The sequence below is a fragment of the Aphelocoma coerulescens genome, chromosome 2 (genome assembly GCF_041296385.1).
Source record: "Aphelocoma coerulescens isolate FSJ_1873_10779 chromosome 2, UR_Acoe_1.0, whole genome shotgun sequence".
Taxonomy (NCBI): domain Eukaryota; kingdom Metazoa; phylum Chordata; class Aves; order Passeriformes; family Corvidae; genus Aphelocoma; species Aphelocoma coerulescens.
This window is the reverse complement of record NC_091015.1, coordinates 168,117,876-168,188,340: the sequence shown is the minus strand read 5'-3', so window position 1 is coordinate 168,188,340 and position 70,465 is coordinate 168,117,876. Positions and strand designations below refer to the sequence as shown.

Here is a 70,465-nt window from a genome sequence, read left to right as displayed (position 1 = left end):
CAGTTGCTCCCAGTGCTCCCAGTGTCCCCCAGTGCTCCCAGTTCCCCATTCCCAGTTGCTCCCAGTTGCTCCCAGTGCTCCCAGTGCCCCAGTTCCCCATTCCCAGTTGCTCCCAGTGCCCCCAGTTCCCAATTCCCAGTGCTCCCAGTGCTCCCAGCGCTCCCAGTGCTCCCAGTGCTCCCAGTTCCCCATTCCCAGTGCTCCCAGTGTCCCCCAGTGCCCCCAGTTCCCCATTCCCAGTGCTCCCAGTGCCAGTTCTGCTCCCAGTTCCCCATTCCCAGTTGCTCCCAGTTGCTCCCAGTGCTCCCAGTAGCGGTGCCAGGCCGGGCTGGGCACGTGGCCGGAGGCTGCGGCCGCTCGGACAAAGCGGCTCTGAGTGCCCGGCGGTGCCAGGGACCGGGGGGGACTGGGGGCACTGGGAGGGACTGGGAGGGACTGGGAGGGACTGGTGGGGGCACTGGGGGGCACTGGGAGGGACTGGGGGGCACTGGGGGGCACTGAGGGGGACTGGGGGGGACTGGGGGGGCACTGGGGGGGGACTGGGAGGGACTGGGGGGCACTGGAGGGCACTGGGAGGGACTGGGAGGGACTGGGGGGGCACTGGGGGGGACTGGGAGGGAACTGGGAAAGACTGGGGGGGGACTGGGGGGCATTGGGGGGCACTGGACGGCACTGGGGGGCACTGGGAGGGACTGGGGGGGCACTGGGGGGGCACTCGGGGGGACTGGGGGGGGATTGGGAGGGACTGGGAGGGACTGGGAGGGCACTGGGGGGGACTGGTGGGGGACTGGGAGGCACTGGGGGGGACTGGGGGGACAGGGGGGCACTGGGGGGGGCACTGGGAGGCACTGGGGGGGACTGGGGGGGACTGGGAGGGACTGGGGGCACTGGGGGGGGACTGGGGGGGCACTGGGGGGGACTGGGGGGGACTGGGAAAGACTGGGGGGGGACTGGGGGGGCACTGGGAGGGACTGGGGGGGCACTGGGGGGGCACTGGGGGCACTGGGGGGGCACTGGGGGGGCACTGGGGGCACTGGGGGGGATTGGGGGGGGACTGGGGGGGACTGGGAGGGACTGGGAGGGAGTGGGGGCACTGGGGGGTCACTGGGAGGGACTGGGGGGGGACTGCGGGGGACTGGGGGGGCACTGGGGGGCACTGGGAGGGAACTGGGAAAGACTGGGGGGGGACTGGGGGGGCACTGGGGGGGACTGGGGGGACTGGGAGGGACTGGGGGCACTGGGGGGGCACTGGGAGGGCACTGGGGGCACTGGGGGGGACTGGGGGGGAATGGGGGGGACACCAACACTGGGATTTGGGGTCTCCCCCCACCCCGGATGGGATTTGGGGTCTCCCCTGACCCCACGCTGGGATTTGGGGTCTCCCCTGACCCTGGGCTGGGATTTGGGGTCTCCCCTGACCCCACGCAGGAATTTGGGGTCTCCCCTGACCCCGGCTGGGATTTGGGGTCTCCCCTGACCCCGGATGGGATTTGGGGTCTCCCCTGACCCCGGCTGGGATTTGGGGTCTCCCCTGACCCCGGGCTGGGATTTGGGGTCTCCAGTGACCCCGGCTGGGATTTGGGGTCTCCCCCGACCCCGGGCTGGGATTTGGGGTCTCCCCTGTCCCAGGTTGGGATTTGGGGTCTCCCCCGACCCCGGGTTGGGATTTGGGGTCTCCCCCGACCCCAGGTTGGGATTTGGGGTCTCCCCTGACCCCCGGGCTGGGATTTGGGGTCTCCCCTGACCCCACGCTGGGATTTGGGGTCTCCCCTGACCCCGCGCTGGGATTTGGGGTCTCCCCTGACCCCCGGCTGGGATTTGGGGTCTCCCCTGACCCTGCGCTGGGATTTGGGGTCTCCCCTGACCCCCGGCTGGGATTTGGGGTCTCCCCTGACCCCACGCTGGGATTTGGGGTCTCCCCTGACCCCCGGATGGGATTTGGGGTCTCCCCTGACCCTGCGCTGGGATTTGGGGTCTCCCCTGTCCCAGGTTGGGATTTGGGGTCTCCCCTGACCCTGGATAGGATTTGGGGTCTCCCCTGACCCCACGCTGGGATTTGGGGTCTCCCCTGACCCCCGGATGGGATTTGGGGTCTCCCCTGACCCCTGATGGGATTTGGGGTCTCCCCTGACCCCCGGCTGGGATTTGGGGCCGAGACCTCCCCTCCCCCCTCTCGCAGCCCCGATGGGACCCCCGGCCCCTCCCCCACCCTGCAACCCGAGCCCCCCGCGCCCGCCCCAAACGCGGAGGGGCCGAAGGGGACAAAGGGGCTTTGATGGCATCAAAGGGACCCTTGTGCCCCACCGGGACCCCCCCGGGACCCCCCCCGGGACCCCCCCGGGACCCCCCCCGGGGCCGCTCGGGGGTCGGGGGCCCGGGAAGGGGGTCCTGGATACCGGGGGGGGGAGGGGGGATGGGCACTCCCGGAGACAAGGAATTCACAGCGGGACCCCAAATCCGCACCTGGAAATCCCAAATGAGCACCGGGACCCCAAATCCGCACCTGGAAATCCTAAATGCGCACCTGGAAACCCCAAATCCGCACCCGGGACCCCAAATTCACACCGGGACCCCCAAATTCACACCTGGAAATCCTAAATCCGCACCCGGAACCCCAAATCCGCACCCGGCACCCCAAATCCGCACCTGGAAATCCCAAATGAGCACCGGGACCCCCAAATCCGCACCTGGGAACCCCAAATCCGCACCTGGGAACCCCAAATGCGCACCTGGAAACCCCAAATCCGCACCGGGACCCCCAAATCCACACCTGGGACCCCAAATTCACACCTGGAAATCCTAAATGCTCGTCTGGAAACCCCAAATCCGCAGCTGGGACCCCAAATTCACACCCGGGACCCCAAATCCGCACCTGGAAACCCCAAATTCACACCAAGGACCTTCAAATCCACACCGGGAAACCCCAAATCCTCACCTGGAGACCCCAAATCCGCACCCGGGACCCCAAATCCGCACCTGGAGACCCCAAATCCGCACCTGGAGACCCCAAATCCACACCCGGGACCCCAAATCCGCATCCGGGACCCCAAATCCGCGCCTGGAAATCCTAAATGCACACCCGGGACCCCAAATCCGCACCTGGAGACCCCAAATCCGCACCCGGGACCCCAAATCCGCACCTGGGAACCCCAAATCCGCACCTGGAAATCCTAAATCCGCACCCGGGACCCCAAATCCGCACCTGGGACCCCAAATCCGCACCTGGAAATCCTAAATCCGCACCCGGGACCCCAAATTCACACCGGGACCCCCAAATTCACACCTGGAAATCCTAAATGCGCACCTGGGACCCCAAATCCGCACCTGGGACCCCAAATCCGCACCTGGAGACCCCAAATCCTCACCTGGAAACCTCAAATTCACACCTGGAAACCCCAAATCCGCACCGGGACCCCCAAATCCACACCTGGGACCCCAAATTCACACCCGGGACCCCAAATCCGCACCTGGGACCCCAAATCCGCACCCGGGACCCCCAAATCCACACCCGGAACCCCAAATCCACACCTGGAAACCCCAAATCCGCACCTGGAACCCCAAATCCGCACCCGGAACCCCAAATCCGCACCTGGAAATCCTAAATCCGCACCCGGGACCCCCAAATCCGCACCTGGAACCCCAAATCCGCACCCGGGACCCCCAAAACCGCACCGAGGCGTGAGGGAGGGTCTGAACCGGGTTTGGGGTCCCCCAAAGTGGGGCTGGGGTCCCGGTCAGGGCTTTGGGGTCCCCAAAATGGGGCTGGGGGTGCCCCCAAAATGGGTCTGGGGGTCTGGGTTTGGGGGTCCCCGTTGTGTCTGGGGTCCCCAAAAGTGGCATTGGGGGGTCCCCGTTGGGTCTTTGGGTCTGGGGTCCCCCAAAAGTGGCACTGGGGGGGTCCCCGTTGGGTCTGGGGGTCCCCGTTGGGTCTTTGGGTCTGGGGTCCCCCAAAAGTGGCACTGGGGGGGTCCCCGTTGGGTCTTTGGGTCTGGGGTCCCCAAATGTGGCATTGGGGGGTCCCCGTTGGGTCTTTGGGTCTGGGGTCCCCCAAAAGTGGCACTGGGGGGTCCCCGTTGGGTCTTTGGGTCTGGGGGTCCCCCAAAATGGGGCTGGGGGGTCCCCGTTGTGTCTCTGGGTCTGGGGTCCCCCCAAAGTGGCACCGGGACAGAACCGGCTCCGCCAGTTGGGGGTCCCGGTTTGGGGGTCCCGGTTTGGGGTCTCGGTTTGGGGTCCCGGTTTGGGGGTCCCGGTTTGGGGTCTCGGTTTGGGGTCCCGGTTTGGGGGTCCCCGGTTTGGGGTCTCGGTTTGGGGTCTCGGTTTGGGGTCCCGGTTTGGGGGTCCCCGGTTTGGGGTCTCGGTTTGGGGTCCCCGGTTTGGGGTCCCGGTTTGGGGTCTCGGTTTGGGGTCCCCGGTTTGGGGTCCCGGTTTGGGGTCTCGGTTTGGGGTCCCGGTTTGGGGTCTCGGTTTGGGGTCTCGGTTTGGGGTCCCCGGTTTGGGGTCCCCGGTTTGGGGTCTCGGTTTGGGGGTCCCGGTTTGGGGTCCCGGTTTGGAGTCCCGGTTTGGGGGTCCCCGGTTTGGGGTCCCGGTTTGGGGGTTCCCGGTTTGGGGTCTCGGTTTGGGAGTCCCCGGTTTGGGGTCTCGGTTTGGGGTCCCCGGTTTGGGGTCCCCGGTTTGAGGGTCCCGGTTTGGGGTCCCGGTTTGGGGTCTCGGTTTGGGGGTCCCGGTTTGGGGTCCCGGTTTGGGGTCTCGGTTTGGGGGTCTCGGTTTGGGGGTCCCGGTTTGGGGTCCCGGTTTGGGGTCCCGGTTTGGGGGTCCCGGTTTGGGGTCCCGGTTTGGGGTCCCGGTTTGGGGTCCCGGTTTGTGGTCTCGGTTTGGGGTCCCGGTTTGGGGTCCCGGTTTGGGGTCTCGGTTTGGGGGTCTCGGTTTGGGGTCCCCGGTTTGGGGTCTCGGTTTGGGGTCCCGGTTTGGGGTCCCGGTTTGGGGTCTCGGTTTGGGGGTCTCGGTTTGGGGTCCCCGGTTTGGGGGTCTCGGTTTGGGGTCCCCGGTTTGGGGTCCCGGTTTGGGGTCCCGGTTTGGGGTCCCCGGTTTGGGGTCCCGGTTTGGGGTCTCGGTTTGGGGGTCTCGGTTTGGGGTCCCCGGTTTGGGGGTCTCGGTTTGGGGTCCCCGGTTTGGGGTCCCGGTTTGGGGTCCCGGTTTGGGGTCCCCGGTTTGGGGTCCCGGTTTGGGGTCTCGGTTTGGGGGTCTCGGTTTGGGGTCCCCGGTTTGGGGTCCCCGGTTTGGGGTCTCGGTTTGGGGGTCTCGGTTTGGGGTCCCCGGTTTGGGGTCCCGGTTTGGGGTCTCGGTTTGGGGGTCTCGGTTTGGGGTCCCCGGTTTGGGGTCCCCGGTTTGAGGGTCCCGGTTTGGGGTCCCGGTTTGGGGTCTCGGTTTGGGGGTCCCCGGTTTGGGGTCTCGGTTTGGGGTCTCGGTTTGGGGTCTCGGTTTGGGGGTCCCCGGTTTGGGGGTCCCGGGCCCGTCCGGGCTCCCAGCGCGGCTCGGGCGGGGCGGGGCCGGAGCCGTTCCCGGTTCCCGGCGCCGTTCCCGGTGCCCGGTGCCGGTTCCCGGTGCCGTTCTCAGTTCCCGGTGCCGGTTCCTGGTGCCGTTCTCAGTTCCCGGTGCCGGTTCCTGGTGCCGTTCCCGGTGCCGTTCTCAGCTCCCGGTACCGTTCCCGGTGCCGGGTGCAGTCCCGGTGCCGGTTCCCGGTGCCGTTCTCAGTTCCCGGTACCGTTCCCGGGTGCAGTCCCGGTGCCGCAGTGCCGGTGCCGGTTCCCGGTGCCGTTCCCGGTGCTGCTGCTGCCCGGGAGGTTCTCGGGGCAGTCCCGGTGCGGTCCCGGCCCGGTTCCGATGCCCGCAGTGCCGGTACCCGCTGCTGGTTGCGGTCCCGGTGCCTCAGGCGACCCCGGTGCGGGGCCCGCAGTCCCGCTGCGGTGCCGGTCCGGTTCCGCTGCAGTCCCGCTGCGGTTCCGGTCCGGTTCCGCTGCGGTCCCGGTTCAGTTCCGCTGCAGTCCCGGTGCAGTCCCGATCCGGTTCCGGTCCGGTTCCGGTGCGGTCCCGCTACAGTCCCGGTGCGGTCCCGGTGCGGTCCCGCTGCAGTCCCGCTGCAGTCCCGGTTCGGTGCCGGTCCGGTTCCGCTGTGGTCCCGGTTCGGTACCGGTCCGGTTCCGCTGCGGTCCCCGTGCGGTCCCGCTGCAGTCCCGCTGCAGTCCCGGTGCGGTCCCGGTGCGGTTCCGCTGCAGTCCCGGTCCGGTTCCGCTGCAGTCCCGGTGCGGTCCCGCTGCAGTCCCGGTTCGGTCCCGGTGCGGTCCCGCTGCAGTCCCGGTCCAGTTCCGCTGCAGTCCCGCTGCAGTCCCGCTGCGGTGCCGGTCCGGTTCCGCTGCAGTCCCGCTGCAGTCCCGGTGCGGTTCCGCTGCAGTCCCGGTCCGGTTCCGCTGCAGTCCCGGTGCGGTCCCGCTGCAGTCCCGGTTCGGTCCCGGTGCGGTCCCGCTGCAGTCCCGGCCCGGTTCCGCTGCAGTCCCGCTGCAGTCCCGGTGCAGTCCCGGTGCGGTCCCGGCCCGGTTCCGCTGCAGTCCCGGTCCGGTTCCGCTGCAGTCCCGCTGCAGTCCCGCTGCGGTCCCGGTGCGGTCCCGGTCCGGTCCCGCTGCAGTCCCGGTGCGGTGCCGGTCCGGTTCCGCTGCGGTCCCGGTTCGGTGCCGGTCCCGGTGGCCGGCACGGGGCCGGGGCTGGGCCGGGACTGGGCCGGGCCGGGCCGGGATTGGCTGGCCCCGCGCCACCGGCCCCTCCCCGGCCCTCGCCGCTATAACGGCCCCGGGCGGCCCCGCGGCCCCGCAGCGCCGGCCCCGAGCAGCGATGGGCGAGTGCCGGGGGTGAGCGGCGACCGCGGGGACGGAGGGGACGGAGGGGACGGAGGGGATGGAGGGGACGGAGGGGATGGAGGGGATGGAGGGGACGGAGGGGATGGAGGGGATGGAGGGGATGGAGGGGATGGAGGGGATGGGGGGGATGGGGGGGATGGAGGGGATGGAGGGGATGGGGGGGATGGGGGGGATGGAGGGGATGGGGGGGATGGAGGGGATGGAGGGGACGGAGGGGATGGGGGGGATGGAGGGGATGGAGGGGACAGGGGGGATGGAGGGGATGGAGGGGACGGAGGGGATGGAGGGGATGGAGGGGACAGCGGGGACCGGGGGTACGGAGGGGATGGGGGGATGGAGGGGACGGAGGGGATGGGGGGACAGGGGGGACAGAGGGGACAGGGGGGACAGAGGGGATGGAGGGGACGGAGGGGACGGAGGGGATGGAGGGGATGGAGGGGATGGAGGGGATGGAGGGGATGGGGGGACAGGGGGGACAGAGGGGACAGGGGGGACAGAGGGGATGGAGGGGACGGAGGGGACAGAGGGGGGCAGCGGGGACAGAGGGGTGGAGGGGACGGAGGGGACCCCCGAGGGACAAAGGGGACAGCGGGACAGAGAGGGGACCCCCGGGGGCCAGAGGGGAGAGAGGGGGGAACGGAGGGGGGAACGGAGGGGATGGAGGGGACAGAGAGGGGACAGAGAGGGGACAGAGGGGGGACAGAGGGGACCCCCGGGTTACCGGGGACAGGGGCGCAATGGGGACACGGGGACGGAGGGGACAGAGGGGGGATAAAGAGGGGATGGAGGGGACGGAGAGGGGACAGAGGGGGGACAGAGAGGACGGAAGGGAGCCGGGGACAGAGGGGGAGCCGGGGGGACAAAGGGGGGACAGAGGGGACAAAGGGGACCCCCGGGGGACAGCGGGGACAGAGGGGGGACAGAGGGGATGGAGGGGCCGGAGGGGACCCCCGGGGGACAAAGGGGGGACAAAAGGGACCCCCGGGGGACAAAGGGGGGACGGAGGGGACGCGCGGGTCTCAACACGGGGTCCTGGGGGGGGAGGGGACTCTCTGGGGGTCCCAGGAGCCGTGCGGGGTTTTTGGGGGGTTCGGGGGTCCCCAGGAAGGGTCTGGGGGGGGGGGAGGGGCTCAGGGAGCGGCGTTTTGGGGACGCGGGGTGTCCCCAAGCTCGGGGTGGCCCCGCAGGCTCCCGGCGCTGGCCATGGTCGCCCTCCTGGTCGTGGCCACCGTGACGGCCGATGGTGAGGAGGGGGGAGGGGAGGGGGCGCGCGGGAGGGGTGGGGGGGCGATTTGGGGGGGGGGGGGGCGGGGGTCCCCAGAGCCCAGGGGACCCCGCAAGCGGCTCCGTCAGAGCCCACCCCCTGCGGGGGGGGGAACCGAGGGGCTGGGGAGGGGTCCCCAGGGTGCTGGGGAGGGGGCTCTGGGGGCTGGGCGGGTCCCAGGGCGGTGGGTGCTGGGGAGGGGGTCCCTGAGGGGGTCTCTGGGTGCTGGGGAGGGGTCTCTGGGGGCTGGGGGGTGTGCCGGGGCTCTGGGTGCCGGGGAGGGGTCCCTGAGGGCGTCTCTGGGTGCTGGGGAGGGGTCCCAAGGGTGCTGGGGAGGGGTCTCTGGGTGCCGGGGAGGGGTCTCAGGGCGCTGGGGAGGGGTCTCTGGGTGCTGGGGAGGGGTCTCTCGGTGCTGGAGAGGGGTCCCTGAGGGGGTCTCTCGGTGCTGGGGAGGGGTCTCAGGGTGCTGGGGAGGGGTCCCTGAGGGGGTCTCTCGGTGCTGGGGAGGGGTCTCAGGGTGCTGGGGAGGGGTCCCTGAGGGGGTCTCAGGGTGCTGGGGAGGGGTCTCTGAGGGGGTCTCTCGGTGCCGGGGAGGGGTCTCTCGGCGCTGGGGAGGGGTCTCTCGGTGCTGGGGAGGGGTCTCTGAGGGGGTCTCTCGGTGCCGGGGAGGGGTCTCTCGGTGCCGGGGAGGGGTCTCTCGGTGCTGGGGAGGGGTCTCAGGGCGCTGGGGAGGGGTCCCTGATGGAGTCTCTCGGTGCTGGGGAGGGGTCTCAGGGCGCTGGGGAGGGGTCTCAGGGTGCTGGGGAGGGGTCCCCAAGGCGCTGGGGAGGGGTCTCTCGGTGCTGGGGAGGGGTCCCTGATGGGGTCTCTCGGTGCCGGGGAGGGGTCTCTCGGCGCTGGGGAGGGGTCTCAGGGCGCTGGGGAGGGGTCCCTGATGCGGTCTCTCGGTGCCGGGGAGGGGTCTCTGGGCGCTGGGGAGGGGTCCCCAAGGCGCTGGGGAGGGGTCTCTCGGCGCTGGGGAGGGGTCTCAGGGCGCTGGGGAGGGGTCTCAGGGCGCTGGGGAGAGGTCTCAGGGCGCTGGGTTGGGGTCTCTCGGTGCTGGGGAGGGGTCTCAGGGAGCTGGGGAGGGGTCTCAGGGCGCTGGGGAGGGGTCCCCCCAGCCCAAGGGACCCCCGTGTCCCCCCCGATGTCCCCGCAGAGCCCTCGGGCCCCCCGGACGTGGCGCTCTCGGCGGACGGACAGACCCCAGGTAGGGTGGGGACCCCCACCCCCCTCTCGGGACCCCCGCCCGGATTTGGGGTGGGTGGGGGAGGATTTTGGGGGGGGGGGGGGGGTCTTGGGGGGGATTTTGGGGACACCGCGGGTGACGCTTCCCCCCCTGTGCCCCCTCCCAGAGCCCGCCGGCCCCGCCAAGCTGGAGGCGTCGGGAGAGAGTGAGTGGGGGAGGGGAGGGGCGGCGGGACCCCCCCTTCACCCCGGGGGACCCCCAAAATCCCTCGGACCCCCCCCTCCCCCCCCCGGGGGTTCCCACCCCTCCCCCCAAATCCTCCTGACCCCCCCCGTGCCCCCCCCCAGGTGATCTCAGCACCTCGGCGCAGCACCTGGGTAAAGGTAGGGGGCACGGGGACCCCGAAAATGGGCACGGGGACCCCCGAAAATGGGGACGGGACCCCAAAAATGGGGACGGGACCCCGAAAATGGGGACGGGGACCCCAAAAATGGGGACGGGACCCCGAAAATGGGGACGGGGACCCCCGAAATGGGCACGGGGACCCCAAAAATGGGGACGGGACCCTGAAAATGGGGACAGGGACCCCCGAAATGGGGAGAGGGACCCCGAAAATGGGGACGGGGACCCCAAAAATGGGGACGGGGACCTCTGAAATGGGCACAGGAACCCCGAAATGGGCACGGGGACCCCAAAAATGGGCACGGGGACCCCAAAAATGGGGACGGGACCCTGAAAATGGGGACGGGGACCCCCGAAATGGGGAGAGGGACCCGAAAAATGGGCACGGGGACCCAAAAATGGGGACGGGGACCCCCGAAATGGGGACGGGGACCCCTGAAATGGGCATGGGAACCCCGAAATAGGCACGGGGACCCCCGAAATGGGCACGGGACCCCTGAAATGGGGACGGGACCCTGAAAATGGGGACGGGACCCCGAAAAGGGGGAGAGGGACCCCAAAAATGGGGAGAGGGACCCCGAAAATGGGGACGAGGACCCCCAAAATGGGCACGGGGACCCAAAAAATGGGGACGGGGACCCCTGAAATGGGCACAGGAACCCCGAAATAGGCACAGGGACCCCTGAAATGGGCACGGGGACCCCTGAAATGGGCACGGGACCCCAAAAATGGGGACGGGACCCCGAAAATGGGGACGGGGACCCCCGAAATGGGCACGGGGACCCCAAAAATGGGGACGGGACCCTGAAAATGGGGACGGAGACCCCCGAAATGGGGAGAGGGACCCCGAAAATGGGGACGGGGACCCCAAAAATGGGGAGGGGGACCTCTGAAATGGGCACAGGAACCCCGAAATGGGCACGGGGACCCCAAAAATGGGCACGGGGACCCCAAAAATGGGGACGGGACCCTGAAAATGGGGACGGGGACCCCCAAAATGGCGAGAGGGACCCGAAAAATGGGCACGGGGACCCCCGAAAAGGGGCACGGGGACCCCCGAAATGGGGACGGGACCCTGAAAATGGGGACGGGGACCCCAAAAATGGGGAGAGGGACCCCGAAAATGGGGACGAGGACCCCCAAAATGGGGAGAGGGACCCCCGAAATGGGGACGGGGACCCCCAAAATGGGGACGGGGACCCCAAAAAGGGGGAGAGGGACCCCGAAAATGGGCACGGGGACCCCGAAAATGGGCACGGGGACCCAAAAAATGGGGACGGGGACCCCAAAAATGGGCACGGGACCCTGAAAATGGGGACGGGGACCCCGAAAATGGGGACGGGGAACCCCGAAATAGGCACAGGAACCCCGACAATGGGGAGGGGGACCCCCAAAATGGGCACGGGGACCCCAAAACGGGGACCGGGACCCCAAAAATGGGCACGGGGACCCGAAAAATGGGCACGGGGACCCCCGAAATGGGCACGGGGACCCCCAAAATGGGGAGAGGGACCCCAAAAATGGGCACGGGGATCCGGAAAATGGGCACGAGGACCCCAAAAATGGGGACGGGACCCTGAAAATGGGGACGGGGACCCCAAAAAGGGGGAGAGGGACCCCGAAAATGGGGACGGGGACCCCAAAAAGGGGGAGAGGGACCCCGAAAATGGGGACGGGGACCCCCGAAAATGGGCACGGGGACCCCGAAAATGGGCACGGGGACCCAAAAATGGGGACGGGGACCCCCGAAATGGGGACGGGGACCCCTGAAATGGGCACAGGAACCCCGAAATAGGCACGGGGACCCCTGAAATGGGCACGGGGACCCCGAAAATGGGCACGGGGACCCAAAAATGGGGACGGGGACCCCTGAAATGGGCACGGGGACCCCTGAAATGGGGACGGGACCCTGAAAATGGGGACGGGGACCCCAAAAAGGGGGAGAGGGACCCCGAAAATGGGGACGGGGACCCCCGAAAATGGGCACGGGGACCCCGAAAATGGGGACGGGGACCCAAAAAATGGGGACGGGGACCCCAAAAATGGGCACGGGACCCTGAAAATGGGGACGAGGACCCCGAAAATGGGGACGGGACCCTGAAAATGGGGACGGGGATCTCAAAACGGGGACAGGGACCCCGAAAATGGGCACAGGACCCCCGAAAATGGGGAGAGGGACCCCGAAAATGGGGACGGGGACCCCCAAAATGGGCACGGGGACCCCAAAAATGGGCATGGGGACCCCCGAAATGGGGACGAGACCCTGAAAATGGGGACGGGGACCCCCGAAATGGGGAGAGGGACCCGAAAAATGGGCACGGGGAGCCGAAAAAATGGAGACAGGGACCCCAAAAATGGGGAGAGAGACCCCAAAAATGGGGAGAGGGACCCCAAAAATAGGGACGGGGACCCCCGAAATGGGGACGGGGACCTCTGAAATGGGCACAGGAACCCCGAAATAGGCACGGGGACCCCCGAAATGGGCACGGGGACCCCAAAAATGGGGACGGGACCCTGAAAATGGGGACGGGGACCCCAGAAAGGGGGAGAGGGACCCGAAAAATGGGCACGGGGACCCGAAAAATGGGCACGGGGACCCCCGAAAAGGGGCACGGGGACCCCCAAAATGGGGACGGGACCCTGAAAATGGGGACGGGGACCCCAAAAATGGGGAGAGGGACCCCCGAAATGGGGAGAGGGACCCGAAAAATGGGCACGGGGACCCCAAAAATGGGGAGGGGGACCCCCGAAATGGGCACAGGAACCCCGAAAATGGGGAGGGGGACCCCCAAAATGGGCGCGGGGACCCCGAAACGGGCACCGGGCCCCCCCCATCCCTCCCCCCCGGGGGTCTCCGTGCCCCCCGCCCGGCGGGGCCGCCCCGTGACCCCCCCGCTGTCCCCAGGTGTGACGTCAGTGGCCTTTCCGGGCTCCCCGCTGGCCACGGAGCCTCGGGACCCCTCCCCGGGGGGCGACTCCGACCCCGAGAGCGGCTCCGTCAGCGCCCACCCCCTGCGGGGGGGCCACCAAGGTGCTGGGGAGGGGTCCCCAGGGTGCTGGGGGGGCGCTGGGGGCTGGGGAGGGGTCCCTGAAGGGGTCTCTGGGTGCTGGGGAGGGGGCGCTGGGGGCTGGGGAGGGGTCCCTGAAGGGGTCTCTGGGTGCTGGGGAGGGGTCTCACGGTGCTGAGGAGGGGTCCCTGAAGGGGTCTCTGGGTGCTGGGGAGGGGTCTCTGGGAGCGGTGGGTGCTGGGGGGCTCTGGGTGCTGGGGAGGGGGCCCTGGGTGCTGGGGAGGGGTCCCTGAAGGGGTCTCTGGGTGCTGGGGAGGGGGCGCTGGGGGGTGGGGAGGGGTCTCTGAAGGGGTCTCTGGGTGCTGAGGAGGGGTCTCTGGGAGCGGTGGGTGCTGGGGAGGGGTCTCTGGGTGCTGGGGAGGGGTCTCTGGGAGCGGTGGGTGCTGGGGAGGGGTCTCTGGGTGCTGGGGAGGGGGCGCTGGGTGCTGGGGGTCCCCAAGGTGCTGGGGAAGGGTCCCTGAGGGGGTCTCTGAGTGCTGGGTCGGGGTCTCTGGGAGCGGTGGGTGTTGGGGAGCTCTGGGTGCTGGGGAGGGGTCTCTGGGTGCTGGGGAGGGGTCTCAGGGTGAATCTGGGGGGTCCCGGGGCGGTGGGTGCTGGGGAGGGGTCCCTGAGGGGGGTCTCTGGGGGCTGGGTTGGGGTCCCCCCCGTGTCCCCCCCGTGTCCCCCCCGGGTCCCCTCACTGTCCCCCCCCTCCCCCCCCCAGGTCCCATCCCGGAGGTTCCCTCTCAGTCCAGCGAGTCCGAGGAGGGTGAGACCCCCGGGGGGGCCCCAACGCCCCCAGACCCCAACCCCGGGGGTCCCCAAAGCCCCCAGACCCCCCAGACCCCACCCCTGCGTGTCCCTGGCTGTCCCCAAAGCCCCCAGACCCCGCTGCCCCCCGAACTTTGGGGCACCCGGAGCCCCCCGGGGGCGACTGTCCTGGGGGTGCCCCATAAACGGGGGTGCCCCATAACCGAGGGTCCCATTAAAGGGGGTGCCCCATAAATTGGGGGCGCCCCATAACCGGGGGTGCCATTATTGGGAGGTGCCCCATAACCGGGGGTCCCACTAAAGGGGGGCGCCCCATAGCCGGGGCTGCCCCATAACCGGGGGTGCCCCACAGCCGGGGGTGCCCCACAGCCGGGGCTGCCCCATAACCGGGGGTGCCCCATAACCGGGGATCCCACAGCCGGGGCTGCCCCATAACCGGGGGTGCCCCATAACCGGGGATCCCACAGCCGGGGGTGCCCCATAACCGGGGGTGCCCCATACCCGGGGCTGCCCCACAGCCGGGGGTGCCCCACAGCCAGGGGTGCCCCATAGCCGGGGGTGCCCCAGCCCAGGGGTGCCCCACAGCCGGGGGTGCCCCACAGCCGGGGGTGCCCCATAACCGGGGGTGCCCCACAGCCGGGGGTGCCCCATAACTGGGGGTGCCCCACAGCCGGGGCTGCCCCACAGCCGGGGGTGCCCCATAACCGGGGGTGCCCCATAACCGGGGATCCCACAGCCGGGGGTGCCCCACAGCCGGGGGTGCCCCATAGCCGGGGGGTGTCCCACAGCCGGGGGTGCCCCATAGCCGGGGGTGCCCCATAGCCGGGGCTGCCCCATAGCCGGGGCTGCCCCATAGCCGGGGGTGCCCCATACCCGGGGCTGCCCCACAGCCGGGGGTGCCCCATAGCCGGGGGGTGTCCCACAGCCGGGGGTGCCCCATAGCCGGGGCTGCCCCATAACCGGGGCTGCCCCACAGCCGGGGGGTGCCCCATAACCGGGGCTGCCCCATAGCCGGGGGTGCCCCATAGCCGGGGGTGGCCCATAACCGGGGCTGCCCCATAGCGGGGGGTGCCCCACAGCCGGGGGTGCCCCACAGCCGGGGGTGCCCCATAACCGGGGCTGCCCCACAGCCGGGGGTGCCCCATAACCGGGGCTGCCCCATAGCCGGGGCTGCCCCATAACCGGGGCTGCCCCATAGCCGGGGCTGCCCCACAGCCGGGGGTGCCCCATAACCGGGGGTGCCCCATAGCGGGGGTGCCCCATAGCCGGGGCTGCCCCATAAACGGGGGTGCCCCATAACCGGCGATCCCACAGCCGGGGGTGCCCCATAACCGGGGGTGCCCCACAGCCGGGGCTGCCCCACAGCCGGGGGTGCCCCATAACCGGGGCTGCCCCATAGCCGGGGGTGCCCCATAACCGGGGCTGCCCCATAACCGGGGGTGCCCCATAGCCGGGGGTGCCCCATACCCGGGGGTGCCCCACAGCCGGGGGTGCCCCATACCCGGGGCTGCCCCACAGCCGGGGCTGCCCCACAGCCGGGCCCGTTCCGGTGCCGCCCCAGCCCCGCTCTGTTCTCGTCCCCAGGCGGGGAGCGCGACCCGGACTCCGAGGAGGCTCTGGCGTCCCAGGGTGACCGAGGGGACAGCGGGGCCGGGGGGAGCTGGGAGGGACTGGGAGGGAACTGGGAGGGGATTGGGAGGGACTGGGAGGGAACTGGGAGGGGATTGGGAGGGAACTGGGGGGACTGGGAGGGAACTGGGGGGACTGGGAGGGACTGGGAGGGGACTGGGGGAGATTAGGAGGGACTGGGAGGGGACTGGGAGGGACTGGGAGGGGACTGGGGGAGACTGGGAGGGGACTGGGAGGGACTGGGAGGGACTGGGAGGGACTGGGAGGGACTGGGAGGGACCGGGGGACATCGGGAGTGACACAGGCTCGGGGTGACACGGGGTGACCGTTCCGGGCTCGGGGTGACACTGCCGGGCTCGGGGTGACCGTTCCGGGTTCGGGGTGACCGTGCCGGGCTCGGGGTGACCGTTCCGGGTTCGGGGTGACCGTGCCGGGCTCGGGGTGACACTGCCGGGCTCGGGGTGACCGTTCCGGGTTCGGGGTGACCGTTCCGGGTTCGGGGTGACCGTGCCGGGCTCGGGGTGTCCGTGCCGGGTTCGGGGTGACACTGCCGGGCTCGGGGTGACCGTGCCGGGGTTACAGTGACCGTGCCGGGCTCGGGGTGACCGTGCCGGGCTCGGGGTGACACTGCCGGGCTCGGGGTGACCGTTCCGGGCTCGGGGTGACACGAGGTGACACTGCCGGGGTTAGGGTGACACTGCCGGGCTCGGGGTGACCGCGCCGGGCTCGGGGTGTCCGTGCCGGGCTCGGGGTGTCCGTGCCGGGCTCGGGGTGTCCGTGCCGGGCTCGGGGTGACCGTGCCGGGCTCGGGGTGACCGTTCCGGGCTCGGGGTGTCCGTGCCGGGGTTACAGTGACCATTCCGGGCTCGGGGTGACCATTCCGGGCTCGGGGTGTCCGTGCCGGGTTCGGGGTGACCGTGCCGGGCTCGGGGTGACCGTGCCGGGGTTACAGTGACCATTCCGGGTTCGGGGTGACCATTCCGGGTTCGGGGTGTCCGTGCCGGGCTCGGGGTGACCGTTCCGGGCTCGGGGTGTCCGTGCCGGGCTCGGGGTGTCCGTGCCGGGCTCGGGGTGACCGCGCCCCCCCCGCGGTGTCCCCGCTGTCCCCGCAGGGATCTGAGGCGGCCGCTCCCGATGGATTCTCCCGCGGGACCTTCCCGAACCTTCCCTGGACCCCCGTGACCCCCCCGTGCCCCCCCCGGTGTCCTTGTGGGGTGACCCCGGCCCGGGGGGGGTCCCTGGGGGCGGCCGGACCCCTCCCCACCCCCTCCCCCCCAATAAAGTCCCTGCAGAGCCACCCGCGCCACGGCCGTGGGGGAGGGGCGGGGGGGGCACTGTGGGGGGGGGGGGGGGGAGGGGAGGGGGTCCCGGGCTTCCCATGGATCCAGCCAGGAAAAATTTGGGATCGTCCCTCCCTGGCCAGCGGGATCGCAGGGATCGGGAGGGGAGCGAGGGGATCCCCCCCAGGCAGGGATTCCCCCCCCCCCAAAAAAAATCCTGGGTGGCCTCAGAGAAAAATTTGGAGGGGGGGTCCCCATTGGGGCGGGATTTGGGGGTCCCGTTAAATTGGGGGGGGGTCCCATCTGGGGTTAAATTTGGGGAGTGCCATTAAATCGGGGGGGTCCATTTGGGGTTTAGTTGGGGGGTCCCGTTAAATTGGGGGGGTCCCATTTGAGGTTAAATTGGGGGGGTCCCCATTGGGGCGGGATTTGGGGGTCCCGTTAAATTGGGGGGGGTCCCCACTGGGGCGGGATTTGGGGGTCCCGTTAAATTGGGGGGTCCTCATGGGGGGTTACATTTGAGGGGTCCCCATTGAGGCTGGATTTGGGGGTCCCGCTAAGTTGGGGGATCCCCATGGGGGGTTACATTTGGGGGTCCCCACTGGGGCGGGATTTGGGGGTCCCACTAAATTGGGGGGTCCCATTTGGAGTTAAATTGGGGGGGGTCCCCATTGGGGTGGGATTTGGGGGTCCCGCTAAATTGGGGGGTCCCCACTGGGGGGGGATTTGGGGGTCCCGTTAAACTGGGGGGGTCCCATTGGGGTTAAACTGGGGGAGGGGTCCCCACTGGGGCGGGATTTGGGGGTCCCATTTGGGGTTAAACTGGTGGGGTCCCGTTAAATTGGGGGGGGTCCCTATTGGGGCGGGATTTGGGGGTCCCACTAAATTGGGGGGTCCTCATTTGGGGCTGAACTGGGGGGTCCCCACTGGGGCTGCAGTGGGGGGGTCCTAATGGGGCTAAACTGGGGGTCCCGCTAAATTTGGGGGGTCCCGTTTGGGTTTAAACTGGGGGTCCCGTTAAATTGGGGGGTTCCCCACTGGGGCGGGATTTGGGGGTCCCATTTGGGGTTAAATTGGTGGGGTCCCGTTAAATTGGGGGGGGTCCCCACTGGGGCGGGATTTGGGGGTCCCACTAAATTGGGGGGTCCTCATTTGGAGTTAAATTGGGGGGGGTCCCCATGGGGGTGGAATTTGGGGGTCCCATTAAATTGGGGGGTCCCCACTGGGGGGGGATTTGGGGGTCCCCGCTGGGGTTAAATTGGGGGATCCCTACTGGGGCGGGATTTGGGGGTCCCGTTAAACTGGGGGGTCCCATTTGGGGTTAAATAGGGGGGGTCCCCACTGGGGCGGGATTTGGGGGTCCCATTTGGGGTCAAATTGGGGGGGTCCCGTTAAATTGGGGGGGGTCCCTATTGGGGCGGGATTTGGGGGTCCCACTAAATTGGGGGGTCCCATTTGGGGCTGAGCTGGGGGGTCCCCACTGGGGCCGGATTCGGGGGTCCTGTTAAATTTGGGGAGTCCCCACTGGGGCTGGATTTGGGGGTCCCATTAAATTTGGGGGGTCCCCAGGGGCTGGATTCGGGGGTCCCACTGAACTGGGGGTCCCCACTGAGGCTGAAGTGGGGGGGTCCTAATGGGGCTAAACTGGGGGTCCCGCTAAATTTGGGGGGCCCCGTTTGGGTTTAAACTGGGGGTCTCGTTAAATTGGGGGGGGTCCCTATTGGGGTTGGATTTGGGGGTCCCGTTAAACTGGGGGTCCCCACTGGGGCGGGATTTGGGGGTCCCCGCTGGGGTTAAATTGGGGGATCCCTATTGGGGCTGGATTTGGGGGTCCCGTTAAACTCGGGGGGCCCCATTGGGGCAGGATTTGGGGTCCCGCTAAATTGGGGGATCCCCATTGGGGTTAAACTGGGGGGGGTCCCCCCTGGGATCCACTCCTGGCACCGGGAACCGGGAAAAGCCCCTCCCCCCCCCCGATCCCGCCATGATGGGAACTCGGGGGGGACCCTGGGGGGGTCCCGGGATTCCCCCACTCCCGGTGCCCCCGGCCCCATTCCCGGCCCATTCCTGGGGCTGGGACCCGATGGATCAGAGGGATCTGAGGGATCAGAGGGATCCCCCCGATCCCAGTCCTGATCCCCAGGAGATTCCTGCTTCCCAGTCCGGGGGGGCCGTGGATTTGGGGGGACATTCCCAGACATTCCCTGCGGATCCCCCGGGGGCCATTCCCGGCCCCGGATCCCAAATCCCTGCGGATCCCCCGGGGGCCATTCCCGGCCCCGGATCCCAAATCCCTGCGGATCCCCCGGGGGCCATTCCCGGCCCCGGATCCCAAATCCCTGCGGATCCCCCGGGGGCCATTCCCAGACCCGGATCCCAATTCCCAGGGCTGGATCCCAATTCCCAGGTTGGATCCCAATTCCCAGGGCTGGATCCCAATCACCAGGTTTGATCCCGATTCCCGAGGCTGGGATCCCAATCCCAGCCCTGGATCCCAATCCCCAGGGCTGGATCCCAATTCCTGGCCCCGGATCCCCATTCCAGGGCTGGATCCCCATTCCCAGGGCTGGATCCCAATCCCCAGGGCTGGATCCCAGTTCCTGGGCTTGATCCCAATTCTGGGGCTGGATCCCCATTCCCAGCCCTGGATCCCCATTCCTGGCCCCGGGTCCCAATTCCCAGGGTTGGATCCCTGTTCCCGGCCCCGGATCCCCATTCCTGGCTCTGGATCCCAAATCCCAGCCCTGGATCCCAATTCCCAGCCCTGGATCCCAATCCCCAGGGCTGGATCCCAATTTCAGGCCCAGGATCCCAATCCTGGGACTAGATCCCACCTTCTGCGGCTGGATCCCAATTCCCGGCCCTGGATCCCAATTCCGGGCCTGGTTCCCCATTCCTGGGGCTGGGATCCCAGTTCCTGGGGCTGGATCCCAGTTCCCGGGCTGAATCCCAAATCCCAGCCCTGGATCCCCCATTCCTGGTCCCAGATCCCCATTCTGGGGCTGGATCCCAACCCCCAGGGCTGGATCCCAATTCCTGGGTTCGATCCCAACCCCCAGGGCTGGATCCCAATTCCTGGGTTCGATCCCAACCCCCAGGGCTGGATCCCCATTCCCAGGGCTAGATCCCAATTCCCGGCCCTGGATCCCCATTCCCAGCCCTGGATCCCAATCCCCGGGACTGGATCCCAATTCCCAGGCTGGGATCCCCATTCCTGACCCTGGATCCCAATTCCCAGGCTGGGATCCCAATTCCCAGGCTGGGATCCCAATCCCCAGGGCTGGATCACAAATCCCTGCCCTGGATCCCCATTCCAGGGCTGGATCAGAATTCCCAGCCCTGGATCCCAATTCCCGGCCCCAGATCCCCATTCCCAGTCCTGGATCCCAATTCCCAGGGTTGGATCCCCATTCCCGGCCCCAGATCCCCATTCCGGGACTGGATCCCAACCCCCAGGGCTGGATCCCAATCCCTGGGCTGGATCCCAATTCCCAGGTTGGATCCCAATCCCCAGGGCTGGATCCCCATTCCCGGGGCTGGATCCCAATCCCCAGCCCTGGATCCCAAGTCCCGGGACTGGATCCCCATTCCCGGCCCTGGATCCCCATTCCCAGTCCTGGATCCCAATTCCCAGGATTAGATCCCCATTCCTGGCCCCAGATCCCCATTCTGGGGCTGGATCCCAACCCCCAGGGCTGGATCCCAATTCCTGGGCTGGATCCCAATTCTGGTGCTGGATCCCCATTCCCAGCCCTGGATCCCCATTCCCAGGGCTGGATCCCCATTCCCGGCCCCGGATCCCCATTCCCAGCCCCAGATCCCCATTGCCAGCCCCGGATCCCCAATTCCCAAATCCCAAAAAAGCCCCTGGGGACTCCGGGCAAGGCGGGAAGCGGCGGAGCCGTTGGTTTTATAGAGATCTGTACGGAGAGAGCCCAGGATCCCGCGGGATCCCACATTCCCACGGGGGATCCCACATTCCCACACGGAATCCCGCCACGTTCCCGTGCGGAATCCGGGTCCTTCTCTCGTGTCAAAATTCCCAAGTCCAGTTCCGGGGTCGCTGCTCCCGATCCCGAAGTCCAGGGACCAATCCCAGAGCGGAGCCGGAGCGGGGAAATCCGGGAACACCGGAGCGGGATCCCCCGGAATTCCCGCGGGATCCCCCGGAGCGGAGCAGGGAATCGGAGGAGGGGCTGGAATTGGGGTCCCACGGGGTTTTGGGGTCCCCTCCCCCCCCCAGCCTCGAGGATCCCGTGGGATTTGGGGCGTCCCTGGATTCCGGAGTCCTGTTGGATTTTGGGATCCCGCTGGATTTTAGGGTCCCATGGGATCGGGGGCGCTGCCAGGTTTTGGGGATCCCACCGGATTTCGGGATCCTATTGGATTTCGGGGTCCATCCCCCTGGATTTGGGGGCATGGCGGCTCAGCCGGATTTTGGAACGCTGTGGGATTTTGGGGATCCCACCGGAATTTGGGGATCCCACTGGGATTTGGGGCTCCCGGGGTGTTCCAGGTTTCCCCAGGATTTTGGATTCCCCAGGATTTCGGGATCCCCAGGATTTCGGGCTCCTGTGGGATTCCGGGACCCCGCCGGGTTTGGTTTGGGGTGCTGCTGTTTCCTGGGATTTTCCGGGATTCGGGGATCCCTGGATTTCAGCTCCCACAGGTTCTCAGGGCTCCGTGGCTCTCTGGATCCCCCCGGGAGATCCCCCCGGGACCACTTCCCCCGCCCCTCATTCCCTCGGGATCCCCCTTTTCCCGGGAAGGGCCCCATTCCCGGCGCTCCCGGGGGGAAGGATCCGTCAGCGGCGCGGCTCCGATGCCGGAACTTTGGGATCCGGGAACGCCTCGGGAGCACAGGAACCGAGGAATCCGCTGGGATCCTCTGTGATCCGTCGGGATTCTTCTCTGGGGTGCTCCGGGATGATCTGGGATTTTCCAGGATGCTCCAGGACACTCCGGGATCCTCCAGGATGCTCTGGGATCCCTTGGGGTCCTCCGGGATGCTCCGGGATCTCCTGGGGTCCTCTGGGATGCTCTGGGATGCTCTGGAATCCCTTGTGATGCTCTGGGATCTCCTAGGATGCTCCGGGATTCTCTGGGATGCTCTGGGATCCTCCAGGATGCTCTGGGATCCCTTTGGGTCCTCCGGGATCCTCCAGGACGCTCCGGGATTCTCTGGGATGCTCTGGAATCCCTTGGGATGCTCCGGGATCTCCCAGGATCCTCCAGGATGCTCTGGGATCTCCTGGGGTCCTCTGGGATGCTCCGGGATTCTCTGGGACGCTCTGGAATCTCCCAGGATCCTTTGTGATGCTCTGGGATCCCTTGGGGTCCTTTGGGATGCTCTGGGATCCCTTGTGATGCTCTGGGATGCTCCGGGATCTCCTAGGATCCTCCGGGATGCTCTGGAATCCTTTGTGATGCTCCGGGATCTCCCAGGATCCTCCAGGATGCTCTGGGATCCCTTTGGGTCCTCCGGGATTCTCCAGGATGCTCCGGGATTCTCTGGGACGCTCTGGAATCCCTTGTGATGCTCTGGGATCTCCTGGGATCCTCCAGGATGCTCCGGGATCCCTTCGGGTCCTCTAGGATGCTCTGGGATCCTCCAGGATGCTCTGGGATCCCTTCGGGTCCTCTGGGATCCTCCGGGATGCTCCAGGGTTCCCTGGGGTCCTCCGGGATGCTCCGGGATCCCCTGGGAAGGATCCACGATCTCCAGGGATGCTCCAGGATTCCCCGGGACGCTCCGTGGGGAGCGGCGGCTCCGGGGTCTGTGCGAAGCAGGAGGAGTCGCTTCCCTTTTCCCGGTCCTTTCCCGGTCCTTTCCCGGTCCTTTCCCGGGCCCTTTTCCGGGTCCTTTTCCCGGTCCTGTCCCTGTCCTTGTCCCGCTCCCGGCCTTAGGACACGGCCGGGTCCTTGGGCGTGGGCGGCTCCGGGCCCGGCAGCAGCGTGGGATCCTCGGGATACTCCTCGGGATACTCCTCGGGATACTCCTCGGGATATTCGTCGCCGTCCGGGAAGCACGGCCCCTCCCCCAGCTCGAAAAAGATGGGAAGATCCCCGGATCCGACGTCCACGGCGCTGGAATCCACCAGGAAGAGCGGCTGCACCGTGCAGGGCACCAGCTGCTTCCCTGGAAAACAGGGATGGGGAATTGGGATTGGGAATTGGGGGATTTGGATTGTGAATGAGGGATTGGGATTGGGGGATTGGGATTGGGAATGGGGGATTGGGAATGGGGGATTGGGATTGGGAATTGGGAATGGGGAATGTGGGATTGGGAATGTGGGATTGGGGGATTGGGAATGGGGGATTGGGGGGTTGGGAATGGGAATGTGGGATTGGGAATGGGGGACTTGGAATGTGGGAACAGGAATGGGGGAGTGGGAATGGGGGACTGGGATTGGGAATGTGGGACTGGGATAATCCACCAGGAAGAGCGGCTGCACCGTGCAGGGCACCGGCTGCTTCCCTGGAAAACAGGGATTGGGAATTGGGATTGGGAACTGGGAATGGCGGACTGGGATTGTCGGATTGGGAATGGGAAAGGGGAATTGGGATTGGGAATGTGGGACTGGGATTGTGAGACTGTCAATGGGGGATTGGGATTGGGAATGTGGGATTGGGATTGGGGGATTGGGAATGGGGGATTGGGATTGGGGGATTGGGATTGGGAATGAGGGATTGGGATTGAGGGATTGGGAATGGGGGATTGGGATTGGGGGATTGGGGGATTGGGAATGGGGGATTGGGGGATAGGGAATGGGGGATTAGGATTGGGAATGAGGGATTGGGAATGGGGAATGTGGGATTGGCAATGGGGGATTGGGGGATTGGGAATGAGGGATTGGGGGATTGGGAATGGGGGATTGGGATTGGAAATGGGGGATTGGGATTGGGGGATTGGGATTGGGAATGGGGAATTGGGAATGGGGGATTGGGATTGGGAATGTGGGATTGGGAATGGGGAATTGGGATTGGGAATTGGGAATGAGGGATTGGGGGATTGGGAATGGGGGATTGGGATTGGGGGATTGGGATTGGGAATGGGGAATTGGGATTGGGAATGGGAATGGGATTGGGGGATTGGGATAATCCACTGGGAACAGCGGCTGCACCGCGCAGGGCACCGGCTGCTTCCCTGGAAAACAGGGATGGGGAATTGGGATTGGGAATTGGGAATGGCAGACTGGGATTGTCGGATTGGGAATGGGAATGGGGAATTGGGAATGGGGGATTGGGATTGGGAATGTGGGATTGGGATTGGGGGATTGGGAATGGGGGATTGGGATTGGGGGATTGGGAATGAGGGATTGGGAATGGGGGATTGGGAATGAGGGATTGGGATTGGGAATGGGGGATTGGGATTGGGGGATTGGGAATTGGGATTGGGAATGGGATTGGGGGATTGGGATAATCCACTGGGAACAGCGGCTGCACCGCGCAGGGCACCGGCTGCTTCCCTGGAAAACAGGGATTGGGAATTGGGATTGGGAACTGGGAATGGCGGACTGGGATTGTCAGATTGGGAATGGGAAAGGGGAATTGGGATTGGGAATGTGGGACTGGGATTGTGAGACTGGGAATGGGGGATTGGGATTGGGAATGTGGGATTGGGATTGGGGGATTGGGAATGGGGGATTAGGATTGGGAATGAGGGATTGGGAATGGGGGATTGGGAATGGGGGATTGGGAATGAGGGATTGGGAATGGGGGATTGGGAATGGGGGATTGGGAATGAGGGATTGGGATTGGGAATGGGGGATTGGGATTGGGAATGGGGGATTGGGATTGGGGGATTGGGAATGAGGGATTGGGAATGGGGGATTGGGAATGGGGGATTGGGAATGGGGGATTGGGAATTGGGATTGGGAATGGGATTGGGGGATTGGGAATGGGGGATTGGGATTGGGGGATTGGGAATTGGGATTGGGAATGGGATTGGGGGATTGGGATAATCCACTGGGAACAGCGGCTGCACCGCGCAGGGCACCGGCTGCTTCCCTGGAAAACAGGGATGGGGAATTGGGATGGGGGATTGGGAATTGGGAATGAGGGATTGGGAATGGGGGATTGGGAATGGGGGATTGGGAACGGGGGAGGGGCAGGGAAGGTCCGGGCTGGGCAGCTGGGAATGTCCCAGCTCCGGGCTGGGATCCCAGGACAGTTTGGGTGGGAAGGGCCCTCTCATCCCATGGATCCCATCCCAATCCCAACCCCAATCCCATTATCCCATCCCATGGATCCCATCCCATGGATCCCATCCCAAAGATCCCAGCCCCATTATCCCATCCCATCCCATCCCATCCCATCCCATCCCATCCCAATCCCATTATCCCACCTCAATCCCAATCCCATCCCCTCCCATGGATCCCATCCCTATCCCATGGATCTCAATCCCTATCCCATGGATCCCAATCCCATGGATCCCATCCCAATCCCGTTACCCCACCTCAATCCTGACCCTATGGATCCCATGGATCCCATTATCCCACAGATCCCCCTCTCCCGGGATCTCCGGCCGGGCCTGGGCCCATTCCCGGGCGGAGCAGCCCCGTTCCAGCCGCGCCCTTTGGGATTCCTGTGGCCTTCCCAGTCCCAATTCCCAGACCCCGATCCCAATCCCGATCCCTCTTTTCCCGGACCCTAATCCCAATCCCAATCCCTCTTTTCCCGGACCCCGATCCCAATCCCGGTCCCAATTCCTGGACCCTGATCCCAATCCTGATCCCTCTTTTCCCGGACCCCAATCCCAATCCCGGTCCCAATTCCCAGACCCCGATCCCAATTCCCGGACCCCGATCCCAATCCCGATCCCTCTTTTCCCGGACCCCGATCCCAATCCCGGTCCCAATTCCCAGACCCCGATCCCAATCCCAGTCCCAATTCCCAGACCCCGATCCCAATCCCGATCCTTCTTTTCCTGGACCCCGATCCCAATCCCGATCCCAATTCCCGGACCCCGATCCCAATCCCGATCCCTCTTTTCCCGGACCCCAATCCCAATCCCGATCCCTCTTTTCCCAGACCCTGATCCCAATCCCGATCCCTCTTTTCCCGGACCCTGATCCCAATCCCGATCCCTCTTTTCCAGCCCCGTCCCTCATTCCAGAGGGGAATTCCGGTGGCAATACCGGAGTCCCCCGTGCCGGCCTCGGCCTCCGTCGGCTTCTGCTGCTCCTGGGACGAGAGGAGATCCTGGATCTGCCGGAATTCCGGGAATGATTCGCGTTTATTCCAAGGGGTTTTTTTTAGGGATTCCGAAGCCGCTGCTCCCAATCCCGGGAATGCCCCGGGAGCCGAGGGAAAAATCCCAACCCCAGGCCCTGCTCATCCCAAATGTTCCCGGGAATTATCCGGGACAGGGAAAGCCTGGGAATGAGCCGGGGATGGTTCGGCATTCCTCGGACACCGGGGGTGTTCCCGGAGTAAATCCCGGCCCTGATCCCGATCCCGGCCCTGACCCCGATCCCAGACCCGATCCCGATCCTGGCCTCGATCCTGATCCCAGCCTCGATCCCAATCCCAGACCCAATCCCGATCCCGGCCCTGATCCCGATCCCAGCCCTGATCCTGATCCTGGTCTGGATCCTGATCCTGGCCCTGATTCCGATCCTAGCCCCAATCCCGAACCTGATCCTGGCCTCAATCCCAATCCTGGCCCCGATCCTGATCCCAGCCCCAATCCTTATCCTGGCCCAGATCCCGATCCTGGTCCTGATCCCGATCCTGGCCTTGATCCTGATCCCGGCCCCAATCCTGATCCCAGCCCAGATCCCGATCCTGGCCCCGATCCCAGCTCTGATCGCAATCCCAGCCTCAATCCTGATCCTGGCCCCGATTCCGATCCCGGCCTCGATCCTAGCCCCGATCCCAATCCTGATCCCAATCCCAATCCCGGCCCCAATCCCAATCTGGACCTCAATCTTGATCCCAGACTTGATCCCGATCCTGGCCCCAATCCTCATCCCAGCCCCGATCCCAATCCTGGCCTCGATGCTGATCCTGGCTCCAATCCCGGCCCCAATCCTGATCCTGATCCCAGCCCAGATCCCAGCTCCAATCCCAATCCCAGCCCTGATCCCAATCCTGGCCTCAATCCCAGCCCCGATCCTGACCCCAGCCCCGATCCCAGTCCCGATCCCAGCCCTGATCCCAGCCCTGATCTCAGCTCTGATCCCAATCCTGGCCTTGATCCTGATTCTGGTCCTGATCCCAGCCCCAATTCCAGCCCTGATCCCAATCCCAGCCCCCATCCCGACCCCCGCCCTGATCTCAGTCCCGATCCCAGCCCTGATCTCAGCTCTGATCCCAATCCTGGCCTTGATCCCAACCCTGATCCCAATCCCCACCCTGATCCCAATCCCAGCCCCAATCCCAATCCTGGCCCTGAAACCAGCTCTGATCCAAATCCCGGCCTCGATCCCAGCTCTGATCCTGACCCCAGCCCTGATCCCGATCCCAGCCCCGATCCCGGCCCTGATCCCAAATTTCCCCTCTGGATTCCGGCTCTTCCCAGCCCCAACCCCCCCCCCCCCTCCCCCCAGTCCCCATCCCACGGGATCGGGAATTCCCGAGCTGCTCCGGGTGCCTCTCGTGCATTCCAGGGGTGGATCCCAAAGGAGGATCCCAAAGGAGCTTTTCCTTCGGGAAAATCCTCGGGAATGACACCAGGGGATCCCTGGGATCTCCCCCATTCCCATCCCCTGGAATCTCCTCTCGGAATCTCCCCAAAAAGGACCCAAATCCCGGGATTCTGGAGCCCCCTCGGGACATTCCCAGGCCGGGATTTGGGATCAGCTTTCCAAGGAATTTCAGGCCTCCAATCCAAGGATTTTCCCGGGGAAATCCGGGATGTCGGGATGGGAAACGGGAAGATCCCGGAGCAGCTTCCAGGTCCCTTCCCGAGCTTCCCAGGGGCTGGAAAATCTGGGATTTTCCCTCATTTTTTGGGGGGGGGAGGGGTTCACTGGGATGGTTCCCGCTGGGAATTCCCCAAACCCGCCTCCCTCCGGCCGGAATTCCAAGAGAATCCCGGGAATTCTGAGCTCACGCTGGCCAAGCTGCTGTCCAGGTCCGGCAGGGTCACGTCCGGCACCGCCATGGACGGGCTGAAGAGCTGCGGCGGAAAAGCGGGAATGGGACACTGGGAAGGGCGGAATTCCCGGGAGAGACGCGCTGGGAGCCAGGGAATGGATCCCGGGATGGTCCCGGTGGGAATCCCCGGGACAAAAATGGATCCTGGGATGGTCCCAGTGGGAATTCTCGGGATAAACCTGACCAGGGAATGGATCCTGGGATGTTCCCAGTGGGAATTCCAGGGATAAACCCATCCTGAGCCAGGAATTCCCGGGACAAACCTGACCAGGAATGGCTCTTGGAATGGTCCCAGTGGGAATGCCTGGGATAAACCCGACCAGGGAATGGATCCTAGGATGGTCCCAGTGGGAATTCCCAGGACAAAAATGGATCCCGGGATGGTCCCAGTGGGAATTCCTGGGATAAACCTGACCAGGGAATGGATCTTGGAATATTCCCAGTGGGAATGCCTGGGATAAACCCGACCAGGGAATGGATCCCAGGATGGTCCCAGTGGGAATTCCTGGGATAAACCTGACCAGGGAATGGATCCTGGGATAGTCCCAGTGGGAATTCCAGGGATAAACCCATCCTGAGCCAGGAATTCCCGGGACAAACCCGACCAGGAATGGCTCTTGGAATGGTCCCAGTGGGAATTCCTGGGATAAACCCGACCAGGGAATGGATCCTGGGATGGTCCCAGTGGGAATTCCAGGGATAAACCTGACCAGGGAATGGATCCAGGGATGCTCCCAGTGGGAATTCCAGGGATAAACCCGACCAGGGAATGGATCCTGGGATGGTCCCAGTGGGAATTCCCGGGACAAACCCGACCTGATCCAGGAATTCCAGGGATAAACCCTCCTCGATCCCAGCGGGAGAAGCCCCCAGGACTCAAATCCCCAAGTCCAGCCGGGTTTTTCCAAAGGCTCCCGGAGGATTTTGGGGCCCGGGAATTGGGGAACGCCGGGAATTGGGGAACGCTGGGAATTGGGGAACGCCGGGAACCTGGGAATGCCGGGAATTGGGAACGCCTGGAATTTGGAAACACCGGGAAGCCAGGAATTCCGGGGACTGGGGATGCTGGGAACTGGGGAATGTTGGGAACCTGGGAACACTGGGAATTGGGAATTCCAGGAATGGGGAACACCGGGAATTGGGAATGCCAGGAATTGGGAACGCTGGGAATTGGGAAACACCGGGAATTCGGAATTCCAGGAAAGGGGAACACCGGGAATTGGGAACACCGGGAATTGGGAATTCCGGGAATGGGGAACACCGGGAATTGGGGAATGCTGGGAACCCAGGAATGCTGGGAACCCAGGAATGCCAGGAATTGGGAACGCCGGGAACTGGGGAATTGGAGAATTTGGGAATTCTGGGAATTGGGAAATGCTGGGAATTGGGGAACGCTGGGAACCTGGGAATGCCAGGAACCCGGGAATTGGGAATGCCGGGAATTGGGGAATACTGGGAACCCGGGAATTGGGGAATTTGGGAATTCTGGGAATTGGGAACACCGGGAATTGGGGAACACTGGGAACCTGGGAATTGGGAATGCCGGGAATTGGGGAATTCTGGGAATTGGGAAATGCTGGGAATTGGGGAACACTGGGAACCCGGGAATTGGGGAATTTGGGAATTCAGGGAATTGGGAATTCCGGGAATTGGGGAACACCGGGAATGGGGAACGCTGGGAATTGGGAATTCCGGGAATTGGGGAATTTGGGAATTCAGGGAATTGGGAATGCCAGGAACTGGGGAACACTGGGAACCTGGGAATTCCGGAAACTGGGGAACGCCGGGAATTTGGGAATTCTGGGAATTGGGAAATGCTGGGAATTGGGGAACACTGGGAACCTGGGAATTGGGGAACGCCGGGAATTGGGGAACGCTGGGAACCCGGGAATTGGGGAATTCAGGGAATGGGGAAGACCGGGAATTGGGAATTCCAGGACTTGGGGAATTTGGGAATTCAGGGAATGGGGAACACCGGGAATGGGGAATGCTGGGAATTGGGAATTCCGGGAATTGGGGAACTGGGGAATTCCAGGACTTGGGGAATTTGGGAATTCTGGGAATTGGGAAACGCCGGGAATTAGGGAATTTGGGAATTCACGGGATTGGGAACGCCGGGAATTGGGGAACACTGGGAACCCGGGAATTGGGGAACGCCGGGAATTGGGGAATTCAGGGAATGGGGAACGCCGGGAATTGGGAATTCCGGGACTTGGGGAATTTGGGAATTCCGGGGCTTGGGGAATTTGGGAATTCCGGGGCTTGGGGAATTGGGAATTCCGGGGCTTGGGGAATTTGGGAATTCTGGGGCTTGGGGAATTGGGAATTCCGGGGCTTGGGGAATTTGGGAATTCCGGGGCTTGGGGAATTGCGGGAATGGGGACTGGCGGAGCTCACGTCCAGCAGCGCGCTGTCCACGCTGAAGCCGTGCGAGCTCAGCAGCGCCTGCAGATTGTCCAGGCTGGAGTCGATCGTGTCCAGGTGCTCGTTCAGCTCATTCCTGCTGGGAACGGCCCCAAAACTGCGGGATCAGGGCCGGGAACGGGCACGGGAAACCGGGATCGGGCCGGGAATGGGCAGGGGACAGTGGGATCGGGGCCAGGAATGGGCATGGAAACCGGGATCAGGCTGGGAATGGGCACGGGACAGCAGGATCGGGGTGGGAACGGGCATGGAAACCGGGATCGGGCCGGGAATGGGCACGGGACAGTGGGATCAGGGTGGGAATGGGCACGGGACAGCGGGATTGGGGCTGGGAATGGGCACAGAACCAGGGATTGGGGTGGGAATGGGCATGGAAAGCGGGATCAGGGCTGGGAATGGGCACGGGACAGCGGGATCGGGGTGGGAATGGGCATGGAACCAGGGATCGGGGCTGGGAATGGGCATGGAAAGCGGGATCGGGCCGGGAACGGGCATGGAAACCGGGATCGGGGTGGGAATGGGCACGGGACAGTGGGATCAGGGCCAGGAACAGGCAGGGAAAGCGGGATTGGGGTGGGAATGGGCACGGGACAGCGGGATCGGGCCGGAAATGGGCATGGAACCAGGGATTGGGGTGGGAATGGGCATGGAAAGTGGGATTGGGGTGGGAACGGGCACAGGACAGCGGGATCGGGGCTGGGAAACTGGGAATGGTCAAGGGAAACTGGGATCGGGGCTGGGAATGGGCACAGAACCAGGGATTGGGGTGGGAATGGGCACGGGACAGCGGGATTGGGGTGGGAATGGGCACAGAACCAGGGATCAGGGTGGGAATGGGCACAGGACAGCGGGATCAGAGCCAGGAAGGGGCATGGGAAACCAGGAATGGGCATGGGAAACTGGGATCAGGGCTGGGATCGGGCACAGAACAGCGGGATCAGGGCTGGGATTGGGATTAGGGCTGCGATTGGGATTGGGGCTGGGATCGGGATTGGGGCTGGGACTGGGATCAGGGCTGGGATTGGATTAAGGGCTAGGATCGGGATCAGAGCTGGGATCAGGGCTGGGATTGGGATCGGGGCTGGGATCAGTATCGGGGCTGGGATCTGGATTGGGGATCAGGATTGGAGCTGGAATTGGGATCGGGGCTGGGACTGGGATTGGGGCTGGGATCAGGGCTGGGATTGGGGCCGGGATCGGGGCTGGGATTGGGATTGGGGCTGGGGCCGGGATCGGGGCTGGGATTGGGATTGGGGCTGGGATTGGGATTGGGGATCAGGATTGGAGCTGGAATTGGGATAGGGGCTGGGACTGGGATCAGGGCCGGGATCGGGGCTGCTATCAGTATTGGGGCTGGGATTGGGGCTGGGATCAGGATTGGGGCTGGGAGATTGGGGAGGAGAAGGAATCTGGGATATCCCGAGGGAAGCAGGGCCGGAATTCCGAGGGAAACCCCGACTGCCCCCTCCCTCTGCTCCCCCCAGGAATGGGAATTGTGGGAATGTCGCCCTCCTTCCCTGCCTGCGAGAATCCCGGGAATCCCAACCCAGGGGGACCCTCCTGGGGAGCCCCATCCCAGAATTGTGGGAATCCCAATCCTGGGGGCCCTCCCGAGGAGCCCCATCCCGGAATTTCGGGAATCCTGGGAATCCCAACCCTGGGGAGCCCCATCCTGGAATTCCAGGAATCCCAAGCCAGGGGGACCCTCCCGAGGAGCCCCATCCTGGAATCCTGGGAATCTCGGGAATCCCAACCCAGGTGGATGCTCCCGAGGAGCCCCATCCCGGAATCCTGGGAATCTCGGGAATCCCAAGCCAGGGGAGCCCCATCCCGGAATCCCGGGAATCCCAAGCCAGGGGGGCCCCATCCTGGAATCCCGGGAATCCCAACCCTGGGGAGCCCCATCCCGGAATTTCGGGAATCCTGGGAATCCCAACCCTGGGGAGCCCCATCCTGGAATTCCAGGAATCCCAACCCAGGGGGACCCTCCCGAGGAGCCCCATCCTGGATTCCTGGGAATCTCGGGAATCCCAACCCAGGGGGGCCCCCTCCCGGAATCCCGGGAATTCCCGGCGCTCACTTGTCGAGGCAGGCGACGCTCAGGCACTTTTCCTGGGATTGGGGATTCCCGGGAGCGGCTCCGGGCTCGTTTTCCCGCAGGATGGAGTCGATGAAGGTCGAGGGGGACAGGGGGGTCTCGGCTCCCGGCGCGGCGTTCCCGGAATTCCCGGAATTCCCGGGATTGCCGGCGTTGGGCTCCTCCACGTGCGGGCTCGGCGCGGGGCTGGGCGGCTCCTCCTTGATCCGGATCACCGGGCTGCTCCTGCGGAAAAGCGGGAATGAGGGGCGGGAAGGGCGGGAATGGATGGTGGGAACGATGGGAATGACGGGGATGAATGATGGGAAAACGATGGGAATGATGGGAATAAATAATGGGAACGATGGGGGATGAATGATGGGAATGATAGGAATAAATAATGGGAATGATGGGAATAAATAATGGGAATGATGGGGGATGAACGATGGGAATGATGGGGGATGAACGATGGGAATGATGGGAAAAAATAATGGGAATGATGGGGATAAATAATGGGAATGATGGGGATAAATAATGGGAATGATGGGGGATGAACGATGGGAAAGATGGGAATGAATGATGGGAATGATGGGAATAAATACTGGGAATGAATGATGGAATAAATGAGGGGAATGATGGGAAAAGGGATGGGAATAAACAATGGGAATGATGAGGGATAAACAATGGGAATGATGAGGGATAAATAATGGGAATAATGGGAATGATGAGAATAAATAATGGAAATGACGGGAATGATGGGAATGATGGGAGTAAATAATGGAATAAATGGCAGGAATAATTGGAAAAAGTAATGGGAATAAATTATGGGAATGATAGCAATAAAGGGAATGATGGGAATAAATGATGGAAAAATGATGGGAATGATGAAAATAAATAACAGGAATGATGGGAATGATGGGAATAAATAATGGGAATGATGGAAATGAGTAATGGAATAAATGAGAGGAATGATGGGAAAACGTAATGGGAATAAATAATGGGAATGATGGGGATAAATAATGGGAATGATGGGGGATGAATGATGGGAATGATGGGAATGGTGGGAATAGATAATGGAATAAATGATGGGAATGATGGGGATGAGTAATGGAAAAATGATGGGAATGATGGGGATAAAAAATGGGAATGATGGGAACAAATAATGGAATAAATAATGGGAATGATGGGAAAAAGGTAGTAAGAATAAAGAACGGGAATGATAGGAAAAATGGGGAAAAAATAATGGGAAAACGATGGGAATGATGGGGATAAATAATGGGAATGACGGGAGTGATGGGAATAAATAATGGGAATAATGGGAACGATGGGAATGGATGATGGGAATGACGGGAATGAGTAACGGAAAAACGATGGGAATGATGGGAATAAACAATGGGAGTGATGGGAATAAATAATGGAATAAATGACAGGAATGATGGCAAAAGTAATGGGAATAAATAACGGGAATGATGGGAATAACGGGAATAAATAATTGGGAGTGATCGGAATGATGGGAATGATGGGAATATAACGGGAATATAATGGGAGTAACAGGAACGAATAATGGGAATAAAGGGAATGATGGGAATAATGGGAATGAATAATGGGAATAACGGGAATGATGGGAAAGGTAATGGGAATGATGAGAATAAAGGGAATGACGGGAATGATGGAAATAAATAATGGAAAAAATGATGGGAAAAATGGGAAAAAATAATAAGAATAATGGGAATGACGGGAATGATGGGAATGGTGGGAATAACGGGAACATAATGGGAGTAACGGGAATGAATAATGGGAATGATGGGAATAACGGGATAAGGGGATGACGGGAATGACAGGGACAATGGGAATGACGGGAATGACGGGAATGGGCTGGAAGAGTGGGATTAGGGAGGGAATTCTTGGCACGGGTGGGATGAGAATCCCGGGATGAGGGAGCTGGGAATGAGCAGGGGGAGCCGGGGAATTCCAGGAGAGCCCGGAGCCCCTTGCAGGGCCTTTTCCAGAGGTTTTTCCAGCACAGCTGGAGAGGGCCTTGGGATAAAGGCTGCAGGGGCAGGAGCCAGGCAATGGCTTCCCCATGGAATTTTGGGATCTTGGGAATCCATTCCTGCCCGCCAGAGAATTCCCAGAGAATCCCGGGAACGATCCCGGCACAGCCGGAGCTGCTGGGATGATCCCAGAGCCCCTTCCCACCCCAAATCATCCCGGAATTCCATGAAAAAAAAGCCGAGGAGAAGCAGTTCCCGAATATTCCTGAGCCCCGTTCCATCCCCATCCCACCTTTCCCGGCCACCTCGGAGCATTCCCAGGATCCAGAGGCTCCCAAGCAGCTTCCCAGGGAATTTTTAGTGGGATAAAGACCCAATTCCAGAGGGACAAATCCCAGCTGAGTCCGCCCCCCCCGAGCTCTTTTCCAGGGAATTCTCCATGGGATAAAACCCAATTCCAGAGGGACAAATCCCAACCTCTGGAATGGGAACAGGGCCTGAGTTCTCCCCTTCCCTGAGCCGTTTTCCCGGGAATTCTCAATCCCAACCTCTGGAATGGGAACTGGGCTGAATCCAACCCACCCCGAGCTCTTTTCCAGGGAATTTTCCATGGGATAAAGACCCAATTCCAGAGAAACAAATCCCAGCTGAGTCTCCCCCTCCCTGAGCCGTTTTCCAGGGAATTTTCAATGGGATAAAGACCCAATTCCAGAGAGACAAATCCCAGCAGAGTCTCCCCCTCCCTGAGCCGTTTTCCAGGGAATTCTCCATGGGATAAAAACCCAATTCCAGAGGGACAAATCCCAACCTCTGGAATGGGAACTGGGGCTGAGTTCTCCCCCTCCCTGAGCCGTTTTCCAAGGAATTCTCAATCCCAACCTCTGGAATGGGAACAGGACTGAATCCAACCCACCCCGAGCTCTTTTCCAGGGAATTCTCCATGGGATAAAACCCCAATTCCAGAGGGACAAATCCCAACCTCTGGAATGGGAACTGGGGCTGAGTTCTCTCCCTCCCGGAGCCCTTTTCCAGGGAATTCCCGCCGGGATAAGCCCGCGATTCCGGGCTTTGGCTGCCTGGCTCTGGAGGAAAAGGAGCTTTCCCAGGGATTTTTTGGGATGCGATTCCCACCTCCCGTCCAGGCTCCCGCCGGGAGAGGCCTCGGGGCTGGACGGGGGCAGCTCGGTCACGTCCGAGATGATGGGGCCGGAATTGGCGCCGGAATCCGGGGAATACAGAGCGGAGCCGCCGAAGGCCGGGGACGGAGCCTGGAATGGGAAAGGCGGGATCAGGGGTGGGATCCCGGAATTCCTGGGAGAAGCAGGGCTGGGACACCGGAAATCCCCAGGGAAAAGGTGGGGAAGAGCCCCAGAATTCCAAGGAAAAAGGAGGGGTAGATCCCAAAATTCCAAGGGAAAAGTGGAGCGGGAGCCCAAAATTCCAAGGAGAAAGGAGGAGTAGATCCCAAAATTTCCGAGGGAAAAGGTGGGGAAGAGCCACAAAATTCCAGGAAAAAGGTGGAGCAGGACCCCAAAATTCCCAGGGAAAAGGTGGGGTGGGACCCCAAAATTCCCAGGAGAAAGGAAGGGTAGATCCCAAAATTTCCAAGGGAAAACGTGGGGAAGAGCCACAAAATTCCCAGAAAAAAAAGGTGGGGAAGAGCCCCAAAATTCCAAGGGAAAAGGTGGGGAAGACTCCAGCAATCCCAGTCCTTTTTCCCAGTCCTTTTTCCATCCCATTCCCATAAATCCCACCCCTCATTCCCATTCCCACCAAATCCCCTTCCCACAAATCCTCATCCCAAGAAATCCTCACCCCATTCCCACCAATCCCATTCCCACAAATTCCTGTCCCCGTTCCCATTCCCACCGATCCCACCCTCCATCCCCATTCCCACCAATCCCATTCCTCATCCCATTCCCAATAAATCCCAGCTCCCATCCCATTCCCACCAATCCCTGTCCCCGTTCCCATTCCCACCAATCCCATTCCCATAAATCCCACCTCTCATTCCCATTCCCACCAATCCCATTCCCACCGATCCCATTCCCATAAATCCCATCCCTCATTCCCATTCCCACTGATCCCATTCCCACCAATCCCATTCCTCATTCCATTCCCAATAAATCCCAGCTCCCATCCCATTCCCACCATTCCCATTCCCACCAATCCCACCCCTCGTTCCCATTCCCCTCATTCCCATTCCCACCGATCTTATTCCCACTATTCCCATTCCCACCAATCCCATTCCCACCGATCCCATCCCTCGTTCCCATTCCCACCAATTCCACCCCTCGTTCCCATAAATCCCATTCCCATAAATCCCACCCCTCATTCCCCTTCCCACCATTCCCATTCCCACCAATCCCATTCCCACCAATCCCTGTCCCCGTTCCCATTCCCACCATTCCCATTCCCACCAATCCCACCCCTCATTCCCATTCCCACCATTCCCATTCCCACCATTCCCATTCCCACCTATCCCCGTCTCCGTTCCCATTCCCACCATTCCCATTCCCACCAATCCCATTCCCACCATTCCCATTCCCACCATTCCCATTCCCACCATTCCCATTCCCACCAATCCGATTCCCACAAATTCCTGTCCCCATCAATCCCATTCCCACCGATCCCACCCCTCATTCCCATTCCCACCGATCCCAGTCTCCGTTCCCATTCCCACCAATCCCACCCATCGTTCCCATTCCCCTCATTCCCATTCCCACCAATCCCATTCCCACCGATCCCATCCCTCGTTCCCATTCCCACCAATTCCACCCCTCATTCCCATTCCCATCAATCCCATTCCCACCATTCCCATTCCCACCAATCCCTGTCCCCGTTCCCATTCCCACCAATCCCACCCCTCATTCCCATTCCCACCATTCCCATTCCCACCAATCCCTGTCTCCATTCCCATTCCCACCAATCCCATTCCCACCAATCCCACCCCTCATTCCCATTCCCACCATTCCCATTCCCACCATTCCCATTCCCACCAATCCCTGTCTCCGTTCCCATTCCCACCAATCCCATTCCCACCATTCCCATTCCCACCATTCCCATTCCCACCTATCCCCGTCTCCGTTCCCATTCCCACCATTCCCATTCCCACCAATCCCATTCCCACCATTCCCATTCCCACCAATCCCATTCCCACCATTCCCATTCCCACCATTCCCATTCCCACCAATCCGATTCCCACAAATTCCTGTCCCCATCAATCCCATTCCCACCGATCCCAGTCTCCGTTCCCATTCCCACCAATCCCACCCATCGTTCCCATTCCCCTCATTCCCATTCCCACCAATTCCATTCCCACCGATCCCATCCCTCGTTCCCATTCCCACCAATTCCACCCCTCATTCCCATTCCCATCAATCCCATTCCCACCATTCCCATTCCCACCAATCCCTGTCCCCGTTCCCATTCCCACCAATCCCACCCCTCATTCCCATTCCCACCATTCCCATTCCCACCAATCCCTGTCTCCATTCCCATTCCCACCATTCCCATTCCCACCAATCCCTGTCTCCATTCCCATTCCCACCAATCCCATTCCCACCAATCCCATTCCCACCAATCCCATTCCCAATGGACCCCAGCTCCCATCCCATTCCCACCGATCCCATTCCCACCAATCTCTGTCTCCGTTCCCATTCCCACCATTCCCATTCCCACCGATCCCATTCCCACCGATCCCATTCCCACCAATCCCTGTCTCCGTTCCCATTCCCATCAATCCCATTCCCACCATTCCCATTCCCACCATTCCTATTCCCACCGATCCCATTCCCACCAATCCCCATCTCCGTTCCCATTCCCACCATTCCCATTCCCACCAATCCCTGTCTCCATTCCCATTCCCACCAATCCCATTCCCACCAATCCCATTCCCACCAATCCCATTCCTCATCCCATTCCCAATGGACCCCAGCTCCCATCCCATTCCCACCGATCCCATTCCCACCAATCCCTGTCTCCGTTCCCATTCCCATCAATCCCATTCCCACCATTCCCATTCCCACCATTCCCATTCCCACCAATCCCACCCCTCATTCCCATTCCCACCAATCCCTGTCTCCGTTCCCATTCCCACCATTCCCATTCCCACCATTCCCATTCCCACCATTCCCATTCCCACCGATCCCATTCCCACCAATCCCCGTCTCCGTTCGAATTCCCACCATTCCCATTCCCACCAATCCCACCCCTCATTCCCATTCCCACCAATCCCACTCCCACCAATCCCATTCCCACCAATCCCATTCCTCATCCCATTCCCAATAAACCCCAGCTCCCATCCCATTCCCACTGATCCCATTCCCACCAATCCCCGTCTCCGTTCCCATTCCCACCGATCCCATTTCCCATCCCCACCCCCTCCCTCCCCATTCCCGCTTTTCCGGGCTGGCTCACGGCGTAGGGGGAGTTCCCGTGGACGTGTTCCAGGGAATATTGCCGGCTGTACTTGGGCATGGAATGCGCGGAGCCGCCGTCGTTCAGCATCAGCGGGCTGCCCGTTCCCGGGAAATCCCGGGAAAAAAACCCCGGGAACAACCCCGGAGTCAGCGCCGGGAATGCATCCCGCACATCCCGGAGAATCCATCCCGGAGAATCCATCCCACAGAATCCATCCCAGAGAATCCATCCCGCAGAATCCATCCCACAGAATCCATCCCAGAGAATCCATCCCGGAGAATCCATCCCGCAGAATCCATCCCAGAGAATCCATCCCACAGAGTCCATCCCGCAGAATCCATCCCACAGAATCCATCCCGCAGAATCCATCCCGCAGAATCCATCCCGCAGAATCCATCCCACAGAACCCATCCCGCAGAATCCATCCCGCAGAATCCATCCCAGAGAATCCATCCCACAGAATCCATCCCGCAGAATCCATCCCAGAGAATCCATCCCAGAGAATCCATCCCGCAGAATCCATCCCGCAGAATCCATCCCACAGAATCCATCCCGCAGAATCCATCCCGCAGAATCCATCCCAGAGAATCCATCCCAGAGAATCCATCCCACAGAATCCATCCCACAGAATCCATCCCAGAGAATCCATCCCACAGAATCCATCCCACAGAATCCATCCCGCAGAATCCATCCCACAGAATCCATCCCACAGAATCCATCCCACAGAATGCATCCCGCAGAATCCATCCCACAGAATCCATCCCAGAGAATCCATCCCACAGAATCCATCCCGCAGAATCCATCCCACAGAATCCATCCCACAGAATGCATCCCGCAGAATCCATCCCACAGGATCCATCCCACAGAATCCATCCCACAGAATCCATCCCACAGAATCCATCCTGCAGAATCCATCCCAGAGAATCCATCCCACAGAATCCATCCCACAGAATCCATCCCGCAGAATCCATCCCACAGAATCCATCCCGCACACCCCAGAGAACCCGGAAGAGCTCTCCCACTTTTCCCGCTCTGGGAGGAGCCGGGATTGGGATTGGGGTGGGGAAACTTTGGGAAAAGGGGAATTCCAGAAGTTTTTCCCAGCAGAGGTTCCCGGAGAGGGGATTGGGATAAAGGGTGGAGGGATGGGAGCCAGGAATGATGGGAATGATGGGGATGAGAAATGGAAAAATGATGGGAATGATGGGGATAAAAAATGGGAATTAATGATGGGAATAAATAATGGGAATAATTAATGAGAATGATGGGAATAATGGGAATAAGTAATGGAAAAATGATGGGAATGATGGGGATAAATAATGGGAGTGATGGGAATAAATAATGGGAATAAATAATGGAAATGATAAGAAAAAATAATGGGAATAATTAATAAGAATGATGGGAATAATGGGAATAAATAATGGAAAAATGATGGGAACGATGGGGATAAATAATGGGAGTGATGGAAATAAATGATGGAACAAATAATGGGAATGATAAGAAAAAAAATGGGAATAATTAATCGGAATGATGGGAATAATGGGAATAAATAATGGAAAAAATGATGGGAATGATGGGAATAAATAATAGGAATTAATGATGGGAATAAATAATTGGAATAAATAATGGGAATGATAAAAAATAATAGGAATAATTAATAAGAATGATGAGAATAATGGGAATAAATAATGGAAAAATGATGGGAATGATGGGAATGAGTAATGGGAATAAATAACGGGAATAATGGGAATAAATGATGGAAAAATGATGGGAATGATGGGGATAAATAATGGAAATGATGGGAACGATGGGAATGATGGGAATAAATAATAGGAATGATGGGAATAATGGGAATAGATAATGGGAAAATGATGGGAATGATGGGAATAAATGGGAATGATTGGGATAAATAATGCAATAAATGATGGGAATGATGGGAAAAAGTAATGGGAATAAATAATGGGAGTGATGGGAATAAATGGGAATGATGGGAATAAATGAAGGAAAAATGATGGGAATGATGGGGATAAATAATGGGAATGATGGAGAATAAATAGGAATAAATGGGAAAGATGGGAATGACGGGAATAAATAATGGAATAAACAGTGGCAACGATGAGAAAAAGTAATGGGAATAAATAATGGGAATGATAGGAATAAATAATGGGAATAAATGACGGGAATGATGGGAACAATGGGAATAAATGGGAATGATGGGAATAAATGGGAAAAATTGGAATAAATAACGGGAGTGATGGGAATAAATGATGGAAAAAATGACAGGAATGATGGGAATAAATAATGGGAATAAAAAATGGGAATGATGGGAAAAAGTAATGGAAATAAATAATGGGAATGCTGGGAAAAAATAATGGAAAAATGATGGGAATGATGGGAATAGTTAATGGGAAAGATGGGAACAATGGGAATAAAGGGAATAAATGATGGGAATGATGGGAAAAATAGGAATAAATAATAGAAAAATGATGGGAATGATGGGAAAAAATGATGGGAATGATGGGAATAAATAATGGGAATAATGGGAATAATGGGAATGAATAATGGGAATGATAGGAATGAATAATGGAAAAATGATGGGAATGATGGGGATAAAAAATGGGAATGATGGGAATGGATGATGGGAATGAATAATGGAATAAACGATGGGAACGATGGGAATGAGTAATGGGAATAAATGACGGGAATGATGGGAATTAATAACGGAACAACGCTGGGAATGATGGGAATAAACACTGGGAATGCTGGGGTGTTGGGAAGCGACTCCTGCCCGCCACGGAATTCCCAGAGAACCCCTGGATCATCCCGGGAAGCTCCCAGCCCATGGAACAGGAAAACGCCTCAATCCCATCCCGTCATTCCCAGCGTTCCCGGTATTCCCGCCATTCCCAGCGTTCCTGAACATTCCCTCCATACCCGGTGTTCCCGGTATTCCCAGTATTCCTGAACATTCCCAGCATTCCCAGTATTCCCAGCATTCCTGAACATTCCCGCCATTCCCAGCATTCCCAGTATTCCCAGCATTCCCGAACATTCCCGCCATTCCCAGTATTCCCAGCATTCCCAAACATTCCCGGGATTTCCCTCCATTCCCCCATTCCCTCCATTCCCGGGATTTCCCTCCATTCCCGGGATTTCCCTCCATTCCCGGGATTTCCCCCCATTCCCAGGATTTCCCTCCATCTCCCCATTCCCTCCATTCCCGGGATTTCCCTCCATTCCCGGGATTTCCCTCCATTCCCAGGATTTCCCTCCATCTCCCCATTCCCTCCATTCCCGGGATTTCCCTCCATTCCCGGGATTTCCCTCCATTCCCAGGATTTCCCCCCATTCCCGGGATTTCCCCCCATTCCCGGGATTTCCCTCCATCTCCCCATTCCCCCATTCCCAAACCCCTCCGGATCCCGTTTTTCCCGGGATTCCCCCCCCCTCCCCCCCCCCGAGGATATTCCAAGGAATTCCTCCCCCCCCCCCCCCCCCCCCTTTCCCGGGGGTTCCCGGGGGCCGGAATTCCAGGATTTGGGAATTCCGCTCACATTTTCCGCTTGACGCCCAGGATGCGATTGGACTGCACCAGCGAGATCAGGAACTGGATCAGCTGCGGGCAAAGGCGGCAGCGGCCTCAGCGGCACTGGGAGCGACTGGGAGGGACTGGGAGGGACTGGGAGGGAACTGGGAGGGACTGGGAGGGAACTGGGAGGGACTGGGAGGGACTGGGAGGGACTGGGAGGGGACTGGGAGGGGACTGGGAGGGGATTGGGAGGGGATTGGGAGGGACTGGGAGGGACTGGGAGGGACTGGGAGGGAACTGGGAGAGACTGGGAGGGACTGGGAGGGACTGGGAGGGACTGGGAGGGGATTGGGAGGGGATTGGGAGGGACTGGGAGGGAACTGGGAGGGAACTGGGAGGGACTGGGATGGAACTGGGAGGGACTGGGAGGGACTGGGAGGGACTGGGAGGGGACTGGGAGGGGATTGGGAGGGGATTGGGAGGGGATTGGGAGGGACTGGGAGGGACTGGGAGGGAACTGGGAGGGAACTGGGAGGGAACTGGGAGGGACTGGGAGGGACTGGGAGGGACTGGGAGTGACTGGGAGAGACTGGGAGGGGATTGGGAGGGGATTGGGAGGGACTGGGAGGGACTGGGAAGGACTGGGAGGGACTGGGGGGGACTGGGAGGGACTGGGAGGGACTGGGGGGGAGACTGGGAAGGACTGGGGGGAGACTGGGGGGAGACTGGGGGGGAACTGGGAGGGAACTGGGAGGGACTGGGATGGAACTGGGAGGGACTGGGAGGGACTGGGAGGGACTGGGAGGGGACTGGGAGGGGATTGGGAGGGGATTGGGAGGGGATTGGGAGGGACTGGGAGGGACTGGGAGGGACTGGGAGGGAACTGGGAGGGAACTGGGAGGGACTGGGAGGGACTGGGATGGAACTGGGAGTGACTGGGAGAGACTGGGAGGGGATTGGGAGGGGATTGGGAGGGACTGGGAGGGACTGGGAAGGACTGGGAGGGACTGGGAGGGACTGGGAGGGAACTGGGAGGGACTGGGGGGGACTGGGAGGGACTGGGAGGGAACTGGGAGGGACTGGGAGGGACTGGGAGGGACTGGGAGGGACTGGGAGGGACTGGGAACAATTGGGAGGGACTGGGAGCAACTGGGAGGGACTGGGATTGGAACTGGGAGCAAGTGGGAAGGGATTGGGAGCGACTGGGAGGGACTGGGGGGGGACTGGGAGGGGATTGGGAGGGACTGGGAGGGACTGGGAGCGGGAATTGAGGCTGGAAATTCGGGAATTGGGGCCGGAAATTCGGGAATTGGGGCCGGAAAATTGGGAATTGGGGCCGGAAATTCGGGAATTGGGGCCGGAAATTCGGGAATTGGAGCCGGAAAATTGGGAATTGGAGCCGGAAATTCGGGAATTGGGGCCGGAAAATTGGGAATTGGGGCCGGAAATTTGGGAATTGGGGCCGGAAAATTGGGAATTGGAGCCGGAAATTCGGGAATTGGGGCCGGAAAATTGGGAATTGGGGCCGGAAAATTGGGAATTGGGGCCGGAAATTCGGGAATTGGGGCCGGAAATTCGGGAATTGGAGCCGGAAAATTGGGAATTGGAGCCGGAAATTCGGGAATTGGGGCCGGAAATTTGGGAATTTGGGCCGGAAAATTGGGAATTGGGGCCGGAAATTCGGGAATTGGGGCCGGAAATTTGGGAATTTGGGCCGGAAAATTGGGAATTGGGGCTGGAAATTCGGGAATTGAGGCAGGAAAATCAGAACTGGGGCTGGAAATTTGGGAATTGGAGCCGGAAATTTGGGAATTGGAGCCGGAAATCCGGGAATTGGAGCCGGAAATCCGGGAATTGGAGCCGGAAATCCGGGACTGACCTTGTTGACCACCTTCTGCTGCTGGGCGTGCTTCTGGCGCAGGGAGGCCACCTCCCGCCACAGAGCCTCGTTCTCGCTGCGCCGCGCCGGCAGCGCCCGGAAAGGGAGGGAAAGGGGCCCGTGGGAAAGGGGGCCGTGGGAAAAGTGGGAAAAGGGCCCGTGGGAAAAGGGCCCGTGGGAAAAGGGGCCGTGGGAAAAGGGCCCGTGGGAAAAGGGCCCGTGGGAAAAGTGGGAAAAGGGCCCGTGGGAAAAGGGGCCGTGGGAAAAGTGGGAAAAGGGCCCGTGGGAAAAGGGGCCGTGGGAAAAGGAGGGAAAAGGGCCTGTGGGAAAAGGGCCCGTGGGAAAAGATCCCGTGGGAAAGGTGGGAAAAGGGCCCGTGGGAAAAGTGGGAAAAGGGCCCGTGGGAAAAGGAGGGAAAAGATCCCGTGGGAAAAGGGCCCGTGGGAAAAGCGGGAAAGGATCCATCCCTGGGATCAACCTCTGGATCCATCCCTTAGATCCATCCCTTGGGATCTACACCTGGGATCCATCCCTTGGATCAACCCCCGAATCCATCCCTTGGATCAACCCCTGGATCAACCCTTGGATCAACCCCCCCGGATCTGCCCCAAACCCCGGAAATCCCCAAATCCTGAACACCCCAAATCCAGGAAACCCCAAATCCAGGAGAATCCCAAATCCAGGACATGGGAAAGGTGGGAATAGGATGGGGGAACACCGGGAGCAGCAGCGCTATCCCGAATCCCTCCATCCCAAATCCCTCCATCCCAAATCCCTCTATCCCAAATCCCAAATCCCTCTATCCCAAATCCCAAATCCCTCCATCCCAAATCCCAAATCCTCTCCATCCCAAATCCCTCCATCCCAAATCCCAAATCCTCTCCATCCCAAATCCCCTCCATCCCAAATCTCCTCCATCCCAAATCCCCTCCATCCCAAATCCCAAATCCTCTCCATCCCAAATCCCAAATCCCTCCATCCCAAATCTTCCCATCCCAATCCCTTCGATCCCAACTCCCCTCCATCCCAAATCTTCCCATCCCAAATCCATTCTGTCCCAAATCCAAATCTCTCCATCCCAAATCTCTCCATCCCAATCCCTAAACCCCAAATCCCAACCCCTTCCATCCCAAACCCCAACCCCGGCCCCGTACTGTTTCATGGCCAGCAGCCCCTCCACCCCAAACCCCAAACCCCAATCCCAAACCCCAAACCCCGATCCCAAACTCCAAACCCCAATCTCAAACCCCAAACCCCAAACCCCAAACCCCGCACCCCAAATCCCGGCCCCGTACTGTTTCATGGCCAGCAGCCCCTCCATCCCAAACCCCACACCCCACACCCCACACCCCACACCCCAAACCCCAAACCCCAATCCCAAACCCCAAACTCCAAACCCAAACCCCACACCCCAAATCCCGGCCCCGTACTGTTTCATGGCGAGCAGCCCCTCCATCCCAAACCCCGAACCCCAATCCCAAACCCCGATCCCCGATCCCAAACCCCAATCCCAAACCCCAAACCCCAAACCCTAAACCCCGATCCCAAACCCCAAACCCCAATCCCAAACCCCAATCCCAAACCCCAAACCCCAATCCCGACCCCAAACCCCAAACCCCAAACCCCAATCCCGACCCCAATCCCGATCCCAAACCCCAAACCCCAAACCCCGCCCCCGTACTGTTTCATGGCCAGCAGCCCCTCCATCCCACACCCCAAACCCCAAACCCCAAACCCCGCACCCCAAACCCCAAACCCCAAACCCCGATCCCAAACCCAAACCCCACACCCCAAACCCCGCACCCCACACCCCAAATCCCGGCCCCGTACTGTTTCATGGCGAGCAGCCCCTCCATCCCAAACCCCACACCCCACACCCCACACCCCAAACCCCAAACCCCAAACCCCAATCCCCAATCCCAAACCCCAAACCCCAAACCCCACACCCCAATCCCAAACCCCAATCCCGGCCCCGTACTGTTTCATGGCCAGCAGCCCCTCCATCCCAAACCCCAAACCCCAATCCCAAACCCCAAACCCCACACCCCAAATCCCGGCCCCGTACTGTTTCATGGCCAGCAGCCCCTCCATCCCAAACCCCAAACCCCAAACCCCAAACCCCGCACCCCAAACCCCAATCCCAAAGCCCAAGCCCCGATCCCAAACCCCAAACCCCAAACCCCAAACCCCAAACCCCAAACCCCGATCCCACACCCCGCACCCCAAATCCCGGCCCCGTACTGTTTCATGGCCAGCAGCCCCTCCATCCCAAACCCCAATCCCAAACCCCAAACCCCACACCCCAAATCCCGGCCCCGTACTGTTTCATGGCCAGCAGCCCCTCCATCCCAAACCCCAAACCCCAATCCCAAACCCCAAACCCCACACCCCAAATCCCGGCCCCGTACTGTTTCCTGGCCAGCAGCCCCTCCATCCCAAACCCCACACCCCAAACCCCAATCCCAAACCCCAAACCCCACACCCCAAATCCCGGCCCCGTACTGTTTCATGGCCAGCAGCCCCTCCATCCCAAACCCAAACCCCACACCCCAAACCCCGCACCCCGCACCCCAAATCCCGGCCCCGTACTGTTTCATGGCGAGCAGCCCCTCCATCCCAAACCCCAAATCCCAATCCCAAACCCCACACCCCAAATCCTGCCCCCGTACTGTTTCATGGCCAGCAGCCCCTCCATCCCAAACCCCAATCCCAAACCCCAAACCCCGCACCCCGCACCCCAATCCCAAAGCCCAAGCCCCGATCCCAAACCCCAATCCCAAACCCCAAATCCCAAACCCCAAACCCCAAACCCCAAACCCCAATCCCCAAACCACAATCCCAAACCCCAAGCCCCGATCCCACACCCCAAACCCCAAATCCCGATCCCAAACCCCAAACCCCAACCCCACACCCCAATCCCGGCCCCGTACTGTTTCATGGCCAGCAGCCCCTCCATCCCAAACCCCAAACCCCAAACCCCAAACCCCCAACCCCGACCCCCAATCCCAAACCCCAAACCCCACACCCCAAACCCCGCACCCCAAACCCCAATCCTGCCCCCGTACTGTTTCCTGGCCAGCAGCCCCTCCATCCCAAACCCCACACCCCAAACCCCAAATCCCAATCCCACACCCCAAACCCCAAACCCCAAACCCCAAACCCCAATCCCAAACCCCAAACCCCAATCCCCAAACCCCGATCCCAAACCCCAATCCCAAACCCCGCACCCCAAACCTGCCCCCGTACTGTTTCATGGCCAGCAGCCCCTCCATCCCAAACCCCACACCCCAAACCCCAAGCCCCGATCCCACACCCCAAACCCCGATCCCAAACCCCACACCCCGCACCCCAAATCCCGGCCCCGTACTGTTTCATGGCCAGCAGCCGCGAGTCCAGGCTGTCCTGCTTGCCCCTCATGGCCTGCATGTCGGCCAGCAGCCGCGCCACGCTGTCCTGCCGCACGCGCACCTCGTCCCCCTTCAGCCCCGACACCTGGAACAGCCGGAATTCCACGGACTTTGGGGGGATTTTGGGAATTTTTGGGGAATTTTTGGGATTTTTTTTTATTTTTTGGGGGATTTTTCTAGAATTTTTTCGGAATTTTTTCGGAATTTTTTTGATTTTTAAATTTTTTTTTTTTATTTTTAGCGGGTTATCGGCCATTTGTAGAGGCTTCGGGGAATTTGGAAATTTTTAGATTTTTTTAGGAATTTTTTGGGATATTTTAGGATCTTTTTTGAAATTTTTTTAGCATTTTTTCGGAATTTTTTTGGATTTTTTGGGAATTTTTTAAAATTTTTTTTTGGATTTTTAGCGGGTTTTCGGCCATTTTTAGAGGCTTCGGGGAATTTGGGAATTTTTGGGAATTTTTTTGGAATTTTTGGGATTTTTTTGGGATTTTTTTGGGATTTTTTTGGGGATTTTTTTAGGATTTTTTCAGATTTTTTTGGGATTTTTTGGGAAATTTTTTTTTTATTTTTTGGGTTTTTTTGGCCATTCTTAGAGGCTTCGGGAAATTTGGGAATTTTCAGAATTTTTGAAAATTTTTTGGGAATTTTTGGGATTTTTTTAGGATTTTTTTGGAATTTTTTCGGATTTCTTTTGGATTTTTTTTTCATTTTTTAAGATTTTTTTTATTTCTATTTTTTGGGGGGTTTTCAGCCATTTTTAGAGGCTCTGGGGAGTTTGAAAATTCTTAGAATTTGCAGAAATATTTGGGAATTTTTCCAGAAATTTTTGGGAATTTTTTTAGGATTTTTTGGGAACTTTTGGGATTTTTTTTAGGATTATTTTTAGGATGTTTCCGGAGCCGCTGCGAGTCCCGGCTGAGCTGCCGCACGCGCACCTCGGCCCCTTCAGCCCCGACACCTGGAACAGCCGGAATTCCACAGACTTTGGGGGGATTTTGGGAATTTTTTCGGAATATTTTGGGGAATTTTTGGGATTTTTTTTTGTTTTTTTTGTGGATTTTTCTAGATTTTTTTCGGAATTTTTTCGGAATTTTTTTGGATTTTTAAAATTTTTTTTTTTATTTTTAGCGGGTTATCGGCCATTTTTAGAGGCTTCGGGGAATTTGGAAATTTTTAGATTTTTTTAGGAATTTTTTGGGATATTTTAGGATCTTTTTTGAAATTTTTTTAGCATTTTTTCGGGATTTTTTTGGATTTTTTGGGAATTTTTTAAATTTTTTTTTGGATTTTTAGCGGGTTTTCGGCCATTTTTAGAGGCTTCGGGGAATTTGGGAATTTTTGGGAATTTTTGGGATTTTTTTGGGGATTTTTTTGGGGATTTTTTTAGGATTTTTTCAGATTTTTTTGGGATTTTTTGGGAAATTTTTTTTTTTATTTTTTGGGTTTTTTTGGCCATTCTTAGAGGCTTCGGGAAATTTGGGAATTTTCAGAATTTTGTAAAATTTTTTGGGAATTTTTGGGATTCTTTTAGGATTTTTTTGGAATTTTTTCGGAATTTTTTTGGATTTTTTTTTCATTTTTTAAGATTTTTTTATTTCTATTTTTTTGGGGGTTTTCAGCCATTTTTAGAGGCTCTGGGGAGTTTGAAAATTTTCAGAATTTGTAGGAATTTTTGGGGATTTTTCAGGAATTTCTGGGAATTTTTTTAGGATTTTTTGGGAACTTTTGGGATTTTTTTTAGGATTATTTTTAGGATGTTTCCGGAGCCGCTGCGAGTCCCGGCTGTGCTGCCGCACGCGCACCTCGTCCCCCTTCAGCCCCGACACCTGGAACAGCCGGAATTCCACGGACTTTGGGGGAATTTTGGGAATTTTTTGGGATATTTTTTGGGGAATTTTTGGGATTTTTTTTGATTTTTTTTGGGGATTTTTCTAGATTTTTTTCGGAATTTTTTCGGAATTTTTTTGATTTTTAAAATTTTTTTTTTATTTTTAGCGAGTTATCGGCCATTTTTAGAGGCTTCGGGGAATTTGGAAATTTTTAGATTTTTTTAGGAATTTTTTGGGATATTTTAGGATCTTTTTTGAAATTTTTTTAGCATTTTTTTGGAATTTTTTTGGATTTTTTGGGAATTTTTTAAAATTTTTTTTTTATTTTTAGCGGGTTTTCGGCCATTTTCAGAGGCTTCGGGGAATTTGGGAATTTTTGGGAATTTTTTTGGAATTTTTGGGATTTTTTTAGGATTTTTTTTTATTTTTTTGGGATTTTTTTGGGATTTTTTTTGATTTTTTTTTTATTTTTTTGGTTTTTTTGGCCATTCTTAGAGGCTTCGGGAAATTTGGGAATTTTCAGAATTTTTGAGAATTTTTTGGGAATTTTTGAGAATTTTTGGGATTTTTTTAGGATTTTTTTGGAATTTGTTTGATTTTTTAGGATTTTTTATTTTTATTTTTTGGGGTTTTTCAGCCATTTTGAGAGGCTCTGGGGAGTTTGAAAATTTTTAAAATTTGTAGGAAATTTTGGGAATTTTTTCACAAATTTTTGGGAATTTTTTGAGGATTTTTTGGGAAGTTTTGGGATTTTTTTTAGGATTATTTTTAGGATGTTTCCGGAGCCGCTGCGAGTCCCGGCTGTGCTGCCGCACGCGCACCTCGGCCCCTTCAGCCCCGACACCTGGAACAGCTGGAATTCCAGGGACTTTGGGGGAATTCTGGGAATTTTTTCGGAATTTTTTGGTGAATTTTTTGGGATTTTTTAGGATTTTTTGGGTTTTTTTTGGATTTTTTTAGAATTTTTTTGGAATGTTTTCGGATTTTTTTGGGATTTATTTTGATTTTTTTTTATTTTTTGGGTTTTTTTGGCCATTTTTAGAGGCTTCGAAGAATTTGGGAATTTCTAGAATTTTTGAGAATTTTTTGGGAATTTTTAGGATTTTTTTGGAATTTTTTCGGATTTTTTTTGGGTATTTTTTTCATTTTTTAAGATTTTTTTATTTCTATTTTTTTGGGGGTTTTCAGCTGTTTTTAGAGGCTTCGGGGAGTTTAGGAATTTTTGAGAACTTTTAAGAATTTTTTAGAATTTTTAGGATTTTTGAAGGATTTTTTGGGATATTTTTCAGATTTTTAAAAATTTTTTTAGAATTTTTAAAGGATTTTTTGGGCTTTTTTGGGGATTTTTTTTTTTATTTTTGGGCCATTTTTAGAGGGGTTGGGGAGTTTGGGAAGTTTTAGAATTTTTGGGGTTTTTTTCAAATTTTTAGGAATTTTTGGGGAATTTTTTTAAATTTTTTTGGGATTTTTTTAGGTTTTTTTTTTTGTTTTTCTGGGATTTTCTGGGCCTTTTCTTTGGGATTTTTTTTGGGATATTCCCCGAAATTTTTTTTTATTTTTTGGGGAATTTTTAGAACCTTTGGGGACTTTTTTAGGGGATTTCTTTAGGAATTTTTTTAGGAAATTTTTTTGGTTTTTTTTTTTCTGGGATTTTCTGGGCCTTTTTCTTTGGGATTTTTTGGGGATATTCCCGGAATTTGTTTTTTAAGTTTTTGGGAATTTTTAGAACTTTTGGGGACTTTTTTAGGGGATTTTTTTCGGATTTTTTTACAATTATTTGGGGATTTTTTTGGGTTTTTTTTTCTGGGATTTTCTGGCCCTTTTTCTTTGGGATTTTTTTTGGGGATATTCCCGGAACGGTTTGGATTTTCTGGGAATTTTTTAGAACCTCTGGGGAGCTTTTAGGGCATTTTTTAGGATTTTTTTTACAATTTTTTGAGGATTTTTTCCATTATTTTTTCTTTACCTGGGATTTTCAGGGCCTTTTTCTTTGGGATTTTTTGGGGATAATCCCGGAATTTTTTTATAATTTTTTGGGAATTTTTAGAACCTTTGAGGACTTTTTAGGGCATTTTTTTTAGGATTTTTTTTACAATTTTTTGGGGGATTTTTTTTTCCTTTTCCCGGGATTTTCTGGCCCTTTTTCCTCGGGATTTTTTGGGGATAATCCCAGAATTTTTCTTTAAATTTTCTGGGAATTTTTAGAACCTTTGGGGACTTTTTTAGGGGATTTCTTTAGGATTCTTTGCAAACTTCTTGGGATTTTTTTACGTCTTTTTTCCTTTTCCCGAGATTTTCTGGCCCTTTTTTCTTCGGGATTTTTTCGGGATATTCCTAGAATTTTTTTTTTTTTTCTGGGAATTTTTAGAACCTTTGGGGACTTTTTTAGGGGATTTCTTTAGGATTCTTTGCAAATTTCTTGGGATTTGTTTTACGTTTTTTTTTCCTTTTCCTGAGATTTTCTGGCCCTTTTTTCTTCGGGATTTTTTGGGGATAATCCCAGAATTTTTCTTTTAATTTTTTGGGAATTTCTAGAACCTTTGGGGACTTCTTAGGGCATTTTTTTGCGGATTTTTTTACAATTTTTTCGGGGATTTTTTTTTCCTTTTCCCGGGATTTTCTGGCCCCTTTTTTCTTTGGGATTTTTTCGGGATATTCCCGGATTTTTTTTTTTTTAATTTTCTGGGAATTTTTAGAAGCTTTGGAGAGTTTTTTATGGGATTTTTTAAGGAATTTTCTTTTTAATTTTTGGGGGGATTTTTTTGGGGATTTTCCCGGGATTTTCAGGGCCTTTTTCTTTGGGATTTTTTCAGGATATTCCCAGAATTCTTTTTTTAATTTTTCGGGAATTTTTAAAACCTTTGGGGACTTTTTAGAGCATTTTTTTTAGGATTTTTTTACAATTTTTTCGGGGGGATTTTTTTTTCCTTTTCCCGGGATTTTCTGGCCCCTTTTTTCTTCGGGATTTTTCGGGATATTCCCAGAATTTTTTTTTTTTTTTTGGGAATTTTTAGAACCTTTGGGGACTTTTTTAGGGGATTTCTTTAGGATTCTTTGCAAATTTCTTGGGATTTGTTTAACCTTTTTTTTTTCCTTTTCCTGAGATTTTCTGGCCCTTTTTCTTCGGGATTTTTTGGGGATAATCCCAGAATTTTTCTTTTAATTTTCTGGGAATTTTTAAAACCTTTGGGGACTTTTTAGGGCATTTTTGGGGGGATTTTTTTTACAATTTTTTGGGGGGATTTTTTTTTCCTTTTCCCGGGATTTTCTGGCCCCTTTTTTCTTCGGGATTTTTTTGGGATATTCCTGGAATTTTTTTTTTTAATTTTCTGGGAATTTTTAGAACCTTTGGGGACTTTTTTAGGGGATTTCTTTAGGATTCTTTGCAAATTTCTTGGGATTTTTTTACGGTTTTTTCCTTTTCCCAGGATTTTCTGGCCCTTTTTCTTCGGGATTTTTTGGGGATAATCCCGGAATTTTTCTTTTAATTTTTTGGGAATTTCTAGAACCTTTGGGGACTTCTTAGGGCATTTTTTTGCGGATTTTTTTACAATTTTTTCGGGGATTTTTTTTTCCTTTTCCCGGGATTTTCTGGCCCCTTTTTTCTTTGGGATTTTTTCGGGATATTCCCGGATTTTTTTTTTTTTTAATTTTCTGGGAATTTTTAGAAGCTTTGGAGAGTTTTTTATGGGATTTTTTAAGGAATTTTCTTTTTAATTTTTGGGGGGATTTTTTTGGGGATTTTCCCGGGATTTTCAGGGCCTTTTTCTTTGGGATTTTTTCAGGATATTCCCAGAATTCTTTTTTTAATTTTTCGGGAATTTTTAAAACCTTTGGGGACTTTTTAGGGCATTTTTGGGGGGATTTTTTTTACAATTTTTTGGGGGGATTTTTTTTTCCTTTTCCCGGGATTTTCTGGCCCCTTTTTTCTTTGGGATTTTTTCGGGATATTCCCGGAATTTTTTTTTTTTTTTGGGAATTTTTAGAACCTTTGGGGACTTTTTTAGGGGATTTCTTTAGGATTCTTTGCAAATTTCTTGGGATTTTTTTACGGTTTTTTCCTTTTCCCAGGATTTTCTGGCCCTTTTTCTTCGGGATTTTTTGGGGATAATCCCGGAATTTTTCTTTTAATTTTTTGGGAATTTCTAGAACCTTTGGGGACTTCTTAGGGCATTTTTTTGCGGATTTTTTTACAATTTTTTCGGGGATTTTTTTTTCCTTTTCCTGGGATTTTCTGGCCCCTTTTTTCTTTGGGATTTTTTCGGGATATTCCCGGAATTTTTTTTTTTTAATTTTCTGGGAATTTTTAGAAGCTTTGGAGAGTTTTTTATGGGATTTTTTAAGGAATTTTCTTTTTAATTTTTGGGGGGATTTTTTTGGGGATTTTCCCGGGATTTTCAGGGCCTTTTTCTTTGGGATTTTTTCAGGATATTCCCAGAATTCTTTTTTTAATTTTTCGGGAATTTTTAAAACCTTTGGGGACTTTTTAGAGCATTTTTTTTAGGATTTTTTTTACAATTTTTTCGGGGATTTTTTTTCCTTTTCCCGGGATTTTCTGGCCCTTTTTTCTTCGGGATTTTTTTGGGGGATAATCCCAGAATTTTTTTTTAATTTTCTGGGAATTTTTAGAACCTTTGGGGACTTTTTTAGGGGATTTCTTTAGGATTCTTTGCAAATTTCTTGGGATTTTTTTACGTCTTTTTCCTTTTCCCAGGATTTTCTGGCTCTTTTTTCTTCGGGATTTGTTGGGGATAATCCCAGAATTTTTTTACAATTTTTTGGGAATTTTTAGAACTTTTGGGGACTTTTTTAGGGGATTTCTTTAGGATTCTTTGCAAATTTCTTGGGATTTGTTTTACGTTTTTTTTCCTTTTCCCGGGATTTTCTGGCCCCTTTTTTCCTCGGGATTTTTTTTGGTGGGATCATCCCAGAATGTTTTTTTTGGGGGGGATTTCCCAGGAACTCACGCTGGAGTGGGTGACTTTCCTCTTGATGTTCTCCAGGAGCTGCTCCTGGCCCCGCAGGAAGAAGGGATGCTGGAATTCCGTGTCGTCCTTCTCCGGCTTCACCAGCCCGCCCTGCTCGATGTGCACCACCTTCCGGAAGCCGTCTGGAAAAACGGGAATGGGGGAGGAAATCTGGGAATTCTGGGGTGACCCGGCTTGAGAACAGCTCCTGTCCCGGAATTCCTGCAGGGATGGGAATTCCCAGGGATTGGGGGATCCTGGATCCCGGCTCCACCTTCCGGAACCCGTCTGGAAAAGCGGGAATGGGGGAGGAAATCTGGGAATTCCGGGGTGTCTGAGCATGGAGGGGCTGCTTGGGAACGGCTCCATCCCGGAATTCCTGAGTGGGATCAGGGAATCCACCCGGAATTCCCAGGGATTGGGGGATCCTGGATCCCGGCTCCACCTTCTGGGACCTACCCAGGAATTGGGAATGGTGGGAATTGGGAAGGAAATCTGGGAATTCTGGGGTGTTCCAAGATGGGAACGGCTCCAATCCCGGAATTCCTGCAGGGATGGGAATTCCCAGGGATTGGGGGGATCCTGGATCCCGGCTCCACCTTCTGGGACCCATCTGGGAATTGGGAATGGCGGGAATTGGGGAGGAAATCTGGGAATTCTGGGATGTTCCATGATGGGAACGGCTCCATCCCGGAATTCCTGGATCCGGGCATCACATTCTGGAAATTGTCTGGGAAAATGGGAATTGGGGAAGGAAATCTGAGAATTCCCAGGGATTGGGGGACCCTGGATCCCGGCTCCACCTTCCAGAAGCCGTCTGGAAAAGCGGGAATGCCGGGAATTGAGGAGGAAATCCGGGAATTCTGGGGTGCCCCATGATGCACTCACACACCTCCAGCTGCCATCTCAGAATTCCCGGAATTCCCGGAATTTCCGGGAATACACACACACGTTCAGCTGGCGCACGAAGCCGATTGCGGAGCCCCCAGAATTCCCAGAATTCCCGGGAATACTCACACATGTTCAGCTGGCGCACGAAGCCGATTCCGGAGCCCCCAGAATTCCCGGAATTCCCGGGATTCCCGGGAATACTCACACATGTTCAGCTGGCGCACGAAGCCGATTCCGGAGCCCCCGGAACTCCCGGAATTCCCGGGATTCCCGGGAATACTCACACATGTTCAGCTGGCGCACGAAGCCGATTCCGGAGCCCCCAGAATTCCCGGAATTCCCGGAATTCCCGGGAATACTCACACATGTTCAGCTGGCGCACGAAGCCGATTCCGGAGCCCCCGGAATTCCCGGAATTCCCGGGATTCCCGGGAATACTCACACACGTTCAGCTGGCGCACGAAGCCGATTCCGGAGCCCCCGGAATTCCCGGAATTCCCGGGATTCCCGGGAATACTCACACATGTTCAGCTGGCGCACGAAGCCGATTCCGGAGCCCCCAGAATTCCCGGAATTCCCGGGAATACTCACACATGTTCAGCTGGCGCACGAAGCCGATTCCGGAGCCCCCAGAACTCCCGGAATTCCTGGGATTCCCGGGAATACTCACACACGTTCAGCTGGCGCACGAAGCCGATTGCGGAGCCCCCAGAATTCCCAGAATTCCCGGGAATACTCACACATGTTCAGCTGGCGCACGAAGCCGATTCCGGAGCCCCCAGAACTCCCGGAATTCCCGGAATTCCCGGGAATACTCACACATGTTCAGCTGGCGCACGAAGCCGATTCCGGAGCCCCCAGAATTCCCGGAATTCCCGGAATTCCCGGGAATACTCACACATGTTCAGCTGGCGCACGAAGCCGATTCCGGAGCCCCCAGAACTCCCGGAATTCCCGGGATTCCCGGGAATACTCACACACGTTCAGCTGGCGCACGAAGCCGATTCCGGAGCCCCCAGAATTCCCGGAATTCCCGGGAATACTCACACATGTTCAGCTGGCGCACGAAGCCGATTCCGGAGCCCCCAGAATTCCCGGAATTCCCGGGATTCCCGGGAATACTCACACACGTTCAGCTGGCGCACGAAGCCGATTCCGGAGCCCCCGGAATTCCCGGAATTCCCGGGATTCCCGGGAATACTCACACATGTTCAGCTGGCGCACGAAGCCGATTCCGGAGCCCCCGGAATTCCCGGAATTCCCGGGATTCCCGGGAATACTCACACATGTTCAGCTGGCGCACGAAGCCGATTCCGGAGCCCCCAGAATTCCCGGAATTCCCGGGAATACTCACACATGTTCAGCTGGCGCACGAAGCCGATTCCGGAGCCCCCAGAACTCCCGGAATTCCCGGAATTCCCGGGAATACTCACACATGTTCAGCTGGCGCACGAAGCCGATTCCGGAGCCCCCAGAATTCCCAGAATTCCCGGGATTCCCGGGAATACTCACACATGTTCAGCTGGCGCACGAAGCCGATTCCGGAGCCCCCAGAATTCCCGGAATTCCCGGGATTCCCGGGAATACTCACACATGTTCAGCTGGCGCACGAAGCCGATTCCGGAGCCCCCAGAATTCCCGGGATTCCCGGAATTCCCGGGAATACTCACACATGTTCAGCTGGCGCACGAAGCCGATTCCGGAGCTCCCAGAATTCCCGGAATTCCCGGGATTCCCGGGAATACTCACACATGTTCAGCTGGCGCACGAAGCCGATTCCGGAGCCCCCGGAATTCCCGGAATTCCCGGGATTCCCGGGAATACTCACACATGTTCAGCTGGCGCACGAAGCCGATTCCGGAGCCCCCAGAATTCCCGGAATTCCCGGGATTCCCGGGAATACTCACACACGTTCAGCTGGCGCACGAAGCCGATTCCGGAGCCCCCAGAACTCCCGGAATTCCCGGGATTCCCGGGAATACTCACACATGTTCAGCTGGCGCACGAAGCCGATTCCGGAGCCCCCAGAATTCCCAGAATTCCCGGAATTCCCGGGAATACTCACACATGTTCAGCTGGCGCACGAAGCCGATTCCGGAGCCCCCAGAACTCCCGGAATTCCCGGAATTCCCGGGAATACTCACACATGTTCAGCTGGCGCACGAAGCCGATTCCGGAGCCCCCAGAACTCCCGGAATTCCCGGGATTCCCGGGAATACTCACACACGTTCAGCTGGCGCACGAAGCCGATTCCGGAGCCCCCAGAACTCCCGGAATTCCCGGAATTCCCGGGAATACTCACACACGTTCAGCTGGCGCACGAAGCCGATTCCGGAGCCCCCAGAACTCCCGGAATTCCCGGGATTCCCGGGAATACTCACACATGTTCAGCTGGCGCACGAAGCCGATTCCGGAGCCCCCAGAATTCCCGGAATTCCCGGAATTCCCGGGAATACTCACACATGTTCAGCTGGCGCACGAAGCTGGCCATGTTGTTGTGTTTGAAGTACTTGGGCAGCACCTCCTTGGCGAACTGGCCCTGGTCGAAGACGTGGAAGCTGCTCCCGCTCTGCCGCAGGGGGAGGAGGGGAAAAACGGGGGAAAACCGGGATCATTCCCGGCCCTCTGGAATGCCAAGGGAATTCTGGGCCATCCCAGATTTATGCTGGAGTCTCCCAAGGTTGGAATTTGAGGGGTTTTTGGGAGCTGTTCTGTAGAGGGAATTGGGATCCGCCGCGATCGCGATCGGTCAGAATTCCGTCGGAATTCCGGAGGTTCCTCCAGTCTGACTGGGAAAAACGGGATCATTCCCGGCTTCTGGAATGCCAAGGGAATTCTGGGCCGTCCCGGGTTTATCCTGGAATCTCCCAAGGTTGGAATTTGAGGGGTTTTTGGGGTTTTAATGGGGTTTTTGGGAGCTGTTCTGAGAGGGAATTGGGATCCGCCGCGATCGCGATTGGTCAGAATTCCATCGGAATTCCAAAGGTTTCTCCGCTCTCTGACTGGGAAAACCGGGATCATTCCCGGCCTCTGGAATCCCAGTGGAATTCTGGGCCATCCCGGGTTTATCCTGGAATCTCCCAAGGTTGGAATTTGAGGGAGTTTTGGGGTTTTAATGGGGTTTTCGGGAGCTGTTCCCAGCAGGGAATTGGGATCCGCCGCGATCGTGATTGGTCAGAATTCCGTCGGAATTCCGGAGGTTTCTCCAGTCTGACTGGGAAAACCGGGATCATTCCCGGCCTCTGGAATCCCAGTGGAATTCTGGGCCATCCCGGGTTTATCCTGGAATCTCCCAAGGTTGGAATTTGAGGGAGTTTTGGGGTTTTAATGGGGTTTTTGGGAGCTGTTCCCAGCAGGGATTTGGGATTCGATGTGATCACGATTGGTCAGAATTCCAGAGGAATTCCAGAGGTTTCTCCAGTCTGACTGGGAAAACCGGGATCATTCCCGGCCTCTGGAATGCCAAGGGAATTCTGGGCCATCCCAGGTTTATCCTGGAGTCGGCCAAGGTTGGAATTTCTGGGATTTTTGGGATTTTAATGGGGTTTTTGGGAGCTGTTCTGTAGAGGGAATTGGGATCCGCCGCGATCGCGATCGGTCAGAATTCCGTCGGAATTCTGGAGGTTTCTCCAGTCTGACTGGGAAAAACGGGATCATTCCCGGCCTCTGGAATGCCAAGGGAACTCTGGGCTGTCCCGGGTTTATCCTGGAATCTCCCAAGGTTGGAATTTGAGGGAGTTTTGGGGTTTTAATGGGGTTTTTGGGAGCTGTTCTGAGAGGGAATTGGGATCCGCCGCGATCGCGATTGGTCAGAATTCCATCGGAATTCCAAAGGTTTCTCCGCTCTCTGACTGGGAAAACCGGGATCATTCCCGGCCTCTGGAATGCCAAGGGAATTCTGGGCAATCCCAGGTCTATCCTGGAGTCTCCCAAGGTTGGAATTTGAGGGAGTTTTGGGGTTTTAATGGGGTTTTTGGGAGCTGTTCCCAGCAGGGATTTGGGATTCGATGTGATCACGATTGGTCAGAATTCCAGCGGAATTCCAGAGGTTTCTCCAGTCTGACTGGGAAAACCGGGATCATTCCCGGCCTCTGGAATCCTCCTGGAATTCTGGGCCATCCCAGGTCTATCCTGGAGTCTCCAAGGTTGGAATTTGAGGGAGTTTTGGGGTTTTAATGGGGTTTTCGGGAGCTGTTCCCAGCAGGGAATTGGGATCCGCCGCGATCGCGATTGGTCAGAATTCCGTCGGAATTCCGGAGGTTTCTCCAGTCTGACTGGGAAAAACGGGATCATTCCCGGCCTCTGGAATGCCAAGGGAACTCTGGGCCGTCCCGGGTTTATCCTGGAATCTCCCAAGATTGGAATTTGAGGGAGTTTTGGGGTTTTAATGGGGTTTTTGGGAGCTGTTCTGAGAGGGAATTGGGATCCGCCGCGATCGCGATTGGTCAGAATTCCATCGGAATTCCAAAGGTTTCTCCGCTCTCTGACTGGGAAAACCGGGATCATTCCCGGCCTCTGGAATCCCAGTGGAATTCTGGGCCATCCCGGGTTTATCCTGGAATCTCCCAAGGTTGGAATTTGAGGGAGTTTTGGGGTTTTAATGGGGTTTTTGGGAGCTGTTCCCAGCAGGGATTTGGGATTCGATGTGATCACGATTGGTCAGAATTCCAGCGGAATTCCAGAGGTTTCTCCAGTCTGACTGGGAAAACCGGGATCATTCCCAGCCTCTGGAATGCCAAGGGAATTCTGGGCCATCCCAGGTCTATCCTGGAGTCTCCAAGGTTGGAATTTCTGGGATTTTTGGGAGCTGCTCCCAGCAGGGAATTGGGATCCGCCGCGATCCCGAGATTCCTTCCCATGGGGTCGGAATTCCGGAGGTTTCTCCAGTCTGACTGGGAAAACCGGGATCATTCCCGGCCTCTGGAATGCCAAAGGAACTCTGGGCCATCCCAGGTTTATCCTGGAATCTCCCAAGGTTGGAATTTGAGGGAGTTTTGGGGTTTTAATGGGGTTTTTGGGAGCTGTTCCCAGCAGGGAATTGGGATCTGCCACGACCCCGATTGGTCAGAATTCCAGCGGAATTCCGGAGGTTCCTCCAGTCTGACTGGGAAAACCGGGATCATTCCCAGCCTCTGGAATCCTCCTGGAATTCTGGGCCATCCCGGGTTTATCCTGGATTCCTGGAGTCCCTTTTGGGAAAAGGGATTGATGGGAATAAAGAGATTTTAATGAGAATTTTGGGATTTTAATGGGAATTTTTGGGATTTTGATGGGAATTTTTGGGATTTTGATGGGAATTTTTGGGATTTTAATGGGAATGAAGGGATTTTAATGCGAATTTTTGGGATTTAAATGCGAATTTTTGGGATTTTCATGGGAATTTTTGGGATTTTCATGGGAATAAAGGGGTTTCAATGGGAATGAAGGGATTTTAATGGGAGTTTTTCGGATTTTAATGGGAATTTTTCGGATTTTCATGGGAATTTTTGGGATTTGATGGGAATTTTTGGGATTTCAATGGGAATATGGGGATTTTAATGGGAATATGGGGATTTTGATGGGAATATGGGGATTTTGATGGGAATTTTTGGGATTTTCATGGGAATAAAGGGGTTTCAATGGGAATGAAGGGATTTTAACGGGAATTTTTCGGATTTTGATGGGAATTTTTGGGATTTTCATGGGAATAAAGGGATTTTAATGGGAATTTTCGGATTTTAATGGGGTTTTTTGGGAGCTGCTCCCAGCAGGGAATTGGGATCCGCCACGATCCCGAGGTTCCCATGGGGTCGGAATTCCGGAAGTTTGGATTTTGGGAATTCCCAGAGGGCGTCAAAATCCGGGATAGCCTTGGGGGGGGGGAGAGGAGGGAGAATTCCAGGCCTTGGGAATAACGGGATGGATTCAGCTCCGATGGGAATTGAGAGCCCGGGATGAGATCCCACGGGGAGAAAGGGATTGTAGGGGAAAAGATGGGATTTATGGGGAAAAAAGGGATTTGGGGGAAAAAAGGGATTTATGGGAAAAAAGGGATTTAAGGGGAAAAAAGGGATTTATGGGAAAAAGGGGATTTAAGGGGAAAAAAGGGATTGATGGGAATGAAGGGATTTTAATGGGAATGAAGGGATTTTAATGGGAATGAAGGGTTTTAAGGGGAAAAAGGGGATTTTGATGGGAAAAAGGGGTTTAAGGGGAAAATATGGGATCATTGGGAAATAAGGGATTTAAGGGGAAAAAAAGATTTAAGGGGAAAAACTGGATTTAAGGGAAAAAAGGGATTTAGGGGGAAAATATGGGATCATTGGGAAATAAGGATTTAAGGGGAAAAAGGGGTTTATGGGAAAAAAAGGGATTTAAGGGAAAAAAGGGGTTTAAGGGGAAAAAAGGGATTTAAGGGGAAAAAAAGGGATTTTGATGGGAATAAAGGGATTTGTGGGAATCAAGGGATTTAAGGGAATCAAGGGATTTAAGGGAATCAAGGATTTAGGGGGAAAAAGGGGTTTTATGGGAAAAAGGCATTGATGGGAATAAAGGGATTTAAGGGGGAAAAAGGGATTTAAGGGGAAAAGGATTTAAGGGGAAAAAGGGATTTATGGGGGAAAAACGGGATTTATGGGAAAAAAGGGATTTATGGGGGAAAAAGGGATTTATGGGGGAAAAAGGGATTTAAGGAGAAGAACTGGATTTAAGGGAAAAGGGATTTAAGGGGAATAAAGGGATTGATGGGAAAAAAAGGGATTTAAGGGGAAAAAAGGGATTTAAGGGGAAAAAAGGGATTTGTGGGAATAAAGGGATTTAAGGGGAAAAAGGGATTTAAGGGAAATGGGATCTGTGGGGAATAAAGGATTTAAGGGGAAAAAAGGGATTGATGGGAAAAGGGATTGATGGGAATAAAGGGATTTATGAGGAAAAAACGGGATTTAAGGGGAAAAAACGGGATTTAAGGGGAAAGGGATCTGTGGGGAGTAAAGGATTTAAGGGGAATAAAGGGATTGATGGGAATAAAGGGATTTAAGGGGAAAAAATGGGATTTAAGGGGAAAAACTGGATTTAAGGGAAAAAAGGGATTTAGGGGGAAAAAAGGGATTTAAGGGGGAAAAAAGGGATTTTGATGGGAATAAAGGGATTTGTGGGAATCAAGGGATTTAAGGGGAAAAAAGGGATTTAATGGGAAAAAAGGGATTTAATGGGAAAAAATGGGATTTATGGGGGAAAAACGGGATTTAAGGGGAAAAAAGGGGATTTATGGGGAAAAAAAGATTTAAGGGAAATGGGATTTAAGGGAAATGGGATTTAAGGGGAATGGGATCTGTGGGGAGTGAAGGATTTAAGGGGAATAAAGAGGTTGATGGGAATAAAGGGATTTAAGGGGAAAAAATGGGATTTAAGGGGAAAAAATGGGATTTAAGGGGAAAAAAGGAATCTGTGGGAATCAAGGGATTTAAGGGAAAAGGGATTTGTGGGAATAAAGAATTTAAGGGCAAAAAGGGATTTATAGGAAAAAGGGATTGATGGGAATAAAGGGATTTATGGGGAAAAATGGGATTTAAGGGGAAAAAAGGGATTTGGGGGTGCAAAAAGGGGTTTTAGGGGAAAGGGATTTGTGGGGAAAAAAAGGGAATAAAGGGATTGAAGGGAATAAAGGGATCTGTGGGGGAAAAAGGGATTTATGGGAAATGGGATCTCTGGGAAATGGGATCTGGGGGAAAAAGGATTTTGGGGAAAAAAAGGATTTATGGGAAAAAAGGGATTTAAGGGAAAAGGGATCTGTGGGGAAAAGGATTTAAGGGAAAAGGGATCTGTGGGGAATAAAGGGATTTGTGGGAAATGGGATTTAAGGGAAAAAAAAGGGATTTAAGGGAAAAAAGGGATTTTTGGGGAAAAAAGAGATTTAAGGGAAAAGAGAGATTTAAGGGGGAAAAAGGGATTTGTGGAGGAAAAAAGGGATTTAAGGGAAAAGGGATTTATGGGAAAAAAAGGGATTTTTGGGAAAAAAGAGATTTATGGGAAAAAAGAGATCTGTGGGAAAACAGGGATTTAAGGGAGAAGGGATCTTTGGGGAAAAAAAGGGATTTATGGGAAACTGGATCGGTGGGAAAAAAAGGGATTTATGGGGGAAAAGGGATCTTTGGGAAAAGGGGTCTTTGGGAAAAGGGATTTATTGGAAAAAGGGGATTTAAGGGAAAAAAGGGATTTATGGGACAAAAGGGATCATTGGGAAAAAAGCGATTGAAGGGGGAAAAAGGGATTTATTGGAAAAAAAGGGATCTGGGGGAAAAAGGGATCATTGGGAAAAGGGATCTTTGGGAAAAGGGATTTATGGGGAAAAGGATCTGTGGGGAAAAAAGGGATTTGTGGGGAAAAAGGGATTTGGGGGGGAAAAAGGGATTTATGGGAAACGGGATCGGTGGGAAAAAGGATCTGTGGGAAAAGGGATCTGTGGGGAAAAAAGGGATTTAAGGGGAAAAAAGGGATCTGCAGGAAAAAGGATTTATGAGGGAAAAGGGATTTGGGGGGAAAGGGATCATTGGGAAAAAGGGATTCAAAGGAAAAAGGGATTTGATTTGGGGGAAAAAAGGGATTTGTCGGGAAAGGGAGTTGGGGAAAAAACGGGATTTATGGGGAAAGGGATCTGTGGGGATAAAAGGGATTTGTGGGAAATAAAGGGATTTAAGGGAAAAAGGGATTTATGGGGGGAAAAGGGATTTAAGGGGAAAAAAGGATTTATGAGAAAAAGGGATTTATGGGAAAAGGGATTTGGGGGAAAAATGGGATTTATGGGAAAAAGGATGTGTGGGATCCCCAAATTCTGGCCCTGAACCCATCCCAAATCCACAGGGATGGGAAATCCTGGGAATGGGGATCCCAAATCCACAGGGATGGGAAATCCTGGGAATGGGGATCCCCAAATCCCGGCCCTGATCCCATCCCAAATCCTGGGAATGGGGATCCCAAATCCTGGCCCTGATCCCATCCCAAATCCTGGGAATGGGGATCCCAAATCCTGGCCCTCAACCCATCCCAAATCCTGGGAATGGGGATCCCCAAATCCTGGCCCTGATCCCATCCCAAATCCTGGGAATGGGGATCCCAAATCCCAGCCCTGATCCCACCCCAAATCCTGGGAATGGGGATCCCAAATCCCAGCCCTGATCCCATCAAACAAATCCTGGGAATGGGGATCCCAAATCCCAGCCCTGATCCCATCCCAAATCCTGGGAATGGGGATCCCAAATCCCAGCCCTGATCCCATCCCAAATCCTGGGAATGGGGATCCCAAATCCCGGCCCTGATCCCATCCCAAATCCTGGGAATGGGGATCCCAAATCCCGGCCCTGATCCCATCCCACACCCCCAGCGATGGCAATTCCAGCCGGGAATGGCCGCTCCAGCCCGGAATTCCAGCCCGGGCAGCCCTTTCCAGGGGGAGATTCCCGAAAATCCCAGCCCGAGGCCGTTCCCTCTGCTCCTGTCCCTGTTCCCTGCCAGCAGATCCCGCCCTGGATCCCCCCTGGATCCCTTCCATCCCACTTTTCTCCCGGGATCAGCCCCCCCAGGGAATTCCCCATCCCCATCCCATTCCCAGAATTTCCATTCCCAGAATCTGGGAGAGCTGGGAAGAGGGCAGGGAATGGCTCAAAGTTGGAGGAAAAAGGAGAGAATTCCTTAAATCTAAAATAGGGCAGGAATTCCTGAAAGCTGGAAAAAAACCCAGGGAATTCCTTACAGGTGGAAAAAACCCTGGGAATTCCTTAAACCTGGAAAAAGGGGCAGGAATTCCTGAAAGCTGGAAAATCCCAGGGAATTCCTTTAATCTGGAAAATCCAGGAAATTCCTTAAACCTAAAAAAGGGGCAGGAATTCCTTAAAGCAGGAAAATCCAGGGAATTCCCTAAATCTGGAAAAAGCAAGGAATTCCCTAAACCTGGAAAAAATCCAGGGAATTCCTTAAAGCTGGAAAAAGGGGCAGGAATTCCTTAAAGCTGGAAAAAACCCTGGGAATTCCCTAAACCTGGAAAAAGCAGAGAATTCTTTAAACTTGGAAAAAGGGGCAGGAATTCCCTAAACAGGGAAAAAGGGGCAGGAATTCCTTAAAGCTGGAAAATCCCAGGAATTCCTTGAATCTGGGAAAAGGAGCAGGAATTCCCTAAACCTGGAAAAAGCAGGGAATTCCTTAAACCTAAAAAAGGGGCAGGAATTCCTTAAAGCTGGAAAAAACCCTGGGAATTCCTAAAAGCTGGAAAAAGCAGAGAATTCCTTAAATCTGGAAAAGGGCAGGAAGAATTCCCTAAACAGGGAAAAAGGGACAGGAATTCCCTAAACCTGGAAAACCCTGGGAATTCCTTAAATCTAAAAAAGGGGCAGGAATTCCTTAAAGCTGGAAAATCCAGGGAATTCCCTAAACCTGGAAAAAGGAGCAGGAATTCCTTAAACCTGGAAAAAGGGCAGAAAATTCCTCAAACCTGGAAAAAGGAGCAGGAATTCCATAAAGCGGGAAAAACCCCGGGAACTCCCTAAATCTAAAAAAGAGCCAGAATCCCTTAAATCTGGAAAAAAACCCTGGGAATTCCCTAAACCTAAAAAAAAGCCCAGGAATTCCCGAATCCCAACAAAAACCCAGGAACAATCCCTACTTTTTGCTCTTTTTCTTTTTTTTTTGGGATGCCAAATTCCAGCAGCTGAGGGAGAAACAAAACCAAACCCCTCGTCCTACCCTGGGACAGCTCCGTGGGAAATGGGATTTTCCAGGAATTCCCAACGTTATTCCAGGGGTTTTTTTTCCTCCCCTCTCCTGTTCCCTGAGCTGGGAATTCCCAGCTGTTAATTCCTAATCCCAATTAACGCCGGAGCATCCAGGGGAGACCTCGGAGCTCATTCCAGAGGCTCAAGGGGCTCTGGGAGAGTTGGATTTCCAGGAATTCCCGGTTTGTTTTTTCCTTCTGGCATTCCCGAATCCCAGGAATGCTCAGGGGTTTCCCGAGGCTTTTCCTGCCTTTTCCAAAGGGAGATTTCCTGGCGATCCCGGAGCCCTGGGGGGTTTCCCAGGGAATGCTTGGGAAGGGATTTCAGGGTGATCCCATTCCCACGGGATGTTCCAGGGATTCGCTGGGAATTCGCTGGCGGGCAGGAATGGCTTCCCAAGATCCCAGAATTCCAGAGGGAAGCCAAAACCCCTGAAAATCTGCAAAAAAAACCCCCAAAATTCCCTAAAAAAAACCCCTGAAAATTCCCTAAAAGGACCCCTAAAAATTCCCTAAAAAAACCCTCAAAATTCCCTTAAAAATCCCCTGAAAACTCCCTGAAAATTCCCTAAAAGGACCCCTAAAAATTCCCTAAAAAACCCCTGACATTCCCTAAAAAAACCCCTGAAAATTCCCTAAAAAAACCCCTGAAAATTCCCTAAAAAACCCTGAAAACTCCCTAAAAAAACCCTGAAAATTCCCTAAAAGGACCCCTGAAAATTCCCTAAAAGGACCCCTGAAAATTCCCTAAAAGGACCCCTGACATTCTCTAATAAACCCCTGAAAATTCCCTAAAAACCCCTCAAAATTCCCTAAAAAACCCTCAAAATTCCCTAAAAAAAACCCCCAAAAATTCCCTAAAAAAACCCCGAAAATTCCCTAAGAAAAACCCGAAAACTCCCTAAAAAAACCCGAAAACTCCCTAAAAAACCCTGAAAATTCCCTAAAAAAATCCCTGAAAATTCCCTAAAAAAGCCCCTGACGTTCCCTAAAAATACCCCTGAAAAATCCCTAAAAAACTCCTGAAAATTCCCTAAAAAACCCCTGAAAATTCCCTAAAAAACCCCTGAAAACTCCCTAAAAAAAACCCTCCAAATTTCCTAAAAAACCCCTGGCATTCCCTAAAAAAACCCTGAAAACTCCCTAAAAAACCACTCAAAATTCCCTAAAAACCTCCTCAAAATTCCCTTAAAAATCCCCTGAAAATTCTCTAATAAACCCCTGAAAATTCTCTAAAAAATCCCTGAAAATTCCCTAAAAAACCCCTGAAAATTCCCTAAAAAACCCCTGAAGATTCCCTAAACCCCCGCTGGCTCCTGCCCCTGCAGCCTTTATCCCAAGGCCCTCTCCAGCTGTGCTGGAAAAACCTCTGGAAAAGGCCCTGCAAGGGGCTCCGGGCTCTCCTGGAATTCCCCGGCTCCCCCTGCTCATTCCCAGCCTTTCTCCAGCCTCTCCTCATCCCAGAATTTCCCGCAGCCTTCCCACAAACCCCAAATTATCCCCTCGTTATTCCCTAATTAGCGGCGCCTTCCGCTGCTCTCCCGGGCAAGGCGCGCTCCAAAGGTCGCCCCAACCATGCCCGCCGTGTTTACGTTTTCATTTCCCTCCTCATCTCCCACATTCCCGCCCCGGGAAAAACGGGAAAGAGCAGGAAAAAGCAGGAAAAAGCAGGATTCGATCGGGAATCGCCGCACGAGCCGCCCGGGCCTCAGCAGCGGGGCCCAGGACAGGCCGCGGCCGTTCGCCCTCAGCCCGGCCGGGCCCCCACACCACGACCGGGGATGGCCGGGAATTCTTGCCCCGCATTCCCAGGAATCCTCCCCGCCTTCCCGAGGACTCACCGGGCTCCAGCAGATCAAGGCGTCGGTGTCGGGATCCTCCACGAGCGTCCAGAGCTTGGTGAGGAAAGCGGGCACGTTGCTGGCGCCGGGCCCCGCGCCCGCTGCCGCCGCCGCTGCCGCCGCCGCTCCGGGCCCGTCCATGGCCGCGCCCTCACGGCGGTGGCGGGAAGGGCTCGGGGGGACCCCGGGGCTGAGCGAGGGGGGTTAAAAAGGGCGGGAAGGGCCGGGAGCGGCGGGAGCGGCCGCAGCGGCGGGGCGCGGCATGGCCGCCGCCATCTTGGGGGGCGGTGTGAGGGGAGGCGCGCGGCGCATGCGCGGCCACGCCCACCGCGCCCCGGGGACACGCCCACGGCACGGCGGTGACGGGAGGGGGCGGGGCTTTGGCGGGAGGACACGCCCCCTTTGAGATAACCACGCCCAGCTCAGTCTCTGATAAGGGCTTTATAACGAGGACACGCCCCCTTTGAGATAACCACGCCCAGCTCAGTCTCTGATAAGGGCTTTAGGGTGAGGACACGCCCCCTTCAGATAACCACACCCAGCTCAGTCTCTGATAAGGGGGTTTATGATGAGGACACGCCCCCTTCAGATAACCACGCCCAGCTCAGTCTCTGATAAGGGCTTTAGGGTGAGGACACGCCCCCTTTGAGATAACCACGCCCAGCTCAGTCTCTGATAAGGGGGTTTAGTGTGAGGACACGCCCCCTTTGAGATAACCACGCCCAGTTCAGTCTCTGATAAGGGGGTTTAGCGCGAGGACACGCCCCCTTTGAGATAACCACGCCCAGTTCAGTCTCTGATAAGGGCTTTATAACGAGGACACGCCCCCTTTGAGATAACCACGCCCAGCTCACTCTCTGATAAGGGCTTTGGCGGGAGGACACGCCCCCTTTGAGATAACCACACCCAGTTCAGTCTCTGATAAGGGCTTTAGGGTGAGGACACGCCCCCTTTGAGATAACCACGCCCAGCTCAGTCTCTGATAAGGGGGTTTAGCGCGAGGACACGCCCCCTTTGAGATAACCGCGCCCAGCTCAGTCTCTGATAAGGGCTTTAGGGTGAGGACACGCCCCCTTTGAGATAACCACGCCCAGCTCAGTCTCTGATAAGGGCTTTATGACGAGGACACGCCCCCTTTGAGATAACCACGCCCAGTTCAGTCTCTGATAAGGGGGTTTAGTGTGAGGACACGCCCCCTTTGAGATAACCACGCCCAGCTCAGTCTCTGATAAGGGCTTTATAATGAGGACACGCCCCCTTTGAGATAACCACGCCCAGCTCAGTCTCTGATAAGGGCTTTATAATGAGGACACGCCCCCTTTGAGATAACCACGCCCAGCTCAGTCACTGATAAGGGCTTTATGATGAGGACACGCCCCCTTTGAGATAACCACGCCCAGTTCAGTCTCTGATAAGGGGGTTTAGCGTGAGGACACGCCCCCTTTGAGATAACCACGCCCAGTTCAGTCTCTGATAAGGGGGTTTAGCGCGAGGACACGCCCCCTTTGAGATAACCGCGCCCCCAGCACGGTGGCCACGCCCAGCTCAGTCTCTGATAAGGGCTTTAGGGTGAGGACACGCCCCCTTTGAGATAACCACGCCCAGCTCAGTCTCTGATAAGGGCTTTATGACGAGGACACGCCCCCTTGTGCGATAACCACGCCCAGTTCAGGCTCTGATAAGGGGGTTTAGCGTGAGGACACGCCCCCTTTGAGATAACCACGCCCAGTTCAGTCTCTGATAAGGGCTTTAGGGTGAGGACACGCCCCCTTTGAGATAACCACGCCCAGCTCAGTCTCTGATAAGGGCTTTAGGACGAGGACACGCCCCCTTCAGATAACCACGCCCAGTTCAGTCTCTGATAAGGGGGTTTAGTGTGAGGACACGCCCCCTTTGAGATAACCACGCCCAGCTCAGTCTCTGATAAGGGCTTTATAATGAGGACACGCCCCCTTTGAGATAACCACGCCCAGCTCAGTCTCTGATAAGGGCTTTATAATGAGGACACGCCCCCTTTGAGATAACCACGCCCAGCTCAGTCTCTGATAAGGGCTTTATAATGAGGACACGCCCCCTTTGAGATAACCACGCCCAGCTCAGTCTCTGATAAGGGCTTTATAATGAGGACACGCCCCCTTTGAGATAACCACGCCCAGCTCAGTCTCTGATAAGGGCTTTATGATGAGGACACGCCCCCTTTGAGATAACCACGCCCAGCTCAGTCTCTGATAAGGGGGTTTAGTGTGAGGACACGCCCCCTTTGAGATAACCACGCCCAGTTCAGTCTCTGATAAGGGGGTTTAGCGCGAGGACACGCCCCCTTTGAGATAACCACGCCCAGTTCAGTCTCTGATAAGGGGGTTTAGCGCGAGGACACGCCCCCTTTGAGATAACCGCGCCCCCAGCACGGTGGCCACGCCCAGCTCAGTCTCTGATAAGGGCTTTAGGGTGAGGACACGCCCCCTTTGAGATAACCACGCCCAGCTCAGTCTCTGATAAGGGCTTTATGACGAGGACACGCCCCCTTGTGCGATAACCACGCCCAGTTCAGGCTCTGATAAGGGGGTTTAGCGTGAGGACACGCCCCCTTTGAGATAACCACGCCCAGTTCACTATCTGATAAGGGCTTTATGACGAGGACACGCCCCCTTTGAGATAACCACGCCCACAGCATGGTGGCCACGCCCAGCCCAGGCTCTGATAAGGGGGCTGTAGTGTGAGGACACGCCCCCTTGTGCGATAACCACGCCCACCGTGAGGTGGCCACGCCCAGCTCAGGCTCTGATAAGGTGTTTATGATGAGGACACGCCCCCTTGTGCGATAACCAC

The 70,465-nt window shown here is 56.5% G+C and overlaps 1 protein-coding gene and 1 long non-coding RNA gene across 7 annotated transcripts; one reads left to right on the top strand and one right to left on the bottom strand.

Annotated features, from left to right (window-relative positions):
- The first annotated feature begins 12,716 nt into the window (after positions 1-12,716).
- Positions 12,717-16,497, top strand: LOC138105540 (uncharacterized). The gene is made up of 4 exons (XR_011148516.1): positions 12,717-12,833; positions 13,574-13,618; positions 15,205-15,249; positions 16,362-16,497. It is a non-coding gene; the product is annotated as an uncharacterized lncRNA (long non-coding RNA).
- Positions 16,498-20,410: 3,913 nt separating this feature from the next.
- On the bottom strand, positions 20,411-67,906 carry HSF1 (heat shock transcription factor 1). Of its 6 annotated transcripts, none has more exons than XM_069005634.1 (13): positions 67,637-67,906; positions 57,515-57,623; positions 54,164-54,306; positions 47,325-47,449; positions 43,958-44,033; positions 42,104-42,165; positions 38,547-38,643; positions 35,259-35,395; positions 32,137-32,379; positions 30,030-30,135; positions 27,589-27,654; positions 25,670-25,739; positions 20,411-22,668 (listed from the first exon to the last, which is right to left on the bottom strand). In XM_069005634.1, exons 1-13 carry the CDS (start codon positions 67,775-67,777, stop codon positions 22,433-22,435), a joined length of 1,611 nt encoding a protein of 536 aa, XP_068861735.1. In that variant the 5' UTR covers positions 67,778-67,906; the 3' UTR covers positions 20,411-22,432. The 6 variants fall into 6 exon arrangements, with proteins under 6 accessions (XP_068861735.1, XP_068861736.1, XP_068861737.1 ...); XM_069005635.1 differs by having other exon boundaries at positions 30,030-30,132; XM_069005636.1 differs by having other exon boundaries at positions 30,030-30,132; positions 32,137-32,373.
- Positions 67,907-70,465: the final 2,559 nt, after the last annotated feature.

Coding starts and splice junctions, on each gene's coding strand:
- HSF1 (XM_069005632.1), bottom strand. CDS start 54,835: ATGGAACATCCCAGAATTCCCAGATTTCCTCCCCAATTCCCGCCATTC. Junction 32,380..35,258: donor GGCGGGAGCCTGGACGGGAG/GTGGGAATCGCA, acceptor GCTTTTCCGCAG/GAGCAGCCCGGTGATCCGGA. Junction 27,655..30,029: donor TGGACAGCGCGCTGCTGGAC/GTGAGCTCCGCC, acceptor TTTCCGCCGCAG/CTCTTCAGCCCGTCCATGGC.